Raw genomic sequence first — 67,195 nt, 5'->3', positions numbered from 1 at the left:
GGCTCACATGCAATGGGACGCCAGAGGTTTGCTGAGCTAATGACCTAAACTTCTGGAGTTTGCTGAATGAACACTGCTTTCCTTACGGCCAGGTCACCTCTCAGAGAGTGACACTGAGGGCCCAGGAGAGGTGGCCGAAACACAAAGCAGACGTAGCAAATCTGATCGGTGAGGCTCTCGGAGAACTCAGTCCTTTCTGGCATCCTGCAGGTTGAGTAATGGGACCCTGGCTCACCTGTCGCACCTTGGATACAAACACACCCTTCTTTGGCAAACACTCCCGGAAAGGCAGAAAACCCACTTCCCCAACAGGAAGCAGGGCGGCAGTGACTCAGGCGACTCGGGCCCTCGACACCCAGCAGGCAGGTGGATGCCAGGGTGAGGCCCTGTGGGAGTAATTCACCAAAGCCTAAACTTACACTAAAGTCACAGCAAGGACACTCAGGCAGCAAGGCACAGTCCCAGGAGGCAGGAGGATCAGCTCAGGGTCACCCTCAGCTACACACTGAGACTGAGGCCAGCCTGGGCTACATGAGACTCTGAGTCAAATAAACAAAACAGGCTGGGAGGACAGTTCAGTGGTTACAGCAACGGCCCCTCTTGCAGAAGGACCAGGGTTCCGTTCCCAGCACCAACATGGCAGCTCAGAACCATCCATAACTCCAGGATCCATCTGACCTCGGCAGGTGCCAGGCACGCGAGTGGTGCACACTCATATGTACACACCTACATATGTATAGACAAAATACCCAGAAACAGAAAATAAAATATTAAAAATAAATAAACAAACTCCAACAAAGCAAGGTAGAGCCAAATAGAACTCTAGCTTGCTGGACACTGTGGGGAAGGGAGGACTTTGCCACCCCATCCCCAGTTGAGCAGGGTCACTGTCCATATCCAGATGGGGGAAACCGAGGCACAGAAAGAACTCAGCAGGCTGGCCAGGGGGCCAAGGCAGCTCCTGACCCACAAACGCAACCGTTAGGGCCATGGGTCACAGGACCTGAATTCCTGAGTAGTCACGTACAACCAGCTGCACATCGCTGCTACAGGCTACACCACATCCCACCACTCTGGGAACTGACCCCCAGAGACATGGAGTGACCACTGCCAGGGCAGGGTTGGCAACAGGGACCACAGAGGCTGGGTAATGCCGGTGGCGGTGGTTCTCCCCATCCAGCGGGGTAGGAAGGGGAACGAACAGTGAGCCCTCCCAACAGAAGCCCAAACAGGAGGCCCCTGCATCTGTGGGTGAGCAGCAGAGAAATGGGTGTGGGCGGAGGAGCGGCAGAATGCATCCAGGGAGAAAGGTTGGGGAGGAGGACAACACGGAGGAGAGGAAAGAGAAGAGAGGAAAAGGGGGAGAGACCCCAGCCTGGGGAGGAGGAGGGGACCCCAGCCTGGGGAAGAGGAGGAGGAAGAGACCCTAGCCCTGGGAGGAGACCCCAGCCTGAGGAGGAGGAGGAGGAGACCCCAGCCTGGGAAGGAAGAGGAGGAGGAGGAGACCCCAGCCTGGGAAGGAGGAGGAGGAGGAGGAGGAGGAGGAGGAGGAGGAGGAGGAGGAGGAGGAGGAGGAGGAGACCTTAGCCCTGGGAGGAGACCCCAGCCTAGGGAGGAGGAGCAGGAGACCCCAGCCTTTGGAGGAGGAGACCCCAGTCTTGGGGGGGAGGAAGAGGAGGAGGAGAAAGAGACCCTAGCCTAGGGAGGAGATCCCAGCCCGGGGAGGAGGAGGGAACCCAGAAAGAGCCCAGCCCCACGGCCCTGCTCACAGCCTGGTCCCCGCGCTCGGGGTAGCCTCAGGGCCGCCTTCTGGGTTGTCCAGAGCCACCATGGCCTGCAGCCGCAGTTGCAGCCCGGCCGGAGGCCGCGGAGGAAGTGACGCGCGGGGCGGAGTCTGTAGCGGCGGGGCGGGGACAGCCTGGAACAGCAGCATAGCCGGGCTGGAAGCTCTACCTCCGTTTGCTTTTGTAGACACGGGGCGGCGTCACCCACCGGGATGTGCTGGGGACCAGAAGGGCTGAGGACAAAATCTGAGCCACCAGATAGAAGCGGTGGGGCACACCGGCCCGGGGGCGACTGCGGAGATGCAAAAGGCTCCTTGGGGGCGCAGATGCGGGAGGGGTGTGCGAGCCCTGGGAACAGTCCCAGGGTGACGGAACACTGGGGGGACTGAGGCCGAAAAGGAGGCCCGGGCCGCAGACCCAACACCTCCAGACCACGGCCTCTGAGAGCTAGCCTGGTGAAAAAAAGCAAAGGAGAGATTGGCTGTGGTGCACGCCTGAGCACTCAGGAGGCTGAGGCAGGAGGATCACTGGAGTTCCGGACCAGCCTAAGCCACAAAGTTGATTGGGGTGGAGGGGCAGGTGTGGTGCACTCCTGGCCTAGCACTGGTTAGACGGAGGCAGGAGGATCAGATCTTCAAGTCATCATTAACCTACATCAAGTTCAAGGCCAGCCTGGGCTACAGGAAAGTCACATGCTTTTTTTTTTTTTTAAAGCTATCACACTTAATTAGTTAATTAAAAGAAAAGACCTCAAAGAAAGCATCCTGTAAGGGTTTGTATAGACAGGTGAAGCTAAGTATAGCCCGACCTCATGAATCAGGTGCAGAGGGAACGCTGGGGAAGGGGTGTGAGAGGACCTGGAGACTTGGATTCCTGGCATCACACCGGAGTAGTTCTGTGGCTGAGAGACAAGGGGTTCATTCTACAGCCCCCAGTCTGCATCTTGCTCCCCAGGGGACTGCTCAGCCCCCAACACCCCCAGAGTCCCCAGACTTTCAACTCCCTGGCCCCTCAGCCAGGGCTGCTTGGCGTTTACTCAGCCCACCCCTACACACACACACACACACACACACACACACACACACACACACGGCACACGGCTTTGGGCCCACCCTCTCTCGGTGTGGAGGGGTGAAACCGTAGCCTTGGACTAGACAAATACATCACTGAGTCGCACCTGTAATGGCAGCCTCTTTTTCTCTGCTGCATAGTATTCTGGCAGTTTGACAAGGCTAACCCCTTGGGAAGCCAAGGGAGCCTCTGAGATACATTTATCAGGGATGTCAGGTTGCGGCTGAGGCCAGTTCCTCTTGGTTCCTACTGACAGTTTCCATAGTGCCCACTCTTCCAACAGAAACTCTCCACTGGATGCCAGTTAGACTAGGAACCTTGTAACTATCAATCTGTCAGCCAAAGGTATCTGAAGATGCGGCCCCTGTCCTGAAGCTTCATGGCTCCCAGTGTCTTGGAGAGGCAAACTGCCAAGGCTTCTTCACAGGCGGGCTGCAGCCCGGGGTTGAAATGGCCCCTGAAAGGGCCATGACCCTCCTTCAGCCCATCCCCTCCGGTCATCCGGGCATAGCTCTGGAAAGAGGGAGCTCGAGGATCTGAAGCCGCTACTACGCAGGGAGACGCGAAGGCGGGGACAAGGGGGGGGGTATAAGAGTGGCCGCAGCGACGCTAGCGAGAAGCCACTTTCCAGCCCCTGCCGCCAGCTACAGAGACCAGGGCGCTGGTATCCCCCGGAGAGCGGAGAGCGGCCCTCGCCCTGAGGAGGAGGAGCGGGGTCCTCCCTCTCGTCCCCACAGTCCCAGGACGCAATCTGTGAAGGCTGCCTGGAGGAGGAGGAGGGCGACAGGGCCATGGCCGCAGAGGCGACGTTGGGTCCGAACGTGAGCTGGTGGGCTCCGTCCAACGCTTCGGGATGCCCGGGCTGCGGTGTCAATGCCTCGGATGGCCCAGGCTCCGCGCCAAGGCCCCTGGATGCCTGGCTGGTGCCCCTGTTTTTCGCTGCCCTAATGTTGTTGGGGCTAGTCGGGAACTCACTGGTCATCTTCGTTATCTGCCGCCACAAGCACATGCAGACCGTCACCAATTTCTACATCGGTGAGTGCGCGCCTTCCTGGGGTTCCCGGGTGTGCGCAGGTCCGGGGTCTCAGTCAAGAACGCAACGAGGCTCCTCAGACCGCAGCGTACCCCTGCTGTGCGTCCCGCCTCTCCCTGTCATTTGAAGGCTTCAGTTGCAAACTCCAAGGTGGCAACCTCCCATCTGGCAGGTTACTAAAGGGGAGGTTAACGACTGCGCAAGGAGACAGGGCCAGCCATTTCAATAAGATGTCTGTCTTATGGACGTGATAGCCTCTGGGGTGTGTGACACATCCTAATTGGCACCAGCAGCTTGGGACTCTCCAGCTGTCTCCAATTTAAAGATGGGGAAACTGAGGCACAGAGGGACCCGAGGCTGTTGGGAATGAGTGCAAGGAAGGTGGAGGGTGCCTACTTTCTCTGTTGGACGATGTGGGGTGTGGCGAGGGGGTGTCACTCGGACCCGGATGTAGAGGTCAGGGACCCGAGTCTGGGTGCCCCCATCTTGCAGCATCTGCGTGTCCCCTACCTGTAGCTAACCTGGCGGCCACAGATGTCACTTTCCTTCTGTGCTGCGTACCCTTCACCGCGCTCCTCTATCCGCTGCCCACCTGGGTGCTGGGAGACTTCATGTGCAAATTCGTCAACTACATCCAGCAGGTACGAACTGGACCAGGGGCGAGCTGGGGAGGCGCGAGGGCTGGGGAGCAGGAAGGGAGGGGTTGGTGGGGGTGAGCTGGGCTGGGTGTGCGCTCTGGTTGAGAGCGGCCAGGGTATGGGCAGGCAGGACCTGGCTGTAAGGGTGGGTTCTAGTCCTTGACAGTGTTAGGAAGTGTGGGGACCTGTTCTGGTCTGGGCAAGGTGGGATCAGGACCTGAAGAGGCACGGAGGCATGGTCTTTTCCTTACTTATTTTAGATGTCTGAAACAGATACTATATAGACCAGGCTAGCCTGGAACTCAGAAAGATCTGCTGGCCTCCGCCACCATAGCAAGTTTCTTTTAAGATTTTTAAATTTTCTTGTTTGCCTGCGTGTGTGTTTGCACCATGTGCGTGCAGTGCCTGTGGAGGCTAGAAGGGGACGTGGGATCCCCTGGAACTGGAGTTACAGAACGGTGGTGAGCTGCCATATGGATGCCGGGAACCAAACCCAGGTCCTCTGAAAAAGCAGCAGGTGCTCTAACCGCTGAGCATCTCCCCAAGCCCTATTGGGGCACCGTCTGGTAGGGCAGGGGTCAGAGCCTGGTGTGTGCAGGGGGGTTAGGGCCTGTTACAGCTGTAGTCAAGTGTGGATACAGCCAGAGCACAGACGCACCACGTGGTGTCTGTGACAAAGGCTTGGATCAGGACGCTGGAGAGTCTGGGTGGAGCCACAGTGGGCTTGTTCTGGTGTAGGGGTCCAGATAGAGTCGAGACCAGAGCTTTGCAAAGGCTGAGCCGGTCTGGTGGGCGTGGTCTAGTGTGGGCGTGGTCAGGTTAAGTGCCTAGCCCAGACCCCAAGCAGGGCTGGGGTCTGAGGGGCATCACAGGCGTGAGGGTAAGGTGACCAATGGTCTCGACAGTGTCTTCACGCCAGGAAGGCTTACCGTGTCATGCCTCAGCTTCGGGGTGCCTAACGAACCCTAGTGTTTATCTCACTTCCTCCCTCCCCGCTCTCCTGCTCTTCAGGTCCTACTCCGGTGTCCCCTCAACCGGGGGCCAGTGGTTACTCCTCGAGGGACATGTTTGTGCATACCCGAGTGGTTAGATATGTAGTGGGACTGGCAAGGCCCACACTCAGCCCTTGGCTTTTCCAGGTCTCGGTGCAAGCCACATGTGCCACTTTGACAGCCATGAGTGTGGACCGCTGGTACGTGACTGTGTTCCCGCTGCGTGCACTTCACCGCCGCACTCCGCGCCTGGCCCTGACTGTCAGCCTTAGCATCTGGGTGGGTGAGTGTGGCTGGGGTCGGAATTAGGGTGGGGGAGGACAAGGGCACGTTCTCAGCTTCGGAGGATGTCTGCGGGAAAGGGGTGCAGACGCGGGGGAGGTGTGGCACTGATTATGGGGGTACCCTGGCTCCTGGATGGGATGCGTTCCCCACTCCCGGAGGAACTCAGCCTGGGTGGGTGGCTTAGGTTCCGCAGCTGTTTCCGCCCCGGTGCTGGCTCTGCACCGCCTGTCGCCCGGGCCTCACACCTACTGCAGTGAGGCGTTTCCCAGCCGTGCCCTGGAGCGCGCTTTCGCGCTCTACAACCTGCTGGCCCTATACCTGCTGCCGCTGCTCGCCACCTGCGCCTGCTACGGTGCCATGCTGCGCCACCTGGGCCGCGCCGCTGTACGCCCCGCACCCACTGATGGCGCCCTGCAGGTGCGGGGACTAGGGCTGGGATCGAGGGTCTTTGGGGGGGAGGCGGAGCCTGAATTGTATCCACGCGCGCGCGCACACACACACACAAACACACACACGCGCGCGAGAGAACGTGGAGAAGAGCCAGGGTGGGAATTGAGGGGCTGGTGTGGGATATCGGAGCTGAGACTGTGTGTTCATGTGGGGGAAACCCAGGGGTGGGGATGGGATGACCTTTGAGGGTAAGGGTAGGAGCCTGGGCTATTGTGCATGTGTGGAGGTACCCAGGAGGGATTTCGGAGGGTGGCCTGTCCCTTCCCGCTAACACTCCTAGGTCCCCAGGGGCAGCTGCTAGCACAGCGCGCTGGAGCAGTGCGCACCAAGGTCTCCCGGCTGGTGGCCGCTGTCGTCCTGCTCTTCGCCGCCTGCTGGGGCCCGATCCAGCTGTTCCTGGTGCTTCAAGCCCTGGGCCCCTCGGGGGCCTGGCACCCTCGAAGCTATGCCGCCTACGCGCTCAAGATCTGGGCTCACTGCATGTCCTACAGCAATTCTGCGCTCAACCCGCTGCTCTATGCCTTCCTGGGTTCCCACTTCAGACAGGCCTTCTGCCGCGTGTGCCCCTGCGGCCCGCAACGCCAGCGTCGGCCCCACGCGTCAGCGCACTCGGACCGAGCCGCACCCCATAGTGTGCCGCACAGCCGGGCTGCGCACCCTGTCCGGGTCAGGACCCCCGAGCCTGGGAACCCTGTGGTGCGCTCGCCCTCTGTTCAGGATGAACACACTGCCCCACTCTGAGCTGCCCCTGCCTGTGGGATAATCCAATCCGGCTGCTTGGCTGGGCAGCTGTTTCTAGTTTAGTTAATCTGTGTAAATGACCTTTTCTTCCAATCTGCACCAGCACACCGTGGTTTTGGCCGTGCATGTTATGATAATTCTCTATGTGCTCTGTTATCTTTGAAGATTAATGTCCTCACTCTGGTCCTAAGTCACCAAGTCCAGCTTTGCTTTGTCTGTCCTGAGACAAGGTCCTAACATGGGGGTGGGGTAAGATCATGTTACCTCTTCTGATATAAAAACAAAAATACATCATGTACCCCATTATAGTGTATCACAACGGTCACCGCAGGAGTGGAGTCCAAGGTCATCCTCAGCCACGAAGAGTATTCTGGGCCACGCCTTTAATCCCAGCTTTCCCTGGGCAGAGGCAGGAGGACCAATGTTAGTTTGAGGCCAGCCTGGTCTACAGAATGAGTTCCAGGACAGCCAGGGCTACACAGAGAGACCCTGCCCCAAAATAGCAACATGGCTGAGGAGGCTCAGTGGCTAAGAGCACAGACTGCTCTTCTAGACGTCCTGAGTTCAATTCCCAGCAACCACATGGTGGCTCACAACCATCTGTAGTGGGATCTGATGCCCTCTTCTGGTTCATTCGAAGACAGCGACTGTACTTATATATACTTATATATAATAAATAAATCTCAAAAAAAAAAATAAAGAAAAGAAAAGAAAAAGGGACAGGGTTTCTCTGTGTGGACCAGGCTGGCCTGGAACTCAGAGACCTGTGTGCTGGGATTACAGGGGTGCGCCACTGTGCCCAGCTCAGCTTTTTTTTGTTTTGTTTTGTTTTGTTTTGTTTTGTTTTTGGTTCTTTTTTTCGGAGCTGGGGATCGAACACCAGGGCCTTGCGCTTCCTAGGCAGGCGCTCTACCACTGAGCTAAATCCCCAACCCCGCTCAGTTTCTTTTAATTAAAAGAGTGAGTGGGAGAGCTTATCAACAGTTAAGTGTTCATCCTGTTCTTCCAGGGGATCTGAGTTCAGTTCCCAGCACCCACACCAGATGGCTCACAAAGGTCTGAAGTGAGATTCCCCTGGAACTGGAGTTAATATGATTGTGAGGTTCCGTGTAGGTGCTGGGAATGGGGGTTCAGGCTCTGGAGCAGAGGATTGAGTCCTCTTACCCCACGCCATCTTTCAGCCCCACCTAATGGGTATTAGTTTTGAGATAGGGTCCCAGTAGGTAGCTCTGAGTGGCTGTGAGGTCACCATGTAGATCAGGCTGGCCCAAAACTAAACAGTGACTCCTGCTTCTGAGCACTGAGGCTAAGGGCAGAGGGAGCACACGGTGCCTGGTCCCATCGTGCTATAGAGACAGGGGCTCTTTCTGGACCAGGAGCTAGGCTGGCTGGCCTGGAACACCACAGATCCTCCTGTCTCCGGGCTGGATTGAAGGTGCACCCACCCAGGTCTGGGCTTCTACAGAAGCCCTGGGGACTGAACTCAGGCCCTCATACTTCAACGTGAGCCCTTCACTGACGGAGCCATTTCCTGAGGGGTTGGGTGGAGGGCAGTTTGAAGAAGAAAACTGTTATTTCGCCTCTACCAGGCACTGGTGGGCTCAGAATCATGGAAGGAGAGTGAACTGGACTCACCTGCTTACCTGCAGGGTGGCCAGGAAGCAGAAGGAAGCAGGAGACTGGAGTTGTCCCACCCACCCCCATCCGCAGGAACCCACTCCTTCCAGCCAGTGTACATCGTGTGAAGTTTACCCTTGGGCTGATCTCTCTGCCCTCAAATCTTGTTTCGTTCAGGACAGGGCATTGTAGTGCTTATACCAAGAGCTTCCTGTGTAATTGCTTGTGTAAGCAATTCTTACCATTTATTCTCTGCACTGTCAATAAATGCTGATCACCCAATGGCTGGGCAGGACAAGGAATAGGGAGGGAGCTTGGGGGGAGGAGGAGGAAATCAGAGAGGGGAGGGAGAGAGAAGAGAGTTTTAGATCTGTCACAAGGATGAGGAGATAGCCACACAGGGAGGTCGGAGAAGACAACATGGGAAAAGCACCGGAAGCAGAGAGCTAGAACAATGTAACAATCACCACAGAGCTGGGGCGGGAGACAGAGGGATGAATATTGCCCAGCCACTGAGGGGCAGCTGGAAAGAAATCTTGGTTTCTCTGTGTGGTTATCCGGGACTAGCAACGGTAAAGAAATAATGCCGCCATGTTAATTTACAAATTACACTTACAGTATAAGAATGCATTTTTAAAAACCAGGCCCCAGGGGCTGGGGATTTAGCTCAGTGGTAGAGCGCTTACCTAGGAAGCGCAAGGCCCTGGGTTCGGTCCCCAGCTCCGGGAAAAAAAAAAAGAACCAAAAAAACAAAAAAAACAAAAAAAAAAAAAAAAAAAAACAGGCCCCAGCTCTCCCGTTTAATCACCTCCAGTCAGCTACTGCCAAATCACAGATCCAGTCTGAAAGGAATCCATCTTCAAGGGGCCTAGACGCCCTCGATGTTAGGAAGGAAGTTCTTCATTGGAGAAGTGTGTGTGTGTGTGTGGGGGGGGGGGGTGCCTGCAGGAGATGGCAAATCTGCATAGCTGTGAAGAGACAAAACCCACTTCCATCTCAAAAGCCTCGGATATAAAATTCTACAGAGGAACCACAGCCAGAGAGACTGTAATTCACCTGCCTCTGCCTCAGGAGTGGTGGGATAAAGGTATTTGCCACTATTGGCATCCGGCTCACCTCCAGCCTAGAACGCCCCCAGCACGGGCTGGGACGGGGTCACGGGTAGAGCAATCATCTAGCAAGGATTCCATTTCTAGCATCTAAAAGTATAAATACATTTGAAAATGACGGGGCGCTGTTTGCCCTTTCCTTGTAATTTAACTTCGTGATACACTGAGGCAGAAGGATCACAGCCATCGTGAGATACACAGTCACACCCAGTCTCAACAGAAAAAAGCTATGTAGGAGAACTTCAGGTCTCAGTTTCTCCAAATCTAACTTGGGAAACTGTCTTTTTAGGTGCAATAGCACCACCTGGCGGCCACCAATGCCACATTGAAGCCCCGCCTCCATGCCGAACCCTACCCTGGGCGCAGTTCCGCTGGCGCCCGGCAGGAGGCGCGCATACGTTGCGGCGCCAGTCGGACGCCTTTCAAGTCCCCAGAGATGTATCTCGTGTAGGAGACCTGTCATTACGCTTACCACCTGGACCCTTGGCCAAATATATCCCTGCCATAAAAGCAGATATAGGCTTCTGTCGTTGAAGATTCTTTTTTTAAAAAAAGTACTGAGAGGGGCTGGGGATTTAGCTTAGTGGTGGAGCGCTTACCTAGGAAGCGCAAGGCCCTGGGTTCGGTCCCCAGCTCCGAAAAAAAGAACCAAAAAAAAAAAAAAAAAAAGTACTGAGAGCAGTATTTTAGAGGTCAACAACATGGCCCAATAGGGTAAAGGCACTTGCTGACAAACTTGGCGTCCCCAGAAGCTCAGCATCCCCAAATACACATAAAGGTGGAAAGAGAGAACCGACTCCACTAAGTTTTCCTCTGAGGGCCGCTGAAGCCCTTCTCCCCATGTCTGTCTCTCTCTCTCTCACCGGATATAATTTCTGTTGCTTTCATAATCTAGGTGGGATGTTGGGGGCGGGTGTTCAGGGACACACAAGATGCTTAGAGATGGGGTTAGTGTGCTCGTTGCACAGGCTGAAGGGAAAGATCTGCTAGCCCGTTTGATGCTGGGGAAGAACGCAGGCCCAGCTCCACCCCGGGGCCACACCCCAGATTAAGGTGTCTAAAGTTTGAAGGCAAGTTCCTGCCACCTGCAACTTTTAGCCTCGCGGGCTAAGGTTCCAAACACCTGCTGCAGTCTCGGGTTCTAGGGAGGGTTCCCAGGACTTGGATCCGCCCATCTCCCAAGACTTGCCCCCCCCCCCCACGCACACAAGTGGCTTTCAAGGGGCAGACTGCTCAAGATCCCAACAGTCCAACAAGGGAGCTGGCCCAACCATGGGGAATTTGTAGAAGTCGGGGGTTGCCCTGAGCACTGGCGTTACCCACTAGGGTCGCCTCGACTTCTGGCTGAGCTCACATCATGCCTCAGTTTCCCATTTCTGCAAAATGGGACCTCAATCCAGTACTCTACCAAGAAGAACTGGTTGGACGAGGCAGGGGCTTCACTGAGTTGGTTCACTGAGATGGCTCTCCTTTCCCTGGCTCATAGGTGGGGTCGTCACGGTTCCTCGCATTTCCTCGAACGCGCGCGCAGCCCAATCCCGTGCTTTTGCGCACGCAGCACCCTCACACCCCCGCGTTCCGGCCCCCGCAGATCTAGCCTCTCCGGGGTTTTAAAGCCCATTTCAGAGGCGCGGAGCCCCAGGCTGGGAAGGTTTGGGTAGCATCGTGGGCGGAGGTTCCAGCTCCAAGCTTGGCTGATCCATCTCACGTTCCGAGTGAAACCAGGAAACGACCGGGGGCCCAGGTGGCTTTCCGCTCCGAGGTGGGGTGAGGAACCTTTGCAACTCTTCGGGATTCCCGCGATGGGGCTCTCGCAGCCCCGCCCTCCCGCTCGCGGCCTCTGCGCCGTGGGCTGCGGCGTGCACTTTGCGCACGGTCCCTAAGGTGGGGGCGGAGCGTCCCTCAGTCCGGTTCCCCCTTCCTTTTATTATTTATTATCATTTAAAGGGGCCGCGACCTGAAGTTTTCCGTCCACTCTGTGGCGGCTCTCCAGCTCCCCTCCACCTCCTCCCACCGTGGACGCCCTCAGATTGAGTTGGAGAGGGGGGACCCCGGTGTGGTGTCCTGGGAAAGCTTGGAAAGGGGGACCTTGCAGAGACACCCACCACCTCCTCCTGCGTCCCCGGGGCTGCTGAATCACCGGCGAGGTATTTGCATCTGAGAGCAATTTGTCACACGGCGATTCGTCTGCTGGGTGGGGGAGGGGCGGGGCGGGGGGCCGGTCGCGCGCGGAGACCTCGTCCCTATCCGATCCACACGGATGGAGATGTAGACGCGGCCTAGAGACTCGGTGAGGCGGGTGACCCCGGAGCCAGGAGCGTGCGCCAGGGGAAGGCCAAGGGGGAGAAAGGCCACCGGAGGCCACCAGCAGGCTGGACTCTGGGCACCTGGGCATGCGCCCCCCGGGCCACCCCGAGCGGTAAGGCCTTTTGCAGCTCGGCTCCAGCGATATCCCCTAAAGGTGTCAGCGTAGGGCACCCTGGAAACTGACAATTGCGGGGTCTCCAAAGTTAGGTAAAGACGCGCGCGTAAAGGGGTGCAGGGCTGAGTAGGCGACTCGACGGAATCAGAGTTGGGGTGGCTGTCGCGGTTGTAGATCTTGGAGACCTTCATCCGGTACGCGAGTGCGCGGGGGTCGCGAGTACGCGCTGTCCCCTGGCGGAAGGAAACGGACCCGGAGTGTGTGTGTGTCTGTGTTTGTACGCGCAGAGGACTGGGGGCTGAGCTCTGGGGACGTGGTTTTGCTTTTTCTTATTAAAAAAGATGTTTGGAGATAGGATTTTACTGTGTAGTCCGGGCTGACTAAGAACTCAGCTTAAAGCTCAGACTAGCCTGAAACTCGAGGCCATCCCCCTGCCGCAGCTTTAAGTGCTTGGGAAAATCCCAGGCCGGGCGCGCCACCACGCCCCGGTGCCTCCAGTTCTTTTTCTCTTCAAACCGATGTACAGTGGGGTCCGCCTATCCCCCCATTTCGTCCCCTAGCTCCAGTATACCCTGGGAGTCCCCACTTCTCCCGCGGGGTGCGCACATCCAGAACCCTCCCGTAGGGTCCCAGCCCCCCCACCCTGGCCCCCGGACACAAAAGAGGGAGCAGGAAGCGCGGAGTGCGCGCGTGTGTGTCAACTCGCAGCGGGTTTGTCAAATATCTTCCGTTTTTTACGGCTTGGGCAGCAGGGTTCTCCCCCCCCCCATCTGGAGCTCTCTCTTTCCAAGAAGCCTTTGAAATGCCGACTCCGCTGGGGGGGTGTTTGTTTGTTTGTTGTTCCTTTACATCTGTCCTCTGACTGGGGTGTGTTTTTGCACACGTCTCCTTGGGGGGCACGGTGTCTTCTTTCCCAGCCCCCTCCCCAGCTCCTGCCCTTCCCCCTCCACCTCCCTGGGAGGAGAGAGGGGCCCCTTTCGCCACCCTCGGGCCCTGGCCTTGCACAACTCCAAATAACCGTGTTTTGCAAGGCCTGGCCGAGCTAGTGCTAGTGACCTCTCTCTCTCTCTCTCTCTCTCTCTCTCTCTCTCTCTCTCTCTCTCTCTCTCTCTCTCTCTCTCTCTCTCTCTCTCTCTCTCTCTCTCTCTCCCTCTCTCCCTCCCTCCCTCCCTCCCTTCCCCTCCCCTGCCCTGCCCTGCCCTGCCCTGCCCTCCCCTCCTCTCCCTCTCTCTGACCTGAGGCTTGGAAGTGGTGGGGGACGAGGGTGTGGCTCTGGGACTCGTCCCCACTCCAGCCAGATCCCCCCTTCCACAAACACCAGCTACCAAGTCCTAGTAGATCTTCTAAGAATGTTATAAATTGATGGTGGGGGCTAAGGACAAAGGGCTGGGGGAGGGGTCTATAAGGATGGGCCATATCAGTCTAGGGGTACTGGTACCTCTGAAGGTTGGGGGCACATCCAGGCTGGCCTGGGGGCAGCTTTGGGGTTCCCATCTGCCCCCCTCCACCACCACCAGCTCTACCAGTGGAAACCTACCCTGTTCCCCTCCCCCACCCCTCAACCAGGAAGGGTCATTAAACCAAACAGGCCTGGGAGGGGGGACGGGAGGCTGGGAGAGGGGCTTCCTCTAGCTTTTTCCTTGTACATTCCCCCACCCCACCCTCAAAGAAGGGGCGTCGATTTCAGCATTTCCGTAGGGGTGGGGTGGGGACGTGTGCTCCACCGGGTGGGGGAAGGGTGATGGATCAAGTCAGACTGTGTCCAAAAATGTCCCCTCCAGCAGCAGTTCTTAGGTCTGGTGGACCAGGGTTACCAGCAGCCACAGGGTGTGGAGACAGTGAGTGTTGAAGCTGGATGGCCACTGGTGTGTCCAGGCCTCCAAGATCTTCCTGTCTTGGGAAGTCTAGGGTGACAGGGGTGACCCTTGGTTCCCTTTTCCTTTGGGGCCACCCACCTGCCAGAGATCTGCTGGAAGTGCGGCAGGGGGGGTGTTGGGGTGACCAGATGTCTAGGGAGGGAGACCTTAGATGTCTCCATTCTCCTTGAAGCTCTTGAGAGTGCAGGGGTCTCCTTACTCGGGAGCAGGTGACCAGGATGTCCCTCTTGTGGGCAACAAGCAGCCAGGAGCTGTCATTTCCAGGAGTTATGCATAGACTTTTGAGGTTCAGGTTAGACAGAGGGTGACCTTTCAGACTCTCTGTCTGCAAGGTGAACTAAACTTTCCCCTTGCCCCATGGTCCCTTGATTTCAGACAGTAGGCCCTGGGCACTGTCTACTGTCTGATTGGGGGGTTATGTTGGGGGTCGAGTGTACGGCCTGGGGTCAGGTGGGACCTGGCTCCTGGTGCTAGCCAAAGGATGCCCACAAGGGTTCCTGGCAGGGACACATGCTGTATTCTGGGGCATTTACACCTTGGAGCTCTACAAACTAGTGATGGCAGACCTCTGCTGAGAGCTGGGAGCCGGGAACAGCACAGCCTGGTGCCCACCCTCTGCTGCCTTTCCCAAGTGTGAGACAAGGTGGGCACTTATACCACACTGGTGGCACGCCAAAGCCCAGAGGCCCACCGAGGTATATCTGAGAAAGCAAATTGTGATTGGTCTCCTAGACAGCGACTATAATCTTGGCCAGGGTTTCCAGGGCCTCTCCGGGCTAAGCAACATCTAGAACTTAGAGCCAGAATCCAGAACCCAGAGGGACTCTGAGGTCTAGAAGGGGGGTACAACCAATAAGGAAGAAGGAACACCAGGCCCCTCCCCCACGACTCTTCTTATGGGACAATAACCCCATGGTGTCTCTGGTGGACCTGCCCAGAGGGGACCCAGAGATTCCCTTGGTGTCCACTGCAGTGACCCTGGTCCTGAGGAACCTGCAGACAGGCAGATGAGGGTATGAACCCCTGAGCAGGTGTGAGCTATTCTCCTGACAGCAAAGCTGCCTTCTGGGGAAGGAGGTGTCAGTGGGGCTCAGGTGGAGTCTGACCTCATCTCTTGCTGTGTTCCCCCAGGAGTCTGCAGGTGCTTGAATGAGCCCGACACCAGCCTCTGCCCCTGGGTGCCCGACGTAACAACAAGGATCCCACTGGTCGCCCCTGGCATGCCCCACCAGCCTTCACCCTGAGTTGGCAGCCCCCACCCCTGCCAGCCGTCACCCTGCATTGTTCCGGCTCCCCCGAAGTCCCCACGCTGCAGTGCGGCCAAGACCCCTCCCCACGGGGGCCACCCCCACCAAGTGCCCCTGGTGCCCGGGGTGGCCCGGCCCGTCGGGCCATGAAGCTGCAGGCAGTGATGGAGACTCTTATTCAGAGGCAACAGCGAGCCCGGCAGGAACTGGAGGCTCGACAGCCTCCACTACCCCCACCACCGGAGCCCGCTGGTGTCCAGGCTCGGACCACCATGACAGATGAGGACAGGGAGCCTGAGAATGCCCGTATGCATAGGACGCAGATGGCTGCACTGGCTGCCATGCGGGCTGCTGCCGCCGGCTTGAGACATCCGTCCTCTCCCGGGGGCTCGGAGGACGAAGACACAGCCCAGGGAGGGACTCTGAGTTCACCTGCCCTGCATGGAAGTGGCCAGGAGGGACCGGGACACACTGAGGGAGACGGCCATTTGATGGACATGGGCTCCGATGATGACACGTGAGTGTTAGGGTCTGGGACAGCAGTTCTAATCATTGTTTCTTACGCGGTTGAAAAGTGGGCGTCAGTGAGAGTCACTGAGGGGAGAATGCAGTCTGAGCGAGTGTCTGCTGAGTGCCTCTGTGATTTCCTTGAGGGTCTGCCATACTGGTGTCCTGAGACTCAGTGAAAACTCTGGGGCTGTACCAGATGCTGCCAAGAACATTGAAGCTACCGTGTTATAGGGGAGGAGGGACAAGTTTGGACAGAACGTGACTGAGGAGTGGATGGAAAATTGTTCACATTGAGTGTAGTAGCACTGGGAGCTGGGAGTCGTGTGTGCAAAGGTCCTGGGGCAAGAACTTTGAGATGATGCTTTGGGGCCCCTTATAGGAGTTTGTTCAGGGGCGAAGTATGATATAGACGGGGGGGGGGGGGCTGGAGAGATGGCTCAGCGGTTAAGAGCACTGACTGCTCTTCCAGAGGTCCTGAGTTCAATTCCCAGCCAACCACATGGGGCTCACAGCCATCTGTAATGGGATCCGATGCCCTCCTCTGGTGTGTCTGAAGACAGCGACAGTGTACTCATACATAAAATAAATAAATCTTAAAAAAAAAAAAAAAGACGTGGGCAGGGACCTACTTGGTGCCCTGAGAGGCCTGTGGCTGCACATCCCGTTTGCAGAGGGAGAAACTGAGGCTGGGGCTGTAGGTGGGCTTGTCCTTGCTACTGAGGTAAGGTGGAGCCTGGCTCTCCCCTGACTAGAGGGTGCCCTGTGTCCATTCCAGGAAGCCCAAGTGGGAAGAACAAGAGCTGGAAGAACTGGGGGAAGAGGAAGAGGAGGAGGATGAAGATGACTTTGAGGAAGAAGAGGAGGATGAGGAGGAAGAAGGCCTGGGCCTCCCAGAGTCTGCCAGCCTGGGCTCCGCAGGCCTGTTTACCCGCAAGGCCCCACCTACTCAGACCTTCCGTGGAGACGGTGGTCCCAGAATGCTCAGTGGCCCTGAGCGCCTGGGACCTGGCCCGGCCCACCCCAGTCATGTGGCGTCCCAGATGCCACCACCGGACCATGGGGACTGGACATTTGAGGAGCAGTTCAAACAGGTAGGCCATGTGTTTGGGTCTGGTCCCTTGGGGGCCTTTGATGACCCCCACAGACCCCAGGCATTTTAACTTGGGCACTGCGGGACCCTGGCGAGGCCCTGCCTAGAGCCTGTGTGAGGCTTGACTTTGGGAATACTGTGGGGCTCTGCCCGGTCCTCTCCAGGAGAAAGGTGGTTTGTAGGTGTTGGGGGCTGGCTCAGTGGATGAAGAGCTTGTTGTGTAAACAGGAGGACTGAGTTCGGATCCTCAGTGGATCCTCAGTGCACGTGTGAAAAGCCAAGCACAGTGGCGTGTGCTTTCACAATCCTGGTGTTGGGGTGGAGGCAGGAGGATTCCTGTGACTGGCTGGCCATATAGCCTAGCAGAGTCAATGAGAGATCCTGCCTCAAAACCTAAGGTGGAGAGCTGTAGAGGAAGGTGCCCAGCGCCCAGCTCTGGTTCACGGGCTCTTAGTTCATGAGTTCAGGTGGCCTGGCTCCCCGTGACAAGGCTGTGGAATCAGCCTTGGAGAGCTGTTGTGCCATGGGCGTCGGCTGCAGTGTCCAGAGGGTCCCATGGCAGTCCTGGTCCAGGGTGGGACCGAGGGACACTTGGTGGCTACAGAATTGTGAATGTGCAGAAGCCAGAGCATGAAGGCTTGTGGTGAACAGCTCCAGGGGTGCTGGTTTTGGTGGAGCAGGCAGGAGGCGGTCTATGGGACCCCCACGCAGGCTTCCTGTGCCTGGGAGGGGCATGGAGGAAGCAGGGACTGCCCTAGCTCTTCCCTGCAGGCGGCCAAGCTGGAGGAAGTGGCCAGCAGGGAGCCTTTGAAGTCAGCAGGCCGATGGAAACCAGATGGTTGGCCTGCCCGGCTGGGGCCTTGCATTCCAGCTGGCCCAGCCAACCCTGGGTGTGTGGCCGGGAGGAAACTGGCTCCCGGGCTGGCTCCAGGGCCAAGTCTTGTGTGGCCTACGAGGTGGCCCCAGAGATGGCTGAGGACTCCTGATGTTCTCTCTGTGACAGAGCTGGTCAGAATAGCTTTGTGGGGGGAAAGGGGGACCCTGAGTGCTGCTTTTGGGTAGGGCCTGAGGAACAGGCCCCTTCCCTTCCGATGCAGAAGCCATTGAGCTGAGGCACCAAGAGGTCTCAGTTTGGGTTAAGGTTATGATACTTGGGGGCAGAGCCATGCAAAGGCCCTGGAGCACAAAGAATAGTTTCGAGGAACGGAGAGGGGCTAACCCTCTGCCCTCGTGGGACCTGCTGAGACAGGGCCTGGGCTGGGTGGGGCAGCCTCACCTTCCTTCTCTGCTTCTCGTCCTGGCTTGCTTAGATGCGTGTTGGGCAACCTGACAGCTGATCTGTCAAATGGACGTCACTGCTCCTGGGTGTGACCCAGTCCCACCCTAGGCCCAGAGGTGGCTGTGGGCTTCAACACTGGTCCCCCAGGCGCCCCCCCCCCCGGGGAGATTCTCAGTAAACACACTGCACATCAAAGTCCGTGCTTGGCTGGGCTGTGTTGTCTCCACCCCACTTTGTGCCTCAGTCTCCCTGGCCTGACAGAAGCAGCCTGGGCCATTCTGAAGTGTCTTACCAAGGAGTTGACAGGTCTGTCGCTCTGTCATGGCCTGGAGTTGTGAGTCCCCAAGGTCTGTGCTTTTACTGGAATAGCCACTTTGAGGCCAGGTTACACCTATTACGTTTCCTGACTTGCTCACTGCCCGGCGTTTAGCTCCCTGCAAACCCCAGCAAGTTAGACGCCTCTGTCCCACTGTGTCACAGCTCAGGGACTAAGACGAACCTGAGACTGCCCTTTATGGTCAGAGATCTGTGGGTGTCCCCTGTGCATGCTGACAGACCCCAGTACTCCATGCTGGCTGGGCATATAAAGGGTAGCAGTGCAGGAGACAAAGGGGCGCCAAGAGAGCCATTATCAGGACCTGTCTGGGGAGATCCTGGGCAGGGTCAGAGGTCATGCAGAGACACAGCCTGTGGGGGGCGGGGGTTTCTGTGCAGCTGCAGACAGGGAAACTGAGGACACAGGGAGTAGGCCAACGGGTCCTATAGGAAACAGGACGGGATGGATTTGGGGATGATGTTAGCAGAGACTGCCCTGGGACTGTTCACCATGTTTCTGTGGAAGGTTCCACGTGCCACCCTGCTGGCCTGGCACCTCTGCCGTCTGTGTCAATAGTGGTCCAGCCAGCCCCACAGATGTCAGCCCCAGGCCCGGCAGCCTGTGTTGACTCTGGCTTCTGCCCCACTCCCTTCCCGGCACGTGGCGGTGCTGGCTGGCTGGCTGGCCACTTGGCACTGTCTCCGTGTCTTCCTTCCCGTTCTTGGCCACGGCTGGCTTCCACCAGCTGAGCCAAGACAGCTGGGATCCACCCTGGGCTGTGGGTCTGGGGAGGGGACCTGGGGTGAGGTCAGTGGCTCTGATTAGGATCTGGGTCTCCTGGAATTGGCCACGCATCCTGCAGCTTTCCTGTCTCCATAGGGCCACACCCGGCTCACAGTGGCTTAGCTGGGATTTTTCAAGGTGGCAGTCTTTTGTGGGCTTTTCGTTGTTTCTCTAAGACAGGGCTTCTCTGTGTAGCCGTGGCTATCCTAAACTCTGTAGACCAGGCTGGCCCTGAATTCACTGAGACCTGCTCCCCTGCTCCCCGACCCCCCCACTGGGATTAACAGCATGAGTCATAAGTCATCACATTTAGTTGTTGATGTGACTGACACTTGCCGTGAAGCTCAGGATGCTCTCCCACCTCAGCCTCCGAATCCTGGTTTAATGGGCACGCACCGCCATGCCTGGCTTCTAGCTCACTCACACATTCAAGTTTATGGCCAAGCGAAATAACTATTAAGTTCAGAATGTTCCAGTTTCTCCATCTCCACCTCCACAGCCTGGTCACTTGTCAACTACACAGCTCCCAACGTTCCTGTCCACTGTTCTGGACACTTCCTGTGGCGGAGACCCACCACGCAGGGTCCCTCACTGAGCACAGCCGCCCTGTGCTGTGTCAGTCCCTGGTCCCGCAGGCAGCCGGGCCGTGTGATACAATGGTGTGTGGACCAATTGCTGCCCCGGTCATTGCCTCCGTGCTGACTCTGGCTTCCACCGTTTTGGCTCTCCAGCTTCTGTCTTTGGCTTCCGTGGGTTCGTTCTTGTTCCTCTTGGGCGTGTGCCTGCAGTGAAATTGCTAGGTAGAAGAGTAATAGGATAAGTGCCCATTAGGAGTTCTGTGGACGGCCGCTGACTGTCTCCGTTCCCCATGTGCGGGGAGGGCCCTGCTCCTCCACAGCCTCCTCTGTACTCCGTTCCCTGCCTGCGGAACCCAAGCCTGACCTCAGAAATGGCCGTAGTGTGTGCCTGTTTCCCTCAGCACCAGAGAGGTTGAGGCAGGAGCATTAAGGAGTTCAGGGCTAATGTGAGGCTCTCATTTCCCGCCCAGGCAGACCAGTGTTCACATTTCATCCAGCACGTGAGAGTTAGAGGCAGGAGGATGGCAAGTCCACACCTGAGCTGCATACTGAGTTCCAAAGAACATGTTGGGGGGAAAAGTAAAGTTAATAGGCTCCTTATCCCATCTACAAGGAAGGGACTGTGGAAGGAAACTGAGGCACAGGATGCGCATAGTCCCATGCCTCCCGCCCTCTTCAGATTCTGGCCGAGGGTAGATAGAAAGAACCTGGTAACTACGTGGTTTTAGAGAAAGCCAGCAGCCTCACTGAGCCTCTCCTTCCTTCACAGAGACAGCGAGTCCCTGGCAGGTCAGGAGTCACATATCCCTCTCATAGGTACAGCTCATGATCTGGTGCTGTACGTAGTCCAGGCTGGCTCACTATTTCAGCTGGGGTCCCAGGCCATGTCTTCCACCCTTTCTTCCTCGCCCTTTAAACATGTTTTGTTTTGTTTTACACTTGTTTCTATGTTTGTTTCGTGTGAGTAGCCTGCACGGATGTCAGAGAACAACTGAAGTAGTCCGTTCTCTCCTTCTTTCCTCCGGGTCAGGGGCGGGGATTGAACTCAGGTCACAGGACTTAGCTGCAATCTCCTTTACTCCCCGACCCATCTTGCCCCCTCTCCCTAAAGTCGACTTTTATCTAGGACACCGACCAACATTCCAGCAGAGAGGGAAGCAGAGTGTCTAGGGAGGCCTCTAGCCTGAGGGCAGCTGTTGTGATTTTTTTTTCCCCTCCTGCCTTGTTCCTTATACAGGGAAATGGACAGGGAGCCAGGTGTTGGAAGTGGGAGCTTTGGGCGGGGCTGACAGGTTTGTCTGCAGTCTCCTCACGTGTCCTTGTGCCTGTCGCCTGCCTTGTCTGCCTGGGGCAAAACTTTCATGGCTGCTGATAGTGATAGTTTCCAACACCAGTCACTCACACGCTCTGCTCCTCCTGCTCAGAGTGACACTAGGATCCTCTGGGGCCATGCGGGGACTGGGGAGGAGGTGGGTGGGCAGATCGTTCCCTGTCCTGCCTAGGGGACAAAGGGCTGGGTGGCAGGAAGGGACATAGCAGCAGGGGCTTTGATGAGCATGTAGGAGTCCACTGACAGGCAAGAAGGGAAGGGTTCACGTCTTAGACACTCTAGAATAATCTAGGGAACCAGAGTTAGCCTTCCTGGAGCAGTGAGGAAATAGAGAGGCACTGGGTGAATTTGGAGCCAAGGACTGGAGAGTCTAGAAGGTGAAGGGTAGGCTAATGTTTTCTGAAGCGAGTGGTGTGCCGGGCAGACCGAGGCCGCCTGGGTGATGGTGGCCTGGAGGTCAGTCTCCAGGTTCCAATGGTGGCAGCGTCACTGTCTGGGGCATGTTTGTCTCTGGGCTGCCGGCCAGTTTTGGCAGCCAGCTTCAGCCCAGAGTCTTCCTGGGGCTTAGGAGTCCTGGGTGCCGGGGAGTCAGGGACTGGAGATGTTGGGAAGCCCCTGGGCAACCTCATCAAAGTCGCTGTGGCTACTGGCGCTGAGCCAGAGAGCTGTGGCAGGCACAGGAGGGTGCCTGCCCGCCAGCCCTGGCACCGCGCCCCGACCCGTGCCAACCCCCGGGAACTGCGCTGAGTCAGCCGGAAGAACCTTATCTGGTCCCTACGCCGCCAACTCGGCCACCAGGTCACTGCCGCCAGCCAGGCTCCCCACCCTGTGACCTGTTGTCAAGTTTTGTCCCGCCCCACGCTTTCTAATAACACACGCTACCGCGGAGGGAGCGGTGTCCCAAAAGCTGCGGTCCCTGAGAGGGTGTGGTGGCTGCATCTATACTGGACGTGGGACACCACAGTGATGAACCTGGTGGGCGGCTGCCAGGGCTCTGTGACTGTGACTGCAGGGACCCAGAGCCACGAAGGCAGGTGTCTCACCATCTTTGTGTCTCTATCCCTTGGCCAGTTGTGGATCTGTGCTCGTGTGTGTGTGTGTGTGTGTGTGTGTGTGTGTGTGTGTGTGTGTGTGCTTGTCTGTCTGTCTCTATGTGTCTATATTGTGGAGTATCTGTGCATGTCTGTGTCTGTCTCTATGTCTATGTATCTCTGTATATGTGGGGTATCTGTGTTATGTGTCTACATGTGCATGTGTGTCTATGTGTCATGTGTCTGCATGTTGTGTGCCTATATGTCTAGTGTGGTATGTCTGTGTGTGTGTGCATGTGTGTGTGGTATGTGTGCGTATTGTGTGTCTGTGTGTGGTGTGTCTCTGGTGTGTTTGTGAGTGTCTGTGAGTGTGTCTGTGAGTGTGTGTCTGTATGTGTACATACCCACCCCGCTGTTGGTGAGAGACCTTGCAGAACCTGTGGTCTGGGCACAAACAGGTCAGCTGCTGCCCATGTGGGCCTGTACTGGCTGAGCTGAGGCAGTGACTGTGGAAACTGAGATATAGCCAATGCTGGGTCCTCTATCCCAGGCAGGCTCTGCCTGACTCCTGCCTCAGTTTCCCTACTTGCCACAAAGGCCTGTCTTCAGGGGACCTGTCAACCCATGTAAATAGTCATTCTCAGCGAGGGAGGGAGTGTAGGCTGTAGCAGACATGTCATTTCGAGAGCCAGGTCAGTGTGGCCTCTGCTGGCTGACAAGCATGACCAAGCTTACCCATCCTTAAAACCAGCCCAGGAACGGCCTGGTGCGGCCTGGTGGGTGGCACGCACGGAGTGGCCATGGTCCGCCCCTTCCTGGCTCGCCTGGCCGCGCATGGCCAGCAGACAATTGGGGGTCACAGGGTTAAATGTTAACTAATGTGTCCATTGAAGGCCTGGTCTGGGGACACAGCCTTGCCCCGTGGTCAGGGCCAGGCCAGGGTCTGTGGGTCCTTGAGTGGGTGGGTGGCGGGCTGGTGGGGTCAGCACCCCGGCTACCCCTGGAGACTGCCTCCTATCAGATTCAAATGTGCTGGAGACCAGGCACTGTCGGATCTGCACAATGCCTGCTAGTCAGATAAGGGGCTTATGGCAGGCACCACGCCAGAGCCCTGTGTCCCCACTTCACACACAACCATTCTAGGCTCAGGAAGCGGAGGCAGGAGGATTGCCACACAGTACTTCTCATAACACCACAGACAGGGAGCTGGATCTGGGCTCAGTGGTAGAGCACGTTCACGGCTCTCACACCTCTCAGCCCAGCCAGAGGTGGAGGCAGGTCAGGGAGTTGGAGTTGAGTCTCAAACCCAGATTTGCTGCTCCCCAGATGACTGTCAAGAACAGACTTTCTGGGTCCTTGATAAGCTCAAGTGAGTCTCAGGTCCTGCTCAGGCCTTCGGGAACATTCGTCAGACAACTATTGTGTACTGGGGGTCACATTGAAGGACCCTGCTGTACGGTGGCACACGCCTTTAATCCCAGCCCTTGGGAGGCAGAGGCAGGTTAATCTCTGAGTTTGAGGCCTGCCTGGTCTACATAGCCAGCTCCCAGACAGGCAGAGCTGGGAAGAGAGACCCTGTCCAAAAAAAAAAAAAAAAAAAAATGCAAAAGAGCCCTGCTATAGGAGACCCTGTGGGATACACTGGAGCAGGCAGGTAGGGTGAGCCAGTCTATGTCACTGTCTCCATGGGGTGGGGTCCTGTCTGGGGGAAATGGGCGTGTCCTCATGGCTGATTGAGGTTACCAGCTATGTTCCCAGCTGTGTCCAGCACCTCCATCCAGTCTGGGTGCATCTGTGGCTTTGTGTGTAACAGGAGGAGGGGGCCAATCGAGAGGCTGGGTCTGGATGTTGCCATATGGGGATCAAGTTATAGGAGATTGACATTTGTCCAGTCACCCAGGGATGTGCCGAGGGGAGGTGGGTCCCCCACCCGCCATTTTGTCTGCCTACCCACCCACCCTTTCTGTCTCCAAGGCCATATCTTCCTCATTTCTTCCTCTCAGCCTCAGTTTCCCCTCTGTGAAACAGACAGGGCTTACATCCAGAGCATAGCTGGCTGCTGTCATTTGGTCAGGGTCTTGTTAATGTGTTTGTCTGCCTCCACATCCGGCTGCATAGCAAGGGCCCAGAGCTTGGACAGGGTGCTGGCTGGATGTATCTGGGTTCATTGGCTCTGTTGCTAATGTGTGATGGGAACTCCCTGCAGCGAGAGGTGGACATTCGGAGCCACCCCATAGGGCTGGATTTCACGGTATGAGGACCCCTCCAGCAGGATGTCTAGATGAAGGGTGGGACCCCATTTCTGTCTTAGGACACAAGCTTTGGTCTGTCTTTATCCTTTTGTGCAGCCAACGAAGGGATACCAGTCCCCGGGTCCTGTCCTGAGAATCCAGTGTGACAGCCAGGTTCACACTGTTCCATAGGGAAGTCCTTCTGGTATTTCCGAGGCCATGCGGGGAGATAGCTGGAGAAACTAGTAACTGTAGGATTCTAGGCGGGGCTCCGCCCTGACCACGCCCCCAGCCCCCCACTGGAGGATTCTGGGCGGGGCTCCACCTCAAGCCACGCCCCAAACACGCTCGCACAAAGATTTTGTTTTGGCCTTTTGTGGTCCTTCTGCCTTTACCTCCCCAGTAGCTGGGGTCAACAAGTTGCGAGCCACTGCGCTTAGCTTCTGACCTTTGAACAGTTGGCCCTCGCACTAGGCATTGCCCTTCACTGATCTCTGTGAGGTCCCAGCGAGTCTCTGAAAGGCTCCACAGTGGCTCTTCAGTCTCTTTTTGCTTCCGTAGGGCTTAGGGAGGTCACCTTGGGCCTTTGCCACTCAGACTTCTTTGCACTTTCTGTCTTTGCCATTGCCTGTATGTTGATCCCAGGGCTGCCCAAGCCCTGTGTCTCCGTTTCCCAGTTGTAAAGCAAGCTAGCACGAGCAGCTCTGCTCTGCCATCTGGCTGTCTTCCTTGGGCTTGACCTTTGCCGGGCACGTGTCTTGTCATCAACCTGGAAGCTCTGGGCACAACCCCCTTCCTTCACAGGAAGTGAGGCTGACCTATAATCTACTCAGAAGAAAAAGTTGAGTTGGAGGTCTGCAAGTTTCCTTGCAGCCAGGAACCCAGAGGCCAGCGTGTGTAGCAGCCACTCCTGTGGTTCCGAATGGTCATTTCAGAAGGGCTATTAATATCTGCCTCGTGGGTGAGGAGGCATCCAGTGTGCTCTGAGGGGAGAGGGGGCCAGCCTCTGCAGGAGGCAGCTGAACAGACAGATGTTTGACCCAGCCCAGAATCACTTCCCCAATTTCCTAAGAGCCAGAGCTGGCCCGCATTGCCCACAGAACTGACGGGAAATGAAAGAGCTGGGTGGCCAGCTTGGAGGGGAAGCCCCTGCCCCTCAGGTGCACCCTGCGGCCAGAAGGGGGCTGGGGCAGCAGAAAGTTGCACATTCATGATGCTCTTGCTGTACGCAGAGGGCCCGGGGAGACTTCTCTCTTAGAGTGCTTAGCATCCCTCCAAGATTAATTTACCCATTTTCGGTAGACGTCTGCTCAACCCTGACCACTCCCCCAGCCCCTCACCGGGAGCTTCTGGGGGGCGGGGGCTACACCCCTGTTTTACATCCCCAGTCCTCTTTTCATTTTGAGAAGGGGTTTCACTAAGTTACCCAGGGTTGCCTTGAACTTGAGTCCTCCTGGGAGAGTTCGTCTTCCCAGCTGCTGGCCTGGTCCTCGCATCCGGTCATAGCGCACCCGTGGTCTGTCGTCGGCCTCAAGAGCTCAATAATGTTTACAACACTCCAAATATGAAAATGGCAGCCCAAGACCTTCACCCCGTGCCCCGTGGGTCAAAGGAGAAAGGCACCGGGGGAAGAGCCGGTGGAGTAGCGCTGCGCTGGTTCCCACCCATCCAGTTGCCATCCCAGGCCTCAGTAAGCCCCTCCTACAGGGTTTCTCTGTGCACCCCTGCCGATCCTGGAACTTTCTCCGTAGACCAGGCTGGCCTCTGCCTCCCGAGGGCTGGGATTTCCGGCGTGCCCCACCCCACTCCGCCCTGCCGATTGGATTTCTTTTTTTTTTTCTTTTTTCTTTTTTTCGGAGCTGGGGACCGAACCCAGGGCCTTGCGCTCGCTAGGCAAGCGTTCTACCGCTGAGCTAAATCCCCAACCCCCCCTCCCCCATTGGATTTCTTGACCGCTGCTCTAACTCGGGCATCTCTGTGGCTCTGACCTTTGCAGTCAGTACTATGTGGCCAGTGCTTGGCATCCCCTCCAACCAGTGCTTTACAACTGGAAAAATGTATTTCTTTTTTATTTTATTTCACGTTTTGAGACAGGGTCTGATGTCGTTTGAGGCTGGCCTCAAACTCAGTATATAGCCTAGTCTACCTTGAGCTTCAGACTCTCCTGGCCTCTCGATGCTGGGATGGAACTTAAATTCGTTTTGAGACAGGGCCTCCCCTGTGCAGCATGGGCTGACCTGGAAGTCATAGCGTCTCCTGTCTCACCCTCCTCCAGTGTAGGGTGTTAGGTGTACACTACCACACCCTGGGGTCCCATCGAAAAGGATCAGCCAAGTGCCCAGCTGGTCCTTGGTGATCTGTTACTCACAGATCACCTCTGCCTCAGTTCCTGGAAGCGAAGAATGTGTCCAGGTGAATCCTGAGCACTGTGCTGGTAGCAGGATAGAATGGGTGTGTCTGCCCAGGAGGGTTCGGAATTCCCCCACAGAGCTGAGTCATCTGGTGCCCAAGGCTTCGCTGCAGTGGGAAAGGGGACTTAGATGAAGGACCAGACAGTGCAAAGGCCCTGGGGCCCGGCTCTGTAAAGACACCCAGGAGGCCCAGATGGCCAGGCACGGTCTCTTCCTGGTAAGAGTGGCAGAGGTTAGCAGACCTGTCTGGCAGGAAGGAAGAGGGGAGATGTGTGGCCCAGTCCTGAAACTACAGAGCTCTGAGCCCCTCATCCCTGGGCAGCTGGGAGAAGGAAGCGTTCTGATGGGGTTGGGAGTTTGCTGCAGGCTATGGGGGGAAATCACAGCCTTTGTGTCTGGGTGTTCTTATAAAGATTGTGAGAGGGGTTGGGGATTTAGCTCAGTGGTAGAGCGCTTGCCTAGTGCAAGGCCCTGGGTTCGGTCCCCAGCTCCGAAAAAAAAAAAAAAAAAAAAAGCAAAAAAAACAAAAACGAAGAAACAAAAAGGGCACAGTCAGTGCTCGAAACCTGGAAGCCGCAGCTGCAGCCCACTTGATTTTTGATACAAGGTTTCTTTGTAGCCCTGGCTGTCTCGGAACTCACTCTACAGACCAGGCTGGCCTGGAACTCACAGAGATCTGCCAACCTCTGCCTGGAGTACTGGGATTAAAGATGTGTGCCCCCCAATGTGGTCAAAGAAAGCCCTTTTAAGAACTCCTTACAGAGAGTGAACATGCACAGGGAGACTCAAGCAGAGACTCCCCAAGAGCCTTCAAGGCCCCTGTGTCTCCAGATGGCTTTTCTGGGTTCCCCGCTCACCTGGGGGTGTGGGGGCTGCTGACTCAAATCTGATCACTAAGGAGAAAACAGGTTGAGTTCCCACAGCAGGTGCCAGTGTGCCTTTAAAAAGCGTCCCCAGTCAGGGAGGTGAGGTTGCCACCTGCCTTCCCAGCACTGCTGGGGCGAGGAATAGGGCAGAAGGCCAGCCTGGGCTAATGAGTCCTTCCTCAAAATAAATAAATAAAACCAAAAATGGTCCCATCTGTCAGGTGACCACTGCCTTTCATGGGGTTCTGGAGCCTGGAGACCAAGCTGGGTGTCAAACTTAGACCAGAGTCAGTCTTTGTGTGCCTGCTGTTCCCCAAACCGAAGGAGTGTAGGGAGTTTTCATGCTGGGTTGGGTCCAGGCCCTACACAAATGTCTTCGTTCCTGGGGTCCACCCTGCCTGGCGCCTGTCCCAGGTGAGGCCCTGTGGACTTTGGAGCCCTGGGGAGCCAGTAGGGGGCCTGGGCTGCCACAACCTGGGGGACAAAGGTTTTCTCAGGGGCCCCACACATGCATATGTGTGTGTGTGAGCGCGTGCGGGCAACACACACACACACACACACACACACACACAGAGCAGTCTTTTTTTTTTTTTAACGGCTGAGGACAACCAGGGCCCCTCTGCTCTGGGGACACCGCCCTGGGCCCCTGTGGGAACGGCCCTGAGCGCCCAGGTGTGGTCAGAACAGAAACCTACAGATGGGATGTGACCGTGGGCAGCTGGGCCCCAGGGCTAGCCAGGTCTGGAAGGGTTGGTGCTGGCTCAGGCCTGTCCTCCCAGCTCTCAGGAGATAGAAGCAAGAGGGTTGCCAGGAGTTCCAGGTTAGACCCTGTCTCAAGACAGACAGACACACCACACACACACACACACACACACACACACACACACACACACACACACACACCCCAGTTGGAAAGTTCTCATAAAGGAAAAACAAAACCCCGGCAAACAGGGGCTGGGGATTTAGCTCAGTGGTAGAGCGCTTACCTAGGAAGCGCAAGGCCCTGGGTTCGGTTCCCAGCTCCAGAAAAAAAAGAACCAAAAAAAAAAAAAAAAAAAAAAAAACCCCGGCAAACAAACAAAGGCCACAGTGCTAGGCGTACGGCCAGAAGGGGAATCAGACACTGTTCCCTAGAGCCAGCTTCTCCAGTGTGGGACTTCATCCTCCCACAGGGAAGCCAGAAGGAGGGCCAGATCTCCATAAAGCTAGGGCTTTTACAGCCTGTCTTTGTTGTTGACCCTTCCCCACAGGCAGCTAGGGGATCCCCATGGGTCCCCCATTTATGGCTTTGAATTGATGTCCTGTACCCCTAGGCTTCCCATCAGGCCTTGCTACCTCTGGTCCTTTGGAATCTCTTAGGAGAAGAGACATGGATGGTGCCTTCCATAGTGAGGCAGCTGCACACCACGCTGAGCCTCAGTTTCCCCTCCCTGAAGGCAACCGTTCAAGATAGCACTGTGTTTGGAGTGGCAGTTGTTGTTTTGAGACAGGGTCTCATGGAGCCCAGGCTAGCCTCCACCTCCTGAGTACTGGAATGACAGGGCCCATTGCTAAGATGCCTGGTTTATGAGGTGCTGGGGGGTGGAACCCACCACAGCCTTGTGAGCTGGGTGAGCGCTCCACCCACTGAGCTGTAGGCGCTGCCCTTCTGTCTTGTTCGTTCTCTCTCTCTCTCTCTCTCTCTCTCTCTCTCTCTCCTCCTCCTCCTCTTCTTCCTCCTCCACCTCTTCCTCCTCTTCTTCCTTCTCCTCCTCCTCCTTCTCCTCCACCTCCTCCTCCTCTTCTTCCCCCTCCTCCTCCTTTTCTTCAGATTTTTCAAGACCGGGTCTCTCTGTGTAGCTCTGGCTGTCCTGGAACTTGCTCTGTAGACCAAGCTAACCTCAAACCCCCAAATCTGCCTGCCTCTGGCTCCCTGAATGCTGGGATTAAAGGCTTGCTATCACAATCTGGCTTGCTTTTAAATGAAGATGGGGAACCTGAGGAAGGAGTCTCTCTATAACACTGTCATGTGGAGTGGACCATGCCCACGAGGGTAGACCCTGGAGACCAGGAAAGGGTTCTAGAGTTATAGCCATTGCTGTAAGGTGGAGGGTCTGGGATTCCCCAAGGTCTCAAGTCCTCCCCTGGGATTGGAGGCTCTAGCCACTCCTCTGGTCACAAGTCCACCCACCATCTCTCTGCCCATCTGTGCTACACCGCACACATCAAGGTGGCGGAAATCAAGTTGCAGTGTGGGGCATTTATTAGGTGCTTGCTGTGTACCAGACACACGTGGATCCACGTTCTCGGGCTCTGTGCTCCTCACCAGAGAAGGCAGAACCCCCTTGGGGAGATGTGGAGGCCCCAGCTGGCCCTGGGTGCTTGTGTGTGGCACCCAGAGGCCCCTCAAGGCCCCACACCCCTCAGGCAGCCTGGAGAGGGAAAGCAGGCCTCCCTGGACTCAGGAATGTGGGCCGGCCAGTCTGGTGCTGGCTGGCCCAGGGTGGGGTGCAGACAGAGCTGGGCAGCTGACAGCTGGGCCACCCAGGGCAGAGGCCTGGGCTCCTGACTCCCTTCTAGGATGGCAGTCTACCCCCATCAATGGTCTTCATTGAACAGATGGAGAAAATGAGGCATGGTGGGGCGGCGGGAGTGGGGGCAGGAACATGCACGGTGTGTGTCGGAAGGATGGTCTGGCCCCAACTGCCTGCGCTTGCTCCCACCAAGCTTTTGGAGGCCAAATGATGGATCACGCAGACCCAGGTGTAATTGGTGGTTTCTAGGCCCCCCACGTCCAGCCAGCTGCATTCCTGGAGGTTAATTTGAAGCCTGGTATTCAGTGGAGCATCTAATTATCCCCGCCCCACTTCCCTCGGCTCGCCAGAGTCGCAGCACCCACAGACACCCAGGACATAGTCCTGTGACAGCAGCCCCGCATCACCCCCACCACCCGCCAACCACACAGCCTGGGTGGGCAGAAGGTCGCTCAGTCACTCTACACAGGAGATGAGAAAAAGGAGCCCAGGCCTCAGGAACTGGGCAAACAGGAGATTGATGGACTTGTGGAATAAGGCCCAGAGCTCCCAACCCTGGGGGAGGTGGGAAGGACCATTGGTTAGTGACCCCTAGCCGTTGTGGAGGGGGCTGGCATTGTCTGCGACTTGGGGTGTGTGGGGTTGGCTGAGCTCCTGTTGCTGTCCCCCTGTGGTGGGGACGTGTCTCTCCCACCCACCAACCCATCCCAACTCTATGCCCACAGCTCTATGAACTGGACGCAGACCCCAAGAGGAAAGAGTTCCTGGACGACCTGTTCAGCTTCATGCAGAAGCGGGGTGAGCACCTCCCAGGGCAGAAAGGTCTGATGGGGGAGCAAGAGCATCTCCCGTGAGTGCTCCCCAATATCTGACTGTCCCCAGCTCCACCTCCAGCGCCTCAGGTGGACCAGGGACAACCCTCCCCACCCCAAACTCCCTCTCCCTGGAGGGCGAGACCGGCTGGGTCTGGGTCATTACAACCCGTGTTGTACGGGAGGAAACTAAGGGCCGAGGAGGGGTCCGGGCCTCAGCCGTGCAGCAGGAAGGGGTGGAGGGGGCCTGAGGCCAGCCCGGGGCCATCGCTGGGGCCCAGCTTCTGTAAACACAGGCTTGCAGTCCTGCCCACCGGAAGGCAAAGAAGAAGGGGTACTGTGGCCTCCTGATCCTGTGGCCCAGCCCAGTGGCCTCTGAGTTAACCCTTCCATGGCGGGGTGTGGCCTGCGGGTCCCTGTGGGTGTGAGGAAGCCCCTGAGCTATCCATAGGACCCACAGGACCCAGCCCTCGGGTCCAGCCCTGTTGCCTTCATGTGGCCGGAGAGATCTCCCCTCCCGGCCTTATCGTGCATGCCCACCTGCCCCAGCCCCGCACAGGCAGGAGGCCTCCAGCTGCCTCTGGGCCACAGAGCTGACCATCCTGCTCACCACCCCCAACCATAACGGGGTCAGCAAGGCCAGGGACCTTAACGCTTTAATGTAGCCACTGACCACAAAGGGCCATGAAAGCCCAAATCTAGCCCTGCCTCCCTCACCCAGTCAAACCAACAAACTCCTCTGTCCCCCTTAGAACCCCAGTCGTCGTCGTGTCACTGATGCTTTGTTCTGAGGTCTTCGGTAATTAGGAACTGGAATTCAAACCACCATCACTCACCCTGTCAGCACAACCTGCTGCCCACAGGTCCCTTCTTTGGGAGGGAAAGATGACCCTGCCCCCTTGTATCAGAAAGCAGAGGCCTTGAAACAGAATTCTCTCAGAGTTTGCTGGAGATGGGAAATGGTAGGGGGAGGTATCCTGCCTGTGCGCCTGCCACCTTCCCCCACCTTTCCTGGCCTCAGCCCCGCATCAGGTCCTAGACTATATAAACTCCTCCTCCACCAGCCTGCCCTCTAGGATCAAGCTTCGATTGAAAGGGTGGGTTCGAGATCCACCTCACAGTGACCACCCTGGGCACTCCTTGACTCACACCCAAGAGAGGTTTTGTTACTCTCAAGAGGCAGGGGGTGGCTAAGGGTAGGAAAGGGTCTCCCAGTGCTGTCTTGCAGGGACTATGGAGTCCCAGTGCAGGTGAGGCAGGCCTCAGAGCATCCGGTTCAGTAAAGAGGGTGGGAGGCTTCCCTCTCACGAGACGGAGATGAATCGTCACCAAATCTGTGGCTGGGGTTGAGGCTGTCAGTGTTCAGTCTTCAGTGTTCTTTATTGAGCACTTGCTGTATACCAGGCTGGGTTGTGAAGGCCCTTCCTAAGCAGGCTGGCAGGGAAGGCCTTCTGGGCCTACAACTTCACAGACAAGAGTCCGGGTATGGCTGGGCTCTGAGCTGGGCCTGGGGCATGAAATACAAAAGCTTTAGCGTGTAGATGGGCAGAAAAGTGTAGGCCCTGTCTGTAGCAGGCCTGGGAAACAGAGGTGAAGTTTTGAGGGATGCAGAAGCCATGGAGTCACCAGGTGCAGAAGGGATATTCTTGCTTTCACACTGAAAATCCTATTCGCCCTCCCTGCCCCCACCAAAGCCTGCCACACACTCTGGGGATGGCCAAGGAGGGACAGAGGCTGACAGAGGAAGGGCCCTGGGGATGTTCTGTGGTTGTTTGGCAACTACTGTTGTTGGAAACCTGGAGTGGGAAGATCCGGGGCCTTGGAGTCTCCTGTGGGTCCTCCCAGGCCCAGTGAGCAGGGGCTTCTCTTGAGGAAACTGAGGCAGGCAGGTGTGTTGCCCAAGAGAGGGTGATGCTGCTCTAGAAAGGTTTAGGGAGCGTGTGTGTGTGTGTGTGTGTGTGTGTGTGTGTGTGTGTGTGTGCTCGGCGTGCATCTGCACAGGAAGTCCTGCTGTGGAGTGGGAGGGGGGAGGGTGGGGTGACACACAGAGCCCTGCAGAGTCCAGGACATGTGACTCAAGGTGGCCAACGTGCCAGGAGCCCCAGCCCCTGCCTGATTCTGGCAGGTTCAGTGAGCAACCTTCCCCCTCCCCCCCCTCCATACCCCACAGGCACTCCGGTGAACCGGATCCCCATCATGGCCAAGCAGGTCCTCGACCTGTTCATGCTGTATGTGCTGGTGACGGAAAAGGGCGGTCTGGTAGAGGTTATCAACAAGAAGCTGTGGAGGGAGATCACCAAGGGGCTCAACCTGCCCACCTCCATCACCAGTGCTGCCTTCACACTTCGGACACAGTGAGTGCCAGGCCTGACCACCATGTTCTGGGATAGCCCACCACCTCCTCCTCCTCAGATAGCCCACCTCCTCCTCCTCAGCACACCACCTCCTCCTCCTCAGCCCACCACCTCTTCCTCAGCCCACCACCTCCTCCTCAGATAGCCTACCACCTCCTCCTCCTCAGATAGCCCACCATCTCCTCAGACAGCCCACCACCGCTTCCTCCTCAGACAGCCCACCACCTCTTCCTCAGATAGCCCACCACCTCCTCCTCAGATAGCCCACCACCACCTCCTCCTCAGACAGCCTACCACCTCCTCTTCCTCAGCCCACCACCTCCTCCTCAGACAGCCCACCACCTCCTCCTCAGACAGCCCACCACCTCCTCCTCAGACAGCCCACCACCTCCTCAGATAGCCCACCTCCTCCTCCTCAGCCCACCACCTCCTCCTCAGATAGCCCACCACCTCCTCCTCAGATAGCCCACCTCCTCCCTCTTAAGACAGCCCACCTCTTCTGACCTGAGATAACCGATAACCTGTGTTCTGAGATACCCCTCCACCTCTCTCCTGAGCCTGGGGCAAGGTGACACTCCCCTGGTTCTCTCCAGTGCCATCTTGTCTCCCTGTCCACAGGTACATGAAGTATCTTTACCCCTATGAGTGTGAGAGGCGAGGCCTGAGCAGCCCCAATGAGCTCCAGGCTGCCATAGACAGCAACCGCCGGGAGGGCAGGCGCCAGAGCTTCGGGGGCTCCCTCTTTGCTTACTCACCCAGTGGAGCCCACAGCATGCTGTCCTCACCCAAGCTACCGGTGACTTCTTTGGGCCTTGCTGCCAGCACCAATGGCAGCTCTATCACCCCAACACCCAAGATCAAGAAAGGTGAATCATGAGGGGAGGAGATTGTCCTTTTATTTCTCTAGGTAACCATGATAAACCCAAGTTAGTAAGAAAGAGTTCTCTTTATCCCTGTCTGTTCCCGAGGCAGACATTACTAGTCAATTCCTGCTCTTCAATCCCCTGTCTACAGCAGAAAGACAACAATTAGTCAATCTTCATCCTGCATTTCTTTGCCATGACAGACATGCCTCATGTATGACCTATCTTCTGTTTGTAGAATACATTGCTAACTGAGTTCTGCTTTTCGTGTCTACACTAGGGCAGACATTATTAACTGAGCATTGCACCCCTTTCTACTCAATCATGGCTTCAGTCTCTGGTGTGTGACAAAGGTTACTAACTTGTCGCTTGTGTTTCCTTCTAAGCTGTGGAGGGAGACCTTTGACACATACCAGACCCTCCAGACATGTCATAACACTTTGACCTTTGAACCACCCTGATGCTGGGTACCCCTGAGCAGCTCACTAATCTTTGCTGCGCTTGACTTATGTATCAGGTGGGAAGCTACCCGAGTTTCGTGAAGTTGTTGGAAAGCATCCTGTGAATGAAGTCCCCAGCACGCACAAAGCCCAGGTCCACATGTTCTCAATAAGAAAGTCCCCACTAGTGTAGACAGTCTTGTCTGCAGCGACACTGAATTCTTACCGACAGGTACTGCCGAGGCAGTAGCTCAGTGGGTAGAGTACTCGGCCAGTGAGCCGTGGGTGCCATGCCAACACCATCTAAGTGAGGCATGACGGTGCACATCAACTGTTATCCCCGTGCTTAGGAGGTAAACCCGTTGGGAGTGTCTGTTTCTCTTCACCTTGGTGGCAGCAAAGCCAGCTCTTCCCCAGGTCCCTCCTGACCATCTGTCCCTCTTCTGTCTGTCTAGAGGAAGACTCAGCCATCCCCATCACAGTCCCAGGCCGCCTACCCGTGTCTCTGGCAGGCCACCCTGTCGTAGCAGCCCAGGCAGCGGCTGTGCAAGCCGCAGCAGCCCAGGCTGCAGTTGCGGCCCAGGCAGCCGCCCTGGAACAACTCCGGGAGAAGCTGGAATCCACGGAGCCTCCGGAAAAGAAGATGGCCCTGGTTGCAGATGAGCAGCAGCGTCTCATGCAGCGAGCCGTGCAGCAGAGCTTCCTGGCCATGACAGCCCAGCTGCCCATGAACATCCGGATCAACAGCCAAGGTACCACCACCTCGGAGCCTCCACGTCCCCATGTGTGCCAGGCGGAGAAGAGAGGTGTCCAGGGCTAGTGCAGCCCTGTAAGAGACTCAGTCTGTCCAGTTGGGAACCTGCAGCCTCCAAGGAGATGGTTAGAATTCGTGTCATGTGGAGTCCTGGGTCGAGGGTCACACATGGCGGTCTGTACCCGTCATCCCAGCTGTAGGGTGAGTGAGTCCAGGACTAGCTCGAGCTACCTAACCACGCTTGGTCCTGAGAATTAACAAGTAAATGAAGTAACCCCACCGGTAATTTTGAAAGCCCTTAGAGAGGAGGTAGACAGGAATCAATCGAGGCACTGCCCAGGGTACCTCTGACCTCCATGGTGGGTCTCCTGTCCCTATAGCCTCTGAGAGTCGCCAGGACCCAGCTGTAAATCTCACCAGTGCCAATGGCAGCAACAGTATTAGCATGTCCGTGGAGATGAACGGTATTGTATACACAGGTAAGGCTCCAGGGTCCTCCCAGCACTGCCCGGGGAGGACAAGACTCTTGGCTGGGGGAGGGGCCGGTCAGAGGTCAGAGGACCTCTTGTGGGAGTCTGTTTTTCTTTTTTCAACCTGAGTCCTGGTGATCCAACTCGGAATCTGGGGGCAGCAAGCACCTTTGCCCACTGACCTATCTTGCCAGTTTCACCCATTTGACTCCGTTGGCAGACAGGGTCTTGCCAGTGCACTGTGGTTGGTCTTGAAAGCCCTCTGTATCTTGCATTGGCATCACACCAGTGATCCCCCTGCCTCAGCCTCCTGAATTGCTAGGATCGTAGGCCTGTGCCCCTGAGAAGCCAGCCCTGTGACATGTCTCTCCTTTGTCTTTGACCCAGGGGTGCTGTTCGCTCAGCCACCACCTCCTACGCCACCTCCCGCCTCCAGCAAAGGTGGTGTGAGCAGCATTGGTACCAACAACACCATGGGTAACCGGACAGGAGCCAGTGGCAGTGCTGGCAGCAGCGGCCAGGTGGGGCTGGCTGGGGTATCTGCACCCACCATGTCTTCTACCTCAAATAACTCCTTGCCTTAAAAGGAAACCAAGTTGCATGGCTGCCCACCCGCCACAGGAACCACATGGCCACACAGGGGGACCTGGGACGTCAGAAGAATCCCAGTGGGCTGGGCAGATTCCCAAGGAGCCACACTGACGCCAAAAAGGAGAGAGAGAGATAGAGAGAGAAAGAGAGAGAGAGAGAAAATATATATATATATACATATATATATATACATATAGAAAGAGATAGGTAGATGGAGAAACAGATCTAATAAATCAGGGCAAAGCAAAGAACACTTGAATCTCTCAGGTTTCGGAGACTCCGAGAAACGGATTTGACGAGGGCCACCAGGGCAACGTCAAAGCCTAAGGAGGCCACCTTTCCAGAGGCTTCCGTGGGGGTTCGGCGTGACCAGCCTCATTTAAGCACGTCTGTTTACCTCATGAATCCGGGCACCTCGTGTTCATACCGTTTTGTTTTTGTTTCCTTTTTTTTGTTTGTTTGTTTGGGTTTTTTTTTCCTTTTTGTTATTGTCGTCGTTGTTCCTTGGTCTTTAACCATGGTTCCTTTCGAGAAAACCAACCTTGGAAGCTATGAATTTTTTTCTTTTTAAAACAAGATCTCCACATTCAGACACATTTTTTTTAAGGTAGGGGGGGTTCTGATTTTGTAAATATTCTATTTTATTCTTGAGGGCAGGGATTGGATCTTAGGAAGAGTCTATCTGTATATCTATATATTTGTGTTCATTCAGGGAAACAGACTTTAAAAAAAAAAAGAAGCAAAATACCAGCCATGTCGGTCCCTATCCTCGTCACCCCAGAGCCCCTACTTGTCCTCTGATATCCTGCGGTGCCCCTGGCTCAGCTAGGAGATGCTGGCTTTCAGCAGTTTCCACAGTTCTGTCAGACTGGCCCCACCCACTGGCTCTCATCATTCAGGAACCTGGATTGCTTACCCAGGACACAGAATGCTCTAGAAACCGGTAGCGGAGCACAGGGAATACAATGTCCTCAGGTGTCTCAGGGATGAAGGTCTGCATTCTCCTTGCCTGGATGGGTTGCAGAGGCAACAGGCTTAGCTCAGGGCAAGGAATCGGGCTTGAGTCACTGCCTCCTGTGTTCCAACTCTCTTCCTGTCTTTGTCAACCCCCTTGCTGGGACAGGACCTGAATGTGACAGTGATCAGCCAGGAAGGGCCCTGCTGTCTCTTAAGGAGGATGAGGCAGAGAGAGAGAGAGAGAGAGAGAGAGAGAGAGAGAGAGAGAGAGAGAGAGAGTGTGAGTGAGTTTGTTTGTTCAAGGTCATCCCTGGCTACACATGGAGGTTGAGGCCAGCCTGAGCTACTTGAAACCCTGTGGCGCATACCTTTAATCCCAGCACTGAGTGGACCAGCCCGGTCTTACAGTTAATTCCAAGCTGCCCAGATTACACAGTGAGAGCCTGTCCAAAAAAAGCTTTCATTTCATTTTGGCTGGAGCCGCATGCATACTCTCTGCTGGATTGGGGAACCAGTCCTGGACTCAGCCTGGCCTCCTTTGGCAACCGGGCAGCGCTGGGTTTTCCTGGGCTAGGGTTGGAGCTTGTGCAGAGAGCTGGGAGCTGGAACCTGCTTGGCCCTCAGCCCCAGGAGTCATGAAGCCTTGAGTTTGTTGTGGGGACTGGACCCTCTTTCATCCTCTGTCTCAGGTTATCAACACACCCCTCCTGTCCTTCCAGGAGGGGGTGCTGCCCATTTGGAGGGGAGGAGGATCTCAACTTTTCCTTCTGGAAGCTTCTGCTTGCCCCTTTTTGGGGCCACTGTCTTAGCCGCACAATCATTCCTGGTCACGGGTGTTGAGGGGTCCTTGTTCCCTTCTGACAACCCTGTCCAAAGTCCGCCTCCATGGGTAACCGGCTCAGGGATGTAGCAGCCAGCCTCCCGTCTCCCTAGTGGGGTCTATCTGAGGGGGGGTCGCCTTGGTGGGCACATCCAAGGCAAATTTCTTTCTACCTCAGGTTTTTTGATGCCAAAAAGAAAAAAAAAATGCACCCGGGCCACCCACTTCTCTGGTCACCTTCCCAATGCCCAACAGTGGGAACTTGGTGTCCTGGTGTCCACTTGTCTCTCAGGCTCTGTGAGTGGCGGAAAGCACCAGATCCTAACTCAGGGGACTTGCCTATCACAGCTCTGTGATTGTAGTTGGGGGGGGGTGCCCTCTGCTGGACATACTCAGCCACCCTCCATGGTCCTATCTGCCTCAGTTGCCCCATTAACCCTTGGCGTGGGTTCCAGTTGGCACTCACACAGACTGGGAGTGGGGACAGAGCTGGGGTCATCACTGTCCACCTGGCACCTCAGGGCTTGGCGTGGGGCAGGTGAGACACCCAAACTCAGGGCAAAGGGTGGAAGGGCAGGCACAGTCTGCTTCTAGAACCTTCCTGGTAGCCCTTATGCTGGCCACCAGGCCACGTGTGTGTGTGTCTATGTGTCAGGCTGCAGTGGGTGGGTGGGGTGGGGCTTGGGGACAGCTGGGTTAATGTTTTCTGAGGGTTAATGCGTCTGTACAGTCTTTATTTCTTTCATTTTAATCATTTTTACCCACTTTTCCCCCACCCCCACATAATTTTGGCTTTTGTGGATTTTATTTTCCCTTCTGAGTAAATGTGAGCTGAGCTGCTTTGTTAGCAATGTGTGAACTTTTCAGTTTCTTGGGGGTGGGGGGGGCTTGTCCGACAGCGTGGGGATCACACAGAAACTCAGGTAAAATTTAAAAAAAAAAGTGGATTAAAAAAAAAAAGAAAAGAAAAAAACTGTTTTCTACCTCTGGTCAGGCCTCTGTGGCCAGTTCCCGCCTAGGCTGTGGCCTGCAATGGTCACAGCTGTGCCGAATACTCAGGAAAATCCAGCTATTAACAGAAAAACTCAAACAGACAACAATGGGGAGGAAAGGTGTGATTTTTGAAATTAAAAAAAAAAAACACTGAAAGTTTACATTTTATGATCTTATTGTGGATTGTATTTAAACCTCAAAAATATTTAACGGGATTGTAACCGTGTAAATCCGTGATATTAAAGCGTTGAGACACTTCTGAGAAAGACCGGCTGCTTTGGTTTTGTTGTTTGGTGTGTGGCGGGGACCCCACAGGACACATTGGATATGGATGTATGGACAGGAATGGTTGGGGAGACGTGGGAAGCTTGCGTGTGGCTGTGTGAGGAGGCCCTGCCTGCTGCCTTCTTTCTCCTTTTCACTTCGTGTCTGGGTGGGTGCTGTGTGCACGGTTGCTCCGTGGACGTGGGAGGACAAGTTTTGGAAGTTGGTGGTCCCCTTCCACCCTGTGGGACTGAACTCAGACCACAGAAGGTACCGGCATGGTGGGGTTCCTGTCTAGAAAAACAAAGAAACAACACAAAAACCAACCGAACAACACAGCTGTACTATCTGAGAATTTCATACCATAGACACTGGCTGGCCCAGAGCTCAGCTCAGAGCTCCACATGCCACTGCCTCCCAGGAGCTGGAACTGAAGGCATGAGCCACACACATGGCCTGTCACAGGGCCTTTGCATAAGCCGTTCCCCTGCACATCTTGCCGTCTGCCTCCCATCTGTGAACCTTTTTGTCCCTACCCTCAGCTCACACCGGGACAGTGTCCCATCTTTGTCCCCTGGGCTAATTACATGTGACACTCACACCTCTCCCCGCCTCCCAGCGGCCAGGTGGAGCCCTCAAAAGCCAACTAACTGCCCAGGGCTCATCAGGACACTTGCCTCCTGTCCCCAGGCTCAGGGGTGCTCCTGCCTCAACCTCCAGAGAGCTGGAGTCAAAGGCGTGTGCTACCACACCTGGCTTGGCCACTTCCAGCTATGGTGTGACTCAGTGGGCACCAGGGAGAGGGTCCTTGGGAGGACTTTGACCTGCAGTGACAGCTCTAGGCTTTGGGTGGAGAGAGGATCGATCCCTGAATGTCAGCTTCACCCGGGAGACTGCTGAGTCAAGGTAAAGGAGGCCAGGTGGACAGACCTTGGTCACCTGACACCCTGCCTGCTCTGACAAAGGCTGGCCCAGGCTAGTCCCTCCCCAGGTTGCTGACAGAATTGAGGAAAACAGCTGCTGGCTCCTTCAAGCTCCTGAAACCAGCATTTTTACACTCTGTTCCCAAGGATGTCATCCACCTTCCCCTAACACTCGACTGGTGGAGGGGGAGGATTAAGGGCTAACAATTTATTTATTTATTTTTATTTTTTATTATTATTATTTTTTTTTGAGCTGGGGACCGAACCCAGGGCCTTGCGCTTGCTAGGCAAGTGCTCTACCACTGAGCCAAATCCCCAACCCCTTATTTATTATTTATAAAGGCATCTTTTAGGGAACTGGCTTGGCTGGTCCTGCTGCTTTCTCTTCTTGGCCAAAGAGCATCAGAGAGGGAACTGAGTGGCCCTGAGGCTGCACAGCTCTGTGAGATGCCTCAGAGCCCCGGCAGCACATCCCGCCCAGTGCTCCGCAAAACTATTCTGACCCACAGAACAAAATTCCAGGCAAGTCAGTTGGACCTCCCTCCTCCCCGGGGTGGGATCCACTGTCATCCTTTCTCCTCTAGGCGTCCCCAAGATGGCGGCTATCCATGAATCCCACAGGGAAGAAAGCAGACTCCGAGTTGGGTAGGCACTGCCTGAATGGAGACACTGGGGCTTCTACTATATGGGGGATAAGTATGTTTGTGCCTCAGTTTCCCCTGACGTGGCTCCCTCAATCATTTGTTCGCTCTGCTTTCTCATAAGTCCGGCAACTGGGTGGTCTCAAACGCCCAAGCGTGGCTTTTGTTCTTTCCAGCTGACACAACTGGACTGTCTTCATTCCAGGAGCCGGGCTGGGGGCGGGCTGACCTCTAACCTCAGAGTCTGCCTGGCCACCCACCCCCAGGGAAGGAACGTGGCCAAGCCTCGAGGGCTGACCGGCTGCAGAAGAGCCTGTCTCAGCTGCTGGCCACCGGGCCCTGCCCAGCACCCCAGAATGGAGTCTGAGAGAGTTTACAGGTCACATAGGGATGTACCTGGGGCCAAAGCACAACAAACCAGCAGCCAGAGTTGGCAGTGGGCGGGGCGGGGGCGGGGCAAGGAACCACAGGTCTGGATTCCTACAAGGATTCACCAGCCATTCAGATTTGACAAGTGGAACTTGGCACCCAAGCTCAAACCCCCAAGTTGGCCTTTGGCTGAGGACCCAACCTGATCTTCCAAGGCCATCCATCCCCTATCTTTCTTTTTCTGATTTCTTTATTTAAATTCTGACATGGGGTTTCATGTATCCAGGCTAGCTTCAAGTGCACCAAGTAGCCCAGGATGACGCCAGACTCCTGATCCCAACCATGTTTCGCAACCATGCCTGTTTTCTGCAGTGCTGAAGATGAACCCATCAGGGCTTTCATGCTGCTAAGCCAACGTTCTACCCACTGCTCTACCCCCCATTTCTCTTTTTGTGATTAAATTAAATATGTATCTGTTTGTGTCGGGGTGCATTCACTTGCATGCAGGTCCCTCTGAGTGCCAAAGATGTTGGGTCCCTGGAGCTGGAGTTACAGGTGATTGTGAACCATCCTGGAGTGGGTGCTGGGAACTGAACCCCCAGTACCCTGCAAGAACAGCAAGTGTTCTTACCCACTGAGCCTGCTCCCTGCTCGACAACCTCCCATTCCTCTCCTCATTCACACTTTAGTATTAAGGGTAGCTGCATCCCAGCTCTCAGGAAGTTGAGGCAGGAGTACCTGGTGGGCAACCTGAGCTTAAGTGTTGGGGGATGAATTGCTTCTCTCACATAATGAAGTGACACACAGGCTGTCACCACCAACGCTTTCAAATGCAGCTCCATATCCTCCATTCTGCCCCAGGACCTTTCGCTCTAACCCTGCACAGCACCTTGCTTCTGAGTTTCTTGCTCAAAGTGGTTGCCTTCTCTTGAGAATCGCCTCCTAAGTCCTCCCCCTATCCCCGCAGCTCGTGCCTGCCATCTTGTGGCCACATTCGGTGGCACGCCTCACTCCAACTCATTTCCTCTCTTTCTGGCCTGGGGTCGCCGGGTCGCGGAGTCCAAATGTTTGCACCGGGCATGCATCCTTGCTCCCTCCATAGGCCCAACAGCTGCTGTTAGACCCAGCTCACAACCTCGCCCTGCTGTCCAGCCCTGTCGCACTGCCGCTGGCGCAGCGCTCTGGAGGCCACATTCCTGGCTGCAAGATTCCACACTTGCATGCAATCTCCGTTACTAACAACACATAGAAGGAGGGAGGGGGCACTTGGTTTTAGGCCTGACCTATGACAGCAGCTGTGACCTGAGGCTAAAGGTTGCTTGGCTAGAGATTGACTTGTTGGGTCTACAATGAGTGAACCAAATACAAATTTGAAATTTATGACTCAGAAGAGGAAAGGCCAAAGAGGAGGCGAATCGATAAAGGACGTGGGTCGATTGGTAAGAGTTAATCACCAATATGCCTCGGCCAAACATACATAGCGGCATGCTACACGCAGTAAGTAACGAACTTCATTTGATCTAAATAAAGTATAAAGGTCAGTGGTTTATATTTTTGCTATGAAACAAAGTTTAAGAAGTAAATTGGTCAGCTGGGTGGTGGTGGCCCAGACATTTAATCCCAGTACTCAGGAGGCAGATATAGGTGGATCTCTGAGTTCGAGACCAGCTTGGTCTACAGAGTGACTACCAGGACAACCGTGGCTACACAAAGAAACCCTGTCTCAAAAAACAAAAATATAACAAAAAAGAAAAGAAAAAGCCGGCTATGGTGACATAGATGTGTCATCTCGGCACGCAAGAAGCTGAGGCAGGAGGATTGATTGCCACGAGTTCGAGGGCCAGAGTGGCTCAAGTACAAAACAAAACACTTTAAAACTTTAGATCATTTGAGTCAAAACACCTAGCGCGTATTCAGTGAAAGCTCGCTGGCGGTGGAGGCTCAAGGCTTTAATCCCAACGCAAGAGAGACACTGTGTCGAGGAAAAAGAAAGAAAGAAAGAAAAAAGAAAAGAAAAAAAGACAAACCCTGCAAACAGATAGCAAGCGTATTTTCCTCTAAACAGAGCTAATATGCGCTGAGCCGCCAGGACCCCCAGGCTTCTACGCATGTGCAGGAATCCAGTTTCCCCCCCCCCTTTCCTCCGCCCCGCCCCGCCCCGCCCCGCCCCGCTCAGTCCTCCAAGAAGCTTGCGGGTGTTCTAAGCTGCGTGGCGCGTCTACCGCTGCGCTGTTCGCGCATTGGCATGTACACTTGTCGTGCGGCTCCGCCCTCTCAACGCTGCTCTACCAGAGACCCTGAAACCCCGCGGCTAGCTCCACCCAAGAGCAGCGAACTTTGTACGCATGCGTATGTGAGCCACCTAAAGTGCATAAATGTCTCTCTAGGCCTCCTGGAGCCCGTAAGCACCAGACAATTAACTCCGCCTCCTCGGCTTGGTGAAACTACTGCGCATGCGTCGGCCTTCCAGCTCCCCCCGCTAGGAAGTACTAAGGCTAGTCGGCCAGGAGCCATCTTGACAGTCTCGCTAAGAATGATGGGATTCGGGGGCGGGGCTGGCAGGGCAAGATGGCGGCGCCCATGGAAGTGGTGGTGTGTACAGACTCCGCGGCACCGCTATGGAGCTGCATGGTGTGGGAGCTTCATTCGGGCGCCAACCTGCTCACCTATCGAGGCGGCCAAGCGGGGCCGCGAGGCCTGGCGCTACTCAATGGCGAGTACCTGCTGGCGGCACAGCAGGGCAAGAACTACATCTGCGCTTGGGAGCTGCAGCGCAAGGTGCGGGGCCTCAGCGTCCGCGGAGCAGCCGAGAGTACTCCGGCGCGCCAAGATTAGAGTTCCGGCGATCCTGGGGTGGTGTGTGATTCGGAAGTACTCGGAGGCCGAGGGTTTTTCCCCCCAGGGGCTTGGCGCTAAGGGGCCCGGGAGATTTCTTCGCGCATGCTCAGATGAAGATCTATGGCTTTTGCACACTTGCAGTGTAAGGGGCGCTAAGGGACGCAGAAGGGAAATGGGGTCCGTTAGAAGTCATGCTTTTGTATGGCATGGCAGACCAGAGATCTTGAGGAGCCACGGGAAGAGATAGAATGACGGCCCGTTCTTTTACCTTCGTAAAGAGTCGCGGATCTTAACCATCAGGACAGACTAAGGCCTGAGGTCTTTTTGGTTCTTAGTTTCTGGAACACAGAGCTTCCTTCTTGTCCAGTAGGATCCCTACTACTGAGCCCGGACCCTGCCCTCCCGGGGCTGGGGGTAGTTTCTAGGTACAGGTTTGCCGCGCCTCCAACCCTCACTTGGACAGTCTATCTACCCAACCTCTTTTCTTTTGCTCTCTGTACTTAAAACTTTTCCCTTCAGTTGCCTCCGCCCTGATACTCACATAGTTTTTCTTGTATTCTGTGTCCCTAGGACCAGCTTCAACAGAAAATCATGTGTCCTGGGCCTGTCACCTGTCTAACCACGGCACCTAACGGCTTGTATGTTCTGGCAGGAATTGCAGAGAGCATTTACCTGTGGGAGGTGAGAACAGCTTGTCACATGTATGTGTGACTTGGGATTGCTAAAGAGTAAAACTGGTCGGTGTCCTGTCAGCTGAGGTAGGCATGGAATCTTACCCATGACTTCTGAAACCAAAAATGCGACCGTGTCTGTAGGATCCTAATTGGTGACTGAGATGCAGCACAGTGCTCAGCCCACTGGTGGCCCTAGTGCTGTCGTGAGCAACTGAGAAAGAAACTTAGGAAGGGGCAGTGTTCTAACCTGTCTCCTCTTGGCAAAAACATTGACCAAAAACAGTGCAAGAGGAAGAGAACTTTTATTATGTACACTTGCAGTTTATATTGAGGGAATCAGGGCAGAAAGCAGGAAGTCAACATAGTAGTTAACATCCTCAGTAAGGAGCAAAGAGAAATGGTCCTGTGACTAACAACACTTGTTGCTCTTGCAGAGGACCTGGGTTCAATTCCCAGCAACCACATGATGGCTCACAGCCATCCATAACTTCAGTTCTAGGGGACTTCACACCTCCTTAGACCTCAGTGAGCACCAGTCATGCCCCTTATACACATATATACATGCAGGCAAAAACACTCATAAAGGAAATAAACCGGGGTTGGGGATTTAGCTCAGCGGTAGAGCGCTTCCCTAGCTCCGAAAAAAAGAAAAAAGGAAAAAAAAAAAAAAAGGAAACAAACCTGGAAAATACAGAATTTTTAAAAACTGCCTATTGATTGAGAGAGATAGCTCAGCAGTTAAGAATATTGGCCGCTCTCTCAGACGACGCAGGTTTAGTTTCCAGCACCCACATGGCAGCTCACAACTGTCTGTAGCTCCTTCATCTGGCCTCAGAGTACCCTAGACCCACAAAGAAATTTAAAATAGAACTATCAGGAACCCTGAGAGATGGCTTAGCAGTTAGGAGCATTGACTGCCCTTTCAGAGGTCCTGAGTTCAATTCCCAGCAACCACATGGTGGCTCACAACCATCTGTAATGAGATCTGATGCCCTCTGAAGGTGGCAGAAGACAGAGACAGAGTACTCATATACATTAAATAAGTAAATTTTCAAAACACAAGTCTATCACAAGCCCAGTGATAGCCAACCCCCTTTGTCTCACAGTGAGGGACAAAAGATACCAGCACCCTTACCTGCTCCCCACAGAGCAAGAGGTCATTCTTCAGCCTTTAGTTGGCCCCAGTTACATGGCTCTGTGTTGGGCCTAGTTAATAACTAGTTAATAATTTTGGCAACGAATGAGCCTGGAGGCTTAAAAGTTCTAGACTGCATCCTGACCTGGACATATGGATGGAAGGTGTCAGTGGCACAGAGCTGAGGTCAGCCATGTTTCTGCTCCTCCTGCTTTTTCTTCCTCCAAACCATCCCAGGACCTCCATGGCATTCCCAGCCCATGGTTCTGAAGCTGGCTTGGACAAGAGGAAAACCAAGGCCAGGATTTCACGGCCCCTCAGAAGGGGGCCACATAGGTTGTGCTGCTGTGTGCCAAGGTCGCATCTGAGACCTCTCTTGTCCTTCTTGTGTGTGTGTACCTAGTATGTGTACGTATACCTAATGTGTGCACATGTACATGCTTTGTATATGGGTGTTTATATGTAGGCAGAGAACAACTTTGTGGGTCCATGCTTTCCATCTTGTGTGGGACAGAATCTCATTGTTCCAAGTGAATTCTCAGAATGCTGTAGACTCAAATCTGCCTGTAGGTGGTTCTGGAGATGAGACGCTGGGGCTTCACACTTTAGTGTGAACTGCTTTACCCAGGAGGAGCCTTGGTCTTTGATTTTGTTTTCTGAGATGGAGTCTCAAGGCTGGCTGGCTGGCCTTGAACTCATTATGTAACCCTTGATTCTAGACCTTCCTGGTACCACTTCCCCAGTGCTGAGGTGGTAGTGCCTAGCTTATATTGGCTGTGGGTGGAGCCAAGCACACAGGGCAGGAACTCTCCACTCAGTTACTAAATCTATCTATCTATCTATTTATCTATCTATCTATTTATTTATTTATTTATTTATTTATTTATTTATTTATTTATTTATTTATTTATTATATATAAGTACACTGTAGCTGTCTTCAGACACACCAGAAGAGGGCACCAGATCTCATTACAGATGGTTGTGAGCCACCGTGTGGTTGGTGGGAATTGAACTCAGGACCTCTGGAAGAGCAGTCAGTGTTCCACTGAGCCATCTCTCCAGCTCTGTCTCAACCTTTTAAAGCACTCTTTCAACTCTTTTGTTCTTGGTCTTTTTGAGACAGGATTTCTTTTTTTTTTGGTTCTTTTTTTTGGAGCTGGGGACCGAACCCAGGGCCTTGCGCTTCTTAGGCAAGCGCTCTACCGCTGAGCTAAATCCCCAACCCCTTGAGACAGGATTTCTCTGTGTAGCCTTGGCTGTCCTGGAACTTGCTTCATAGACCAGGCCGACCTTGAGTGCAGGAATCCACCTGCCTCTGCCTCCAGAGTGCTGGGCTAAAGATTGGTGCTATCTCTCTCTCTCTCTCTCTCTCTCTCTCTCTCTCTCTCTCTCTCTCTCTCTCTGCCTTTTAAAGCAGTTTGTTTTTTGTTGTGTGTATATGAGTGTTTTGCCTGTCTGTGTGTCTGGTGCCCTTTGGAGGACAGAAGTGTAGGATCCCCTGGATTACAGGTGAATGTGATCCTCCTTGTGGTTGCTGGGAATCAAACCCAGGTCCTCTAGAAGCACAGCCCATGCTCTAACCATTGAACTACCTCTCCAGCCCTAGCATGCTTTCTTTCTTTTTTTTTTTTTAATTAATTTATTTATTATATATAAGTACATTGTAGCTGTCTTCAGACACAACAGAAGAGGGCATCAGATCTCATTACAGATGGTTGTGAGCCACCATGTGGTTGCTGGGATTTGAACTCAGGACCTCTGGAAGAGCAATCAGTGCTCTTAACCACTGAGCCATCTCTCCAGCCCTAGCATGCTTTTTTTGGGTTCTTTTTTTCGGAGCTGGGGACCGAACCCAGGGCCTTGCGTGCGCTTCCTAGGCAAGCGCTCTACCACTGAGCTAAATCCCCAACCCCCCTAACATGCTTTCTTATGCCACCCAAGACCACCTTCCCAGGGCTGGTAGGTGGAGGACCCAGGTCAATCATTCGATCAAGATAATTCCCCACACTGGCCTTCAGACTGCAGTTTCTAAGTCGAGGTTGCCTTTCCAAACTTAGCTTGGTGCTCCAGCTGAAGGCCTGGCTACTGCCCCATCCTGTCTCTAAGGATTTCTGAGCTGTGGCCACCAGGGGGCATTACACAGTCCATGGGTTCTTGGACTAAGGCTGGTGTGGGAATTTCCCCCTTTCTCTGGGGTGAGGGGCTCACGTCTGTGTGGCACTCAGGGTGGAGAGTTCTGCCCAGGAACCTATCGGGCCTAAGGTTCTGCTGACAGTTGTGGCCCACAGTCTCCTTGAGGTGTTGGCCTGTAGGTAACCATGTTCTTCCTGACCCTTAGTTAGCCCAGATACCTAACAGAAACGCAGCCCCCCTCGGCCTGGAGCCCAGCCTTTCCCTGATGCAGACCTGGTCTTAGCACACTATCCCTCCTGCAGCCCCTACTCCCGCCCCTGTTGGATGTTGGAAAGTCCAACACCAGCCTTAGATGCAGGCACTGGGCCGCAGCCTTGCTCTCACCCTGCCAGAACCCTATTGCTTGCTGGTTGGGTGGTTGTTTTCAGTCTTCTGGGAGGTTCTCCTTTGAGGCTGACCTCAGACTCTGGGCAGGAGTGCTTCAGCTTCACCTGTGGGCGGGCACCTCCACCATTGTCCCTCTGTGAACTGGAGCCTCACCCTGCCAGGCCAGCAGGGGTCTCTTCAGATTTCTTCCGAGATTAGCTTTCCCTAGATGTGACTCAGAGGATCCAGGAAATGTGTCTCACCCTTTCTGGGGACTGTCGTCAGACACTGAGGGCACAGCCAGAGCTGGCCAGTGCACAGTGATGAGGGCCTTTGGCCTTCCTGGTTCTCTCAGTGGCCCTGGAGCAGGTGGACAGGGTTCTTATGGGCTGGCCTAGTCCATGTTGCCTCTGACCATTGGTGCCTAACCTCACAGGTCTCCACGGGGAACCTCCTGGTCATCCTCAGCCGTCACTACCAGGATGTGTCGTGCCTGAAGTTCACAGGTGACGGCAGCCACTTTGTCTCTGCAGGCAAGGACTGCCTGGTGCTGGCTTGGAGCCTCTGCAGGTAGGGCATGTGCCAGAAATCTACACAGGAAGGCTTCCCTCGGGGTGGGAAGTAGGCTGGGTGCCCCATTCTTGGGGGCTTGGGGGGCTCTCCACATGGCCTCACTGCTACTGTGTGCCCAGTGTGCTACAGGCAGACCCGTCCAGGATCCTTGCCCCAAGACACGTCTGGTCCCAGCACACGCTCCCAATCACAGACCTGCACTGCGGCTTTGGGGGCCCCATGGCCCGGGTGGCCACCGCTTCACTGGACCAGACCATGAAGGTAGCATCCCCAGCCTGGATCCATGAGTTCCTGGCTGCCACTGGATCTCAGCTAGGAGGGAGGGAGACTGGCCTCCCCCTTGCCTGGCTGTCTGAGCTGCAGACAGCCCATAATCCTGATGTCCGACCAAGGACACCCAGAGATGGACTGCCCAGCCTGTCTGCTGGAAATTCCCACTCGTCCACACACCAGTGGCCACATGCCCTTGAGTGTTTGGGTTGTTTGTTTGTTATTGGCACGGTGTGAGAGATGGGACTCAAGCCCTAGCATCTGCTAGACCAGTGCCTGACCTGAGCCCCACCCCCGCCCTCTTTCGTCTTCTGGGTTTAGACAGTTGTTTTGTTTGTTTTTTTGAGGCTGTCTCACTGTGTGGCCACAGCTCCTGGAACTTGGTGTGTACAGCAGGCTGGTCTGTAACTCACAACCCCCTGCCTCTGCCCAGGAGCACGGGGACTGAGGACAGGACTGGAGACATACTCCCTGGCTAGTGCTTTGGGTGTTCAGCGGCCCCACAGCAGCTGCAGTGCCTGTGATTCTGGGGGGTTCAAGGTGATGCCAGGCCCCCATCCCTCCTGGCTCCCCAACCTGGCTGTGTGCAGGGATGTCCACAGCCCCAGGCTTCCCATCCCTGCAGCTCTGGGCCATCTCCTCGGGAGACCTGCTGCTGTCTGTCTTGTTTGACATGGGCATCACGTCTGTGACCATGGACCTGGCCGAACACTACATATTCTGTGGGGGCAGTGATGGCTCCATCTTCCAGGTGGACCTGTGCAGCCGGGTGAGTGGCCCTCTGGGTCTGAGGGAGCCCGTGGTCCTTTGTCCTGCCCCGCAGACACTTACAGCCGCCTGTCTCCACCCACAGCCCGGACCGAGGGAGCAGAGCTTCCAGCCCGAGCAGAACACAGGGAAGGTTTTCAAAGGACACAGGTAGTCGCCTCAGCCAGGTGGAGTCAGCACAGTCCCCACACCAGGAAGCATCCAACCCCTGTCCCCTTCTCCCAGGAACCAAGTGACATGCCTGTCGGTGTCAACAGACGGCAGCATCCTGCTCTCCGGCTCCCATGACGAGTCAGTGCGGCTGTGGGATGTGAAGAGCAAGCAGTGCGTGCGCACAGTCCCCCTCAAAGGTGCGCAGGGCTGGCACCATACCGGGGCAGGCGGGCTGTGGTGCCACAGGCCCTGATGTGGTCCTACTGTATCCCTCAGGCCCAGTGACCAATGCAGCCATCACACTGGCCCCGCCCAGCATGCTGAACCCTGAGTTCAGGCCCAGCCTGCCCCTGCCCCACTTCAACAAGCACCTGCTGGGTGCTGAGCATGGAGACGAAGCTCAGGGTGGGGGCCTGCGCCTGCAGCTGGGGCTCCACCTGCAGGTAGGACCTTCGGGGCTCCTGTATGATGCCCACTCAGCCACTGTTCCAGAACATTCTATACCCACAGTTCCTCCTGGTGCTGGCCTGCTGTCTTACCTTAGCAGCCTCTGAATCCTTGCTACCCGTGTTATTGGCACCCACCACTGCTCTTGGCATCTGCCTCACAATGTACTCCTGTCTGAAGGCACACTGTGTGTCGGCCCCATGCTCAGATGACTTGTCATACTGCTCTCAGTGAGTGGCCAGTTCTTTGAAGAGTAGATGGGTGGCAAGACCTGCCCACAGGCAAGAGAGAGGGCAGCCTGAGGTCAGGAGACACCCCAACAGGAAGGGGTCCCCAGTGTCCTCAGAGCCTCTGTGACATGGGGCTCTGAGCCAGGTCTGTGGCACTCCACAGCGGCAGGCCCTTTCACAGAAGGTGCAGACAAGGGTGAGGGCCTAGTGTCCAAGAAGCTCAGCTGTCATGCTTGCCCCTGCAGTCCCACTGTGTACCTTGCTGGATCTTATCTGGGCATTAGTATAAACTACCTTCCCCTCTACAGCCTGCTTGACCTGGATGTTCCAGGTCCCCGCATGCCACTCAACCCTGGACTCTAGTCCTATGGTGGAGGCTGGGTCCTCTGAGGGTGGGGAGCAGCGGGGGTGACCATGCTACTTTACAGGGCAAAGAACCTAGCTACCTGGAGCGCCTGGAGCAGCTGCAGGCCGCATTGTCCGGCTATCTGGAGAAGGTGGGCAGGGCTAGTCCTGGTAGTGGGCGGGTCCTGGGTGGGCAGGCGGGAACAGCCCCACCCACACACCACCTCCCTCCCCAGAACATGCTAGGCAGCCAGATGCTGCCCGTGCGTGTGTTTGAGCTGGAAGAGGAAGTTCGTAGCCTGCGCAAGATCAACCGGGACCTGTTTGACTTCTCCACACGCATCATCACACGGCCCTCTAAGTGATGCACACTGGGCAGCTGCCACACTTGCTGCGGGGCTGTGATCTTGTGTTTTAACAAAGGATGGACTAAGACTTGTACGCCTCAGTTGTTCTGTCCCTGGCTGGGCTGGGGCTTGGTTGGGAGGCCTAGGGATGGGATGAGGTGAATGGGGGGCTGACTGCAGACTCCCCATTCACGGGGGCCAATCAGGCAGCAGTCATTCTTTCATGGACGTCCAAAGCTCAGCCTCTACATAGTGTCCTGGGGCTACTGCCAACCGTAACCTGAAATCCAGCCCAAATACAACAGAACCTTCCAGAAAGCTGCCTTCAACTGATGGCCCTGCCTAACAATCCAGAAAATGCGTGTGATTTAGCAGAGCTGTTGCCACCGCAGCTCAGAAGAGTGCCAATGCTGACCTCACACCGGAACTTTACTGCTGTGCCCTCAGGTGGCAAGATGGGACCATATGCTGGGGAGCCTCAGCCTCCTGTGACATGGACCTCTGGGTCCTCTTCCCAGCACTTTCCTTAGTTTCCCCACAGAGTTGGCCCTTTGTATTCTTGGCACAGACACCCTGACCCCTCCCTCCACTCCCTGGTGTGTTCTAGCTGTTCCTGCTCCCTTGGGGAAGGTCTGGGGAGAGGCAGGAATATGACTCCACCAGCCATGGGTCCGCAACGCCCAACCAGAGGCCTCTGGAGGCCCCGTGAGACTGGAGTGTTCATTATACTCCTAATTATGACTTAGATACTGGCTAGGGATGGTGGCCAATGTGGGGCAGAGCCATAAATTGCCACCCAAATGTTGGGTCCCCACCTGCTGTGGCTGGACTAAAAGACAACTCCCTGTACCTACCCCATGCAAGCCAGGCTGGCCTGGAAGGCAGGACCCCATAGAGCTGAACATGGCCCCATCTGTCTGTCAGCCTCCTCACCAGGCCTTGCGGTAGCCCCTCATTTGTCAGCTTTCCCGTCCTGACTGGGGACTCAGCATAGTTATCAGGCTGGGTGAACCCTAAGCTACAGCAAGAAAGTCCAGTCTCCGAGCGGGGGGCAGCCTGCACGGAGCCCCATAGACTTCCTCAGATGACAGGAATGGGATAGGGTAGAAGCAAAGACCAGCACAGCCCCTGTGACACGGGAAGATAGTGGATGCTGCATGGTCCAGCCATCAAATGCAGAGGGACCTTGAGGACAGCGGCCACCGAAGAGGTCCATGGCAGGGATGTCTGGAACAGGGTTCAGGGTGATGAATTTATATTTGTGAGATGTACTTCCTCCACTCCCAAAAAGGCCTTGTGTGACTTTGTCTTCCAGCTGGAGGGGAAGGTCCCAGGCAAACCTGTTAGGAATGATGGTGAATCCTGACAAGCCTGCGGTCCAGCTGTCTCAAGTGGGTGGCATAGAGCCGGTCACTCTGGTGACCTCCTAAAGGGCCAGATGATAGGATAGACAAAAGGCAGATGTCAGAGGAAGGGGACACTGGTGGCATCTCAGCCTCAGGAAGTCTGCTGAGAATCTCTGAAATGGTGTGACCATGGCAACCAGGACAGGCTAGCCCCAGACAGGAACCCTGAAGAACCCCTAGCCTGATGTACTTTTCAGCCCTGGCCAGGTGCCTAGACAGCCTGTCTTCTTGAGCCAAGCCATCTCATTAGAAGCCGGCTCAAAGTGCAGTCCGTCTTGCTGGCTTTTTTATTTGCTTGATAGATGGCTATTTTTTGTTTTAATGCTGGCTTTGCAAGGAGAATGAGGTTTTGGGGGGAGGGGAGCTGACCAAGTGTAGATTCATTCATTAGGTCTGAGTGTTCCCTGCCGGCAGCTGCATTGCAGGGTTTGGGGGAGTGCCACATCTTCTAGAACCTGTCTGGGAGGACAGACTTCAGAATCAGCAGGGGCCTCCTGGCCATGGAAGCCTTTGATCTCCGATCCTACAGGGCACAGGATAACAAGTGGCCCCTGAGTCAGTTTGAGTTGGGGAACCTGGACAACTGGAAGCTAGAGAAGGTTCCCGAGCAATTATTGAGCGCCTATTTGTAATGCAAGCCCTGAGGGACGAGAGTAACTGGTCTACCTTTGTGCTCCCAGGACTGACGGGGACAGCAATCAGTGAATGAGTCAGTAGGAAGGTGTGCACATGGGAGGGATGTGATGCAGGTCTGGGTGGCACTGGTTTTCAGCAGGACATTTGGCCCTGTGTTTTGAAGGGTAAAGAAGTGTTCTGGAAAGCAGAAAGATTTCTCCATGGTTGGTTCAGACTGCTTTTCTAGAGAACCCGACTTTGATTCCTAGCACCCACACTGAGTGGCTCATATCCAGCACGAGGGGACCCAAGAGTACCAAGAGTAGTGTTCCCTCAGGCATGGGCGCGCTCGCACACACACACACACACACACACACACACACACACACACACACACACACACACTTTTTAGTCCCAGCCCTCCAGATGCAGAAACAGGTAGCTCTCAGAGCAAGGCCAGCCTGGTCTAAATATGGAGTTCAGACCGGTCAGGGCTGTGTAATAAAACCCTGTCTCAAAAGAGTGTGCTGCTACTGACGGTAGTGGTTGGTAAACATTTTAAAAGAGAACGAAAACCAAACACGATGTTTCGGTGGGTAAAGATGTTCGTTGTCAAGTCTGATGACCCCATTTTGGTCCCCAAGACCCACAGGAGAGATCTCCAAAAACTTTCCTCACGTGGAATGTACTTCCCCCCAATAGAAGACATAAATACATGGTTTTTTTTTTTTCTTTTTAAGTTTGTGATTAAATATTGTTGCTGGAGCTGGAGGACAGGCGATCTATTTTACAGATGTGCCTGCCTCAGTTCGGCCCCCCACCCCCACCCCACCCCCACCCCCCACAGCTGCACAGTGTTGTGTTGGCTAGAAACTGCTTTGGGCGCACCAGTCTGGGCAGTGGAAGGCATCACCCAACTCTGCACCGTGTGCCACCGCAAACCCAGGCAACGGCCCAGCTCCTCCTTCAGTGGACACGGGCATCCCGGACCCGCAGGAGGGACAAGAGCGGGTCTGGCTGGGGTGTCTCCTTCCCTTCGCACAGCACAGTGGTAACTTCTTTCGGGATGGAGAGTGTGCGGACGCTGTGGCTCAGCGTGGCCCTGGCGCTGGCGGTGGGGTCCCGAGTGGTGCGCGGTCACCCTCAGCCCTGCCGGGTTCCCACGCGCGCTGGGGCCTCCGTGCGCCTGGCGGCGCTCCTGCCCCGGGCGCCCGCCGCCCGCGCCCGCGTCCTAGCTGCCCTGGCCACCCCTGCGCCGCGGCTGCCGCACAACCTGAGTCTGGAACTGGTGGCCGTCGCGTCCCCGACCCGGGACCCCGCGTCGCTAGCTCGAGGTCTGTGCCAGGTTCTGGCACCGCCTGGCGTGGTGGCCTCTATAGCCTTTCCCGAGGCGCGGCCCGAGCTGCGGCTACTGCAGTTCCTGGCAGCCGCCACAGAGACCCCAGTGGTGAGCGTCCTGCGGAGGGAGGTGCGCACGGCCCTCGGAGCCCCGGTACGCGGGGAGCGCGGGAAACCCTGGGGCCCGGGGACGGGAAGCTAAGGAGCCCCACACTTCTCCAAACAGGAGATGGAGGGGACCCCTGTTTCAGCCCTTCCCTCCCAAGATGCCTTCAGCATGTCTTGGCTAGAGCAGTGTGCCACTCTCCTGTCTGGGCTTGAAGAGTGTGGGAAATCCTCCCAGAAACCCCCCTTTCCCTCCTTAAAGGCCAGATAACTCCTTACCCACAGCTCTGTGGTGGCCTCTGTGGAATTCCGGGGCAGCACAAGTCATCCCCACTTCCGCGTTTCTCATACTTGATAGGTCTTTGTCTCTGTCTCTATCTTTGTCTCTGTCTCTGTCTCCTCTCCCTCCCTCTCTCTGATGTTTTAAGACAGTCTCTCACTCTGTAGACCAGGCTAGCCTGAACTCTAAGATCTACCTGTCTCTGCCTTCCTAGCGCTGGGATTAAAGGTGTGCGACATTACACCACCCGACTGGGTTATTTCTTAATACAGGATGTCATATAGCTGATGCTGGCCCTGACTAATTCATTGTGGACCAAGGCGAGCCAACAAAAGGCCCCACCCAGGGACATCGCCCTGGAGCATGGCTCCAAGGTCCCTGGGACACAGGAGACCTTAGGTCTTCCTTGCTAACCTCTCATGGGGCTGCATCCGGGGAGGCCCTAACCGCAGCAGAACATTAGTGACCCATGTCTTGGTATTCCTAAGGCTCCCTGGATCTGGTGGGAGACTCCAGGCCCAAGCTGACAATGAGCCCTGTTTCCTGCTACCAGCTTTTGAGCCACTCCATCTCCTCTGGGATTGGTCTGGCCTCCCTACACAGAGCTGTTGCATCCTCAGAACCATGTCCCTGCCAGGCAGCACCCTGTGGTTTTTAGGTGTCTTGGACTGTCTTGTATTCCAAATATGCAATACGACCCCAGCCCCAGAACTTTCTGAATGGGCTGAATACCAAGGGACTCCTGGGAGGTGGGTGGGATTAGATCAGGACTGAGGAGGAGTGAGCTCAGGAGAAGTGCAAGGCTCTCCCTGGGAAAGGGTGGTAAGGTCTCCATAGAGAAGAGCCAACAGAGCTGGGCTTAGAAGGTTGCATAGGAGTTGGTTGGCACAGAGAAGACTGCTCCATTCAAATAAAGTAAAACAAGAGGGGGTTGAGGATTTAGCAGAGTGGTAGAGCGCTTGCCTAGGAAGCGCAAGGCCCTGGGTTCGTCCCCAGCTCCGGAAAAAAAAGAACAAAAAAAAAAAAAAAAAAAAAAAAGAAGAAGAAGAAGAAGAAGGCTGGGCTCAAGGGTCCTTTGGTAAAGTCTAGCATGCATAAAGCCTGGATCCCAATCCCAGCACGGCAAAAAACAGAAGTAGTTGTACATGATTGTCATCCCAGCATTCTGGAGGTAGAGGCAAAAGGAGCAGGAGCTCAAGGTTACACACTTAAGTTACTTAGTTACATAGCAAGTTCAAGGTTACACAGTTACTTAGTGATGTAGCAAGTTCAAGACTAACCTGAGCAGCAAAATACTTTCAGAAAGAAAGGAAGAAAGGAGGGTATCGGGGAGTCACTGAACACCAGTGAGCTGAAGGCAGGGTAAGACATAGATTCCTTTACAGGGTGGGTGGCTGGGACTGTGCACACAAAGGTGGACAGCCCTGACAGGAACCACCTCTTCCCAGACTCCGTTCCATCTGCAGCTGGACTGGGCTAGTCCCCTGGAGACCATACTGGATGTGCTGGTGTCCCTGGTACGGGCACATGCCTGGGAGGACATTGCTCTAGTACTCTGCCGTGTCCGGGACCCTGGCGGCCTGGTGACACTCTGGACTAACCATGCTAGCCAGGCTCCAAAGTTTGTGCTGGACCTGAGCCGGCTGGACAGCAGGAATGACAGCCTTCGGGCTGGACTGGCCCTGTTGGGGGCGCTGGAAGGAGGGGGAACCCCAGTGCCTGCAGCAGTCCTCCTAGGCTGCAGCACTGCCCGTGCACATGAGGTCCTAGAGGCTGCACCACCGGGTCCCCAGTGGTTGCTGGGCACACCATTGCCCGCTGAGGCACTGCCCACGACTGGTCTGCCACCTGGCGTGCTGGCGCTGGGGGAAACCGAACAACACTCTCTGGAAGCTGTCGTCCACGACATGGTGGAGCTTGTGGCTCAGGCACTCAGTAGCATGGCCCTTGTACACCCAGAGCAGGCACTGCTTCCAGCTGTGGTGAACTGTGATGACCTGAAAACAGGCGGATCTGAGGCAACAGGGCGCACCTTGGCTCGGTGAGTAGGGGCTAACCTAGGGGAAGGCGTCCAGACCCCCAGCCTGACATCATCCTCTGTGTGTCAGTCAGGTCATGAGATCTGGGTGGGTGCCCCAGTAGGAACAGAATTTAGAGGGTTGGATGGCTGTCCCTCCATCCCCAAGACTAGATCTCCCACTGGTTCCAGGAACGTACTTATCAATGGAGGGGCAGTTCTCTCAGGGTTGAGACAATTCTTCTATATTCCACAGGTTTCTCGGCAACACCTCATTTCAGGGCCGAACAGGGGCCGTGTGGGTGACAGGCTCCTCTCAGGTGCATGTGTCTCGGCATTTCAAGGTATGGAGCCTGCGCCGGGATCCGCTGGGTGCCCCAGCCTGGGCAACCGTGGGCAGCTGGCAGGATGGACAGCTGGACTTCCAGCCAGGGGCAGCCGCTCTCCGAGTCCCATCTCCGTCTGGCACCCAGGCCCGACCAAAGCTGCGTGTGGTAACCCTGGTGGAACACCCGTTTGTGTTCACCAGGGAATCTGATGAAGACGGACAGTGCCCAGCTGGGCAGCTGTGTCTGGACCCGGGCACCAATGACTCAGCCAGGCTGGATGCCCTCTTTGCTGCACTGGTGAATGGCTCAGTACCTCGAACGCTGAGAAGATGCTGCTATGGCTACTGCATCGACCTGCTGGAGCGGCTGGCCGAGGACCTGGCCTTTGACTTTGAGCTCTATATTGTGGGGGATGGCAAGTACGGGGCCCTGCGTGATGGGCGCTGGACGGGCCTGGTGGGTGACCTGCTGGCTGGCCGGGCACACATGGCTGTGACCAGCTTCAGCATCAACTCAGCTCGCTCTCAGGTGGTGGATTTCACCAGCCCTTTCTTCTCCACCAGCCTGGGGATTATGGTGCGCACGCGAGACACGGCCTCGCCCATCGGGGCTTTCATGTGGCCCCTGCACTGGTCCATGTGGGTGGGCGTGTTTGCTGCTCTGCACCTCACAGCGCTCTTTCTCACCCTGTACGAATGGCGAAGTCCCTACGGGCTCACGCCGCGCGGCCGCAACCGTGGCACTGTCTTCTCTTACTCCTCCGCGCTCAACCTGTGCTATGCCATTCTCTTTGGACGCACTGTCTCCAGTAAGACGCCCAAGTGCCCTACTGGACGCTTCCTCATGAACCTCTGGGCAATCTTCTGCCTGCTGGTGCTTTCCAGTTACACGGCCAACCTGGCTGCTGTCATGGTTGGGGACAAAACCTTTGAGGAGCTGTCTGGAATCCATGATCCCAAGGTGAGGGCTGGAAAACCGAAGGGGCTTAAAAGGCTGTGCTCAGGGTGGGGGTGAACACTGGGCCCGGCAGAGGCAGGACCATCTCCTGCCTGTTCCCTTCTCAACGAGACTTAGTAGCTTAAGTGCAGTGCTGGCGAAGACCAGGGTCTGACGCCTGGTAGGATCCATAGCCCCGCCCTGCCCCTATCTCTGGCACTTCTCTATTTTTGCCACATCCCCAGCTCCAATCACGACCACATCCCCATTCTTAAGCCTTAGAGGTTTGTTTGTTCGAGCTCAGTCTGTAGACCAGGCTAGCCTCAGACTCAAAGAGACCTGCCTGCCTCTGCCTCCTGAGTGCTGAGATTTAAAGGCGTGGGCCTAATCTCATGACTGGCCTTAGCAATCAGTCCTTTAAAAACTCCCAGCCCCCGCGGCAGGGATGTCAGGCTGAAGCACATCTGGATTTATTTTCACCTTTGATGGTTTTGGAGTTCATGATAGTTCTCACAGCAACTTCCCTCTTTGGGATCAAGCTGCTCATGTCCTGCTGACCCCCACCCAGCCTTGTGTCCCTTGTACCTCGGTGTTACCACAAGTGGTTGATGGCTGTGGCCAGGTGAGGACTGTGTGTGGGGTGAGAGCAGAAGAAATTGGTGTCTGAGGTTCCCAAGTTGAGTATTTGCAGGTTACGGAATCTGAGCTCAGTGCAAGGTCCCTGCATGTGGTCACGCATGCAAGCCCTGGTGGCCATGCAGCTGCAGGCTGAGCATGTCTCCCCCACAGCTGCACCACCCTTCCCAAGGCTTTCGCTTTGGCACCGTATGGGAGAGCAGCGCGGAGGCCTACATCAAGGCAAGCTTCCCTGAGATGCACGCACACATGCGTCGGCACAGCGCACCCACCACTCCACATGGGGTGGCCATGCTCACGTGAGTCTGTGGGTACCACACAGCTTCGGAGGGCTGCCTGCTACTCAGGCCCTGCTGACCTTGCCTGGTCCTGCTCCACAGGAGCGACCCGCCCAAGCTCAACGCCTTCATCATGGATAAATCACTACTGGACTATGAGGTGTCCATAGATGCGGACTGCAAGCTGCTCACCGTTGGCAAACCCTTTGCTATCGAGGGTGAGTGCGTGGTGGGATCCGGGGATCCCAGCTGTAGGTACCCACAGCTTTAGTGGAACCGTCTCAATCTCCGCAGGCTACGGCATAGGGCTACCCCAAAACTCGCCGCTCACCTCCAACCTGTCGGAGTTCATCAGTAGGTACAAGTCTTCAGGCTTCATTGATCTGCTCCATGACAAGTGGTACAAGATGGTGCCTTGCGGGAAGCGGGTGTTCGCCGTGACGGAGGTGGGCAGGCGCCCGAGACAGGGTGGGGAGCCCAGGCTCTGCTTGCATGCACTCCTGGTCGCCCTATACAACCCCAGCTCCAGAGCCCCTTCCTTCATGAGATCTCCCTAGCTGCCCTGCCCCGGGGTTCACATCCTGATGCTGTGCGGGGATTTTGACCATTCGCAGACGCTGCAGATGGGGGTCTACCACTTCTCAGGATTGTTTGTCCTGCTGTGCCTCGGGCTGGGCAGCGCGCTTCTCACCTCTCTGGGTGAGCATGTCTTCTACCGCCTGGTGCTGCCGCGCATCCGCAGGGGTAATAAGCTGCAGTATTGGCTTCACACGAGCCAGGTGAGGAAGCAAGACAAGGTAGGGCGGGGCAGCCGGCAGCCCAGGACCCCACCGAAACACCTGTCTGTGCCCTTAGAAGATCCACCGAGCCCTCAATACAGGACCACCCGAGGGGCAACAGGAGAGGGCAGAGCAGGAGCGCAGGTGAGCAGGGGGTCGGAGGGTCACAGGCTTAGGGGGCGGGCGGGTGGACAGGCTGCACTGCCTCCTCCTCCTCTGTCCCAGCGGCCCCAAGGACGAGCTGCCTGCCACCGATGGTGCAGGGCGCTGGAGGCGGGTGCGCCGGGCTGTGGAACGGGAGCGACGCGTGCGTTTCCTGCTGGAACCTGGGGAGGCTGGCGGAGACCGCCCGTGGCTCTGCTCCAACGGGCCCGGGCTGCAAGCGGAGCTGCGGGAGCTGGAGCTGCGCATTGAGGCTGCACGGGAGCGGCTGCGCAGTGCGCTGTTGCGGCGCGGGGAGCTGCGGGCCCTGCTTGGGGATGGCACCCGGCTCAGGCCACTGCGCCTGTTGCATGCGGCGCCTGCTGAGAGCTGAGGAACCACAAGGCCGCACTGTCCACGACAGTTTATTCTATATACAAACACGACTCTGTACACTGCAATTAAATAGCGTGGAACGTGAGCGCCGCGTCCTGAGCTGCCACCTGCTAGTCCGGGCCCGGGCGCTCGGCCCTGCGCGGGCGCCGTGTGGAAGGCACTGGGGAGCACCAGGCGGCCGGTGGCCTCGTGCCCATCGCCGCCCTGTCCCGGCCGCTTCCAGAACCTTTGCCGCCAGCCCCTCTCCCTGTAGACCACAGCTCTCTTGGGCTCGGGCCGCGGCTCCGCCGGGAGCCAGGCACGACACCGCTCTCAGGACCCGGCAGGGGCAGGTGCGTCCTCCAGAGAGGCCCCAGGGTCAGGTCGTGCGCTGTCCGGGGCACTGGGGGCTGCTGGCCGCCGCTCCAGCAGTGAGGCGCTCAGCCCCGACAGGAAGGACGCGTCCGAGATGATGGCGGCGGTCTCGGCCACCCAACCTAGGTCACTGCCAGATACTGAGGCCCCAGCGCCCAGTGAGCCAGGCCCAGATGCTCCGCCAGTGGGCGCGGGGCTGGAGCTGGGGCCCAGCGCGAGGGGAGGACTGGGATCTGGGGTGGCAGGGGAGCCAGAGTTATTGTTGAGGTCGTCAGGCAGCGCCGTGGGGGTCCCAGGGCCCAGCGGGGGTGTCTGCAACAGCATCTCCTGGATTCGGATCTGCTGCAGGATGGCGGGCAACTCATAGTGGTGGAAGAAGTAGATCATGGAATGCTGTGGAGGTCGGGTGTCAAGTGAGGACCCGCCCACCAACAGAAAGGCTGGCCAGACCCCGGGGGACAACAGAGCAGGGGCGCGGGCCTCACCTGGATGAAGAGCCAGGACGTGACCAGGGCCAAGCTGCTGTACTGGCCGTTAAAGCGGTAGTGGTAGGCGTAGAAGGCGAAGTGGTAGAGGTAGAAGAACCTGCGGGGCGGAGAAGCTACCCTGCCAGACGGGCCCTCCTGTCCCACCCGGGAGGGGGCCCAGCTTGCTCCTCATCTGACCCCACCCTCACCTAAGCCCGGTTCTCTACCCCACCCCATGCCCACCTCAGCCAGTGTCGCTTGCTGGTGTTGGTGTGGCAGCAGATGGCATCGTACTGGTCGGCCAGCCACACGATGAGGATGATGTAGAAGGCCGTGGTGGTGTCGTTGAAGAACTCAGACATGATGGCCTCCATCCCTGCGGGGACACGCGGTGGGGTTGGCGTGGGTGGGGCGGGGCAGGGGCAGGGGCGCAGCGGGGGTCCTCACCGACGAGAGCCAGGATGACGGTCAGCAAGGGCGCTGCGGGGAAGGCGATGGCCATGTTCATCTCCAGCATCTGCAGCAGGTCCACTGCGGGCACAGGGCGGCCGCCCATGAGGGCCTGGGGAGAGCCCACCCCACCCCCGGCCGGCTGGGACTCACCGATGAAGACGAAGATCTGGTGGTGCGAGTATCGCAACAGCATGGACACACTGAGGGTCTGTGGGAGGGTGGAGCAGGGTCAGGGGCTGGGAGGCCAGGGAGATCCCCAGCCCACAAGCCCCGCCTCCGGGGCGCCAGCCGCTTCCATCCACTCACAAAGATGACCATGATGACAAAGGCTGCCAGGTAGGATGTGCGTGCCATCCACATGCTGACAAAGCGGTAGTGCTCCCCAGAGACCACATTCCTCAAGAAGCCTGGGGGAGGGAACTGTGAGCAGCCCCATACCTACCCCTCCCTCCCAGGGGTGCCTCTCCTCCCCCGCTCCACAAGCTTGCTCAGCGCGGCCCACCTTTGTTCTCCTCATTCTCTGCCAGGCCCTTCACACTAGACATGAGGACGTCGTCGTAGCCCAGGAACTCGTCCAGCAGCAGGCGGCTGAAGCGGTCCCCGAAGCACTGCTCCCGCGTGGGGTCTGCGAGCGGATGGGCTCAGCACTGCTCCCAGGGGCCAGGAAGCCCTCTGCAGCAGAACACCCTTAGCCCAGCCCCAGCCTGCCTCACCTAGGGTGACTACCATGACAGGGATGCTCAGGCGCTGGCGCGTGGCTTGCGACAGTCGCAGGAAGCCATATTCCAGCGAGTACTCCACAATGTACTCATCCTGTGGCCACGCTGCAGGGACAGGGACAGAGTGGTCAGCTGGCCCCGCCCTCAGCATGGCCTGGGAACCCTCCCTGCCTGGGCTGCACACCTTTGGCTGGTGTCTCTGGGAAAGGGAAGTCCTGGCTGTCATTCAGGGCATCGGCGCCCCCTGGTGGCTTGAACACCTTGGGCTCAATGTCCAGCTCAAACTGCAGGCACAGGGGACCAGGTATCAGTGGAGCCTGTGGGAGGCTCCCTGATGTCCCTCCCACTGGGTGGGTGTGTGCCCAGAACCCACTCACCTTGATGGAGCTGTTGGTGAACATCTCCACGGAAAGCTCCTCCTCCTCCAGCTCCAGGCCCCCGGGCTCCAGGTCTAGGCCACCGAGGCCCCCATCACAGAACTGCAGGATCACCGGTGCCCGGCTGGAGTTGTGGCGCACCTCCACCCGCAGGACACCCTCCCGTGGCCATCGGTCTCGAACATGCTCCAAGCAGTTGATGGGGGACCGGGAGAAGACGATGTGTATGTAGGCGAGGACGAAAAGCACAAACAGGGCCTGGCAGGGGTGGGGTGAGTACTCAGCAGGGCCGAGGGACACACACTCCCAGCCAGGAGAGGCAAGGCTGCCTGTGCCTGGGGGGGCTAGCTGGCCTAAGGACCTGCTGCAAGGGTGCCCTAAACCACCCCCTGCAGCTTCACAGCCATCAGGCCCAGCTGGTGCTTCAACTCACTTCAACTCGAAGCTGCCTTTGGGGACCCCGATCTCACAGGCTAAGAATAGCCACTGTCCCCAGCGAGGCACCCCCTGCCCTGCTCCTGGGGCTGACAGGAGCCACAAGGACACAGATGACCAACTGGCCCTGGGGGGCCCAGGCACCTCAGCAGGATCAGGCTCCCCTGCCTGGGAAATGTGGCTTCACCTGGCATGGAACTGGCTCAGTGCCCTAGAGGCTTCAGATGCCCTGCTCAGACGACCCAGCCACAGATGTTCACGGCTATTTTAAAAAGGGGGAACAGTGTGGCCTGGCCATGGAGCTGCCCCGAAGCCTGAGAGCCCAAGATCAGTCCCCAGGTCATACACAGAAGGTGAAGGAAGTCTGACTTCTCCATGCACACTACTGGATGACGCTCCCACATATATATGTATTCACATGTAACAAAAGAAGTACTTTGTTTTTGTTTGCAAGACAGGGTCTGTGAGACAAAGCTGCCTAGAATTTGTTCTGCAGACCAGGCTGGCTTTGAACCCAGAGATCCACCTGCCTCTGATTCCCAAGTGCTGGAATTACAGGTGTGACCAATCATTAATATTACTTATTAACCTCACTCACGGGGTTCCAGCCTCTAGGAACATCCTCTGCTTTCTCTACTCAGCATGTGGGTGACTGTGTGTGTGTATATAGAGGGGGTTCCCTGACTCAGGGGTCACCCAAGACCCCTGAAACTCAGAGGTTTACATTAAAATTCATAATAGCAAAATGAGTAGCAACAGAAACTTTATGGTTAGGGGTCACCATGACATGAAGAACTGTATTAATGGGTTGCAGCATCAGGAAGGTTGGAAACCTCTGCCCTAACCCATGTAGAGTGGAGACAGGGACATTGTACCTGCAGACCCCAGGTTGTCCTACATGCACCGTGGCCTTGGGGCTGAAGGAGACCCTGCACCCCATGCAGATGCCTAGGGTAACCCCCGTCTGTGGCCCCAACTGACACCTTAGCTTCCCGCCGTGTCTCTGCTGGCCAGCACAGACCCCAGCTGTCTACAGATTCATAACCCTGCCCCTGGCAGGGTGATGGGAATCTTCAGGGCCCTGACGGTCCTTAGCAGCCCTGCACACCCAGTGTGTGCATGGGAGTCGCTATGCTCTTCAGGGACGAGGCTGGACTCCCAGTCCACAATCCCAAGGTGCTCAGCCACAGCGAGCACAGTAGGGCCCTCCCTGCCTGCTGTTAGGCAGCGCTGTAGGGGACACACGTGACCTAAGACCAGGAGCAAGCACAAAGACCAGGCTCCATACCCATGTGCCTGCTCCTCAGGCCTCTCCTCTGTAATCTGGTGACAGAGCTGCACCCACAGAGCACCTAGCCCTCCGAGCAGTGACCCGAGGGGATGCAGAGCAGACAGGGAAGGCCTTGGGACTGAAACTAAGACTGCAGTGTGGAGCCAGCCACACTTGACACTGGCACCCACACCTGTCAACTGTGAGGCTCCCCCGGGCAGGAAATGGATTTTTGTATTGGGTGAAATGACGGCTGACCAGCCCAGGCTGAGACCCCAGCAGCCACGCTTGCCAGTCCAACCAAGAGCCAGGAACTGTGTCACCAGCTCTGTCCCACCTACTGGGCATCTAGACTCAAAGGGAGGTAGCCACTGTAAGGGTGGACATAGCCTGGGCTTTCTCTTCCCACCGTGGCCACTTTGGCCAGTGCACAAGTCCTCGCCTGTCACTGAGCTAGAGCCTGGCATCCCACTCAGGCCCTTGGGCACTCCGCCCCCATCTGCCCCTTGGTGCCAAATACACAGGCACTGAACCTGGTCACACCAGCCTGGTGGGGACTGCATGCCATCACCTCCTGCAGACCCTCAATGCCACCATCTAGGGTTCTCAGGGTACCTCCTACCCTGTAAGCAGGGAGTGTCTCATTGTCACCCCAGTCTGGCATCTGGAGCTGTCAGTCCATCTGACCAATAGGAAACCTGCACTGGGTATAGACTACCAGGCTCAGCCACGATCTCCAGATCTTAACCCACCCAAGGGTTCCACTTAGCACCTTCTGGGGCTCAGATCCACTTAGAGCTGGTGTCATTCACCTCCTTGCCCTTTGACGCTGGCCCACATCCTAAGGTCTAAGGCACCATGCTGTGCCACAGTCTATCCCATGTGTGTCCCACGGTCGCCCACTTGTCAGCTGCTTAGCCCAGGTGCTTGGGGCCACATTCTGTGTCTGCCCAGTTTCAGTCTTTGAGACTGTGAAGCCAGCAGAGAGGACACCAAGTCCAAAAGCTCTTCCCTGGGCCTGTCAGAGCTGACACCCAGGCTGGGGTGGGGACAGGGTACAGGGCGGTACAGGCCTAGCAGCCTTGGCTGCCAGGCACGTCCCCTCTATGAAGGTTGGGCGGAAGCTGGGTAGGCAGGAAACACAGCAAAAGGGCTCCCTGAAACCTCGGCAGCCCCAGAAACCAGCTGCTGTATGGCTTGTCTGTCCCGATTAAGAAAAAGTGTGGGGTCGGGGCTGAGGATTTAGCTCAGTGGTAGAGCGCTTACCTAGGAAGCGCAAGGCCCTGGGTTCGGTCCCCAGCTCCGAAAAAAAGAACCAAAAAAAAAAAAAAAAAAAAAAGAAAAAGTGGGGGGTCAACTGTCATCCAACAGACCCTGTCTCTGACAAGGTATCAGGTACCCCAAGCTGAGGGCCACCACTGGGGACTCAGGGTGTGGAAGGCAGGGAGAAAGAAGGGGCAGTGGCAGACTGCAGACTGTGGACTGGAGCCTGAGGGGCTCAACCCCACATCTGTTTCAATCTCATGCTGGAAGTACTTCCATGAATCCCCCAAACTGACAGCTTTGAAACAGTGCTAGGAGCCAGTCCCACATTCACCAAAGCCACCGGAGAAGGCAATGCCCTCCAACATCAGCACACCCACCACCATGCCATGCCCCCAACACCAGATGGCCCAGGCAGCTCCTCTCAGAGAGAAGCCTAGGGACAGAGCCTGGTGGCTATCCCTCTGGAGTAGCCTTTGTTATATTGAGAACTCAGTATCTCTCAGGAGCACACCAGGAAGACACAGCAGAGCAAGTACTGGCTACAGAGGTCCCTGGCCAATGTGGCTGTGACTTTGTGGCTAACCCTAGCGAGGTGACCCCACCAAAGCCACAAAAGATCTGGCAAGAAGTGACAGAGAAGAGCAGGGACACTGGGAGGGCTGGGGACTATCCCCAGGTGAGCTTCAGGGTGTGTTAGGATGGAAATGACAGGCGGGACAGGGCCTCCAGCACAGGGGGTTGTCCACAGTGGAACTTCAGGATGGGATGGAACTGACCACACTGTTCTCAGTGGAGGTGCAGGACAGAATGGGAGTGACAGGTGGGAGGGGGGGACCTCGAGTCCAAGATACTACCTCAAGAAGA

General features: G+C 56.1%; 6 protein-coding genes across 19 annotated transcripts in view; 4 read left to right on the top strand and 2 right to left on the bottom strand.

Annotated features, from left to right (window-relative positions):
- Positions 1-1,877, bottom strand: part of R3hdm4 (R3H domain containing 4) — a 7,152-nt gene extending 5,275 nt beyond the window's left edge. The window contains exon 1 of one of the 2 annotated variants that reach the window (XM_087557767.1): positions 1,770-1,877. In XM_087557767.1, coding sequence (XP_087413893.1) covers positions 1,770-1,831 — 62 coding nt within the window. In that variant the 5' untranslated portion in view covers positions 1,832-1,877. 2 annotated transcript variants of the gene reach the window in all.
- Positions 1,878-3,472: 1,595 nt separating this feature from the next.
- On the top strand, positions 3,473-7,131 carry Kiss1r (KISS1 receptor). 3 transcript variants are annotated; one of them, NM_001301151.1, is given in 5 exon segments: positions 3,473-3,890; positions 4,405-4,529; positions 5,666-5,801; positions 5,988-6,220; positions 6,548-7,131. In NM_001301151.1, coding segments are annotated over 5 exon segments (1,185 nt in total). In that variant the 5' UTR covers positions 3,473-3,646; the 3' UTR covers positions 6,995-7,131.
- A 4,532-nt stretch (positions 7,132-11,663) lies between these two features.
- Arid3a (AT-rich interaction domain 3A) lies at positions 11,664-36,736 on the top strand. 4 transcript variants are annotated; one of them, NM_001437954.1, is given in 9 exon segments: positions 11,664-11,867; positions 15,151-15,783; positions 16,552-16,867; positions 30,930-31,002; positions 33,187-33,370; positions 33,989-34,236; positions 35,129-35,425; positions 35,808-35,906; positions 36,285-36,736. In NM_001437954.1, coding segments are annotated over 8 exon segments (1,785 nt in total). In that variant the 5' UTR covers positions 11,664-11,867; positions 15,151-15,412; the 3' UTR covers positions 36,482-36,736.
- Positions 36,737-44,015: 7,279 nt separating this feature from the next.
- Positions 44,016-51,822, top strand: Wdr18 (WD repeat domain 18). 5 transcript variants are annotated; one of them, XR_015623960.1, is made up of 10 exons: positions 44,016-44,233; positions 44,864-44,974; positions 49,038-49,171; positions 49,294-49,435; positions 49,792-50,213; positions 50,298-50,362; positions 50,438-50,562; positions 50,642-50,808; positions 51,471-51,539; positions 51,624-51,822. XR_015623960.1 is itself a non-coding variant. In XM_087556984.1 (10 exons), exons 1-10 carry the CDS (start codon positions 44,166-44,168, stop codon positions 51,750-51,752), a joined length of 1,356 nt encoding a protein of 451 aa, XP_087413110.1. In that variant the 5' UTR covers positions 44,016-44,165; the 3' UTR covers positions 51,753-51,822. The 5 variants fall into 5 exon arrangements, 3 of the variants coding, with proteins under 3 accessions (XP_087413110.1, XP_087413111.1, NP_001034116.1); XR_015623959.1 differs by having other exon boundaries at positions 44,016-44,435; XM_087556984.1 differs by having other exon boundaries at positions 44,016-44,435; positions 50,070-50,213.
- A 2,925-nt stretch (positions 51,823-54,747) lies between these two features.
- On the top strand, positions 54,748-61,075 carry Grin3b (glutamate ionotropic receptor NMDA type subunit 3B). Its single transcript, NM_133308.2, is given in 9 exon segments — positions 54,748-55,247; positions 56,927-57,519; positions 57,752-58,784; positions 59,550-59,695; positions 59,777-59,892; positions 59,969-60,120; positions 60,289-60,453; positions 60,530-60,597; positions 60,679-61,075. Coding segments are annotated over 9 exon segments (3,009 nt in total). The 5' UTR covers positions 54,748-54,821; the 3' UTR covers positions 60,989-61,075.
- The window catches only part of Tmem259 (transmembrane protein 259), a 6,784-nt gene continuing 592 nt past the window's right edge, over positions 61,004-67,195 (bottom strand). The window contains exons 2-11 of one of the 4 annotated variants that reach the window (XM_087556219.1): positions 63,361-63,618; positions 63,168-63,267; positions 62,978-63,088; positions 62,767-62,889; positions 62,571-62,671; positions 62,415-62,472; positions 62,259-62,291; positions 62,055-62,187; positions 61,830-61,929; positions 61,004-61,737 (exon numbers count right to left, since the gene is read on the bottom strand). In XM_087556219.1, the coding sequence (XP_087412345.1) occupies positions 61,303-61,737; positions 61,830-61,929; positions 62,055-62,187; positions 62,259-62,291; positions 62,415-62,472; positions 62,571-62,671; positions 62,767-62,889; positions 62,978-63,088; positions 63,168-63,267; positions 63,361-63,618 (1,452 nt within the window). In that variant the 3' untranslated portion in view covers positions 61,004-61,302. Of the gene's footprint in view, positions 61,738-61,829; positions 61,930-62,054; positions 62,188-62,258; positions 62,473-62,570; positions 62,672-62,766; positions 62,890-62,977; positions 63,089-63,167; positions 63,268-63,360; positions 63,619-67,195 lie in introns of all 4 variants that reach the window. The other 3 variants (NM_001100886.1, XM_087556218.1, XM_087556220.1) reach the window with 3 other exon arrangements.

The sequence above is a fragment of the Rattus norvegicus genome, chromosome 7 (genome assembly GCF_021556685.1).
Source record: "Rattus norvegicus strain SHRSP/BbbUtx chromosome 7, alternate assembly SHRSP_T2T, whole genome shotgun sequence".
NCBI lineage: Eukaryota > Metazoa > Chordata > Mammalia > Rodentia > Muridae > Rattus > Rattus norvegicus.
The sequence above is the reverse complement of the archived record's forward strand: the minus strand, read 5'-3'. Positions and strand labels throughout refer to the sequence as shown.

Coding starts and splice junctions, on each gene's coding strand:
- Kiss1r (XM_087559175.1), top strand. CDS start 3,647: ATGGCCGCAGAGGCGACGTTGGGTCCGAACGTGAGCTGGTGGGCTCCG. Junction 3,891..4,404: donor CGTCACCAATTTCTACATCG/GTGAGTGCGCGC, acceptor CCCTACCTGTAG/CTAACCTGGCGGCCACAGAT. Junction 5,798..5,987: donor CTGTCAGCCTTAGCATCTGG/GTGGGTGAGTGT, acceptor TGGGTGGCTTAG/GTTCCGCAGCTGTTTCCGCC.
- Wdr18 (XM_087556984.1), top strand. CDS start 44,166: ATGGCGAGTACCTGCTGGCGGCACAGCAGGGCAAGAACTACATCTGCG. Junction 49,172..49,293: donor CTGGCTTGGAGCCTCTGCAG/GTAGGGCATGTG, acceptor CTGTGTGCCCAG/TGTGCTACAGGCAGACCCGT. Junction 49,436..50,069: donor CACTGGACCAGACCATGAAG/GTAGCATCCCCA, acceptor CCATCCCTGCAG/CTCTGGGCCATCTCCTCGGG.